General features: G+C 38.7%; 1 protein-coding gene across 1 annotated transcript; it reads right to left on the minus strand.

Moving 5' to 3' along the window:
• Positions 1-8908: 8908 nt before the first annotated feature.
• On the minus strand, positions 8909-27862 carry LOC122651321 (pumilio homolog 1-like). The gene is made up of 9 exons (XM_043844669.1): positions 26788-27862; positions 23107-24665; positions 22860-23001; positions 22603-22710; positions 15822-16034; positions 15604-15714; positions 14140-14334; positions 10041-10215; positions 8909-9449 (listed from the first exon to the last, which is right to left on the minus strand). Exons 1-9 carry the CDS (start codon positions 27433-27435, stop codon positions 9412-9414), a joined length of 3189 nt encoding a protein of 1062 aa, XP_043700604.1. The 5' UTR covers positions 27436-27862; the 3' UTR covers positions 8909-9411.
• Positions 27863-54661: the final 26799 nt, after the last annotated feature.

The following is a 54661-nucleotide window of genomic DNA, read 5'->3' on the forward strand; positions in this document are numbered from 1 at the left end:
TCAGGTTGGTTTCCTTGACGGTACTTTGCGACCTTGATTAATCACTTCAAATTATCATTGCAACTAGCATGTCTAAGTGAACTATGCCTAGAGTTAGATGTGTATGAAATAATATATTTTCTCCTAAATAATAAGGATATGAAAAATAAAATTAAAAGGTATAAAGGTGAAACCGGTATTACAAACCACATGTAAATCGAATAACAAAAAATCAAAAACTGAATATAAATCACTAAAACCGCACTGTATATGAAACGATTCTGATGTTAGATGATTCTTATCCGACGCAGTTTTGATTTCTACCTTGCAAAATGTGCACCAAACCAGAATCGCACCATTTGACCCCTTTTTTTTATCTTGTCGTTACTGGACTATAAACAGGTTGGGTCTAGTCCGGTTTTGGGTATATACGTAACGAAATTAATGAAAAAATTATGATTTTTTGGGTTTTCGATTTTATCGAATTACTACCAGCCCAGTCTCAACTTTTTTATTGGGTATGGTCCAGTTGTCTACTTCAGACGGTGCATTTCGATCGTTTTATTTGGTTGCAAGTTTCTCCCGGTTCCATAAAAACCCCCCAAACAAAATCAAACCGATAAGTATTGTTTTGATTTAGTCCAAAAATAATAGGTCGGTTTGGCAGGTCCAACTGATTTGGGTGGAACTTTGACACCCTTGGGAATGAAAATATTAAATTATTATAAATTTTTTTGGTAAATTATTATAAACAAAACACCAATAATAAAAGCGAAAGGGCTTTCCACGTGCCGGTGTGAGGACTGGGTGAGGAATTAGCACACCACACAGCTGGTGGTACAAATAATGGACTCATTTACATGGGTGCATATGGATAGAGTTAGAGAGCAAATACTAAAAATTCTTATAAAAGGGCATACCCAGTGCATAAGGCTCCTGCCTCTCTGGGGTTTGGAGAGGGTCATAATGTGCGCAGCCTTACCTCTGTTTTCATAGAGAGGCTGTTTCCAAACTTAAACTCATGACCACTTGGTCACAATGAAGCAACCTTTACTGTTGCACCAAGGCCCACCCTATAAAATACTAAAAATTCTTGTATGAGAGATAAATAGTACTCTTGTATCTACCATAAAAAAAGTACTGTTGTAGAAACTTTTTTCGCATAAATAAATGTCTGAGAGTAATAAGAAAATAGAAAAATAAAAATTTAGTTTCATAGAATGATAATTATGGTATGGTATAGGGTCCCGGAAAGACAGCATTACCCTATGCCATGACAGGGGCCAATTGGAGTGTTCGCAAAAGCATCAACAGGGATGGAATTTCAACCTTTCATTGGGTGGGGTGATCATTTTGCACCCCTCTCTATCTAGGCATAGGGGCCACATTGCCTTTCAGGGTTCTTTTTCCATTTACGTTATTTTACGGTTCTTAGAGAGAAAATAATGTACCCCATTATAAACGTGAATGTTCTTTATACGGTGAAAGATTTTACATTCAATTCTTAGCTTTTGTCCATCATAAGATTACACAAATGAACCTCTAGGGGAAAATTTTAATGTATTCTAGGAACTTTTTTTTTACCCCAAAGGTACCTTTTCTCTATATATAGAGGTGTTTACCTCTCTTTTTCAGCAATCAATGCGATTGATCGTATGAGTTGAAGATGCGTGGGCGTGCCAGAGTCCCAAGGACTCAAAGATGACCAAATGGTTTATCGGACTTCTAATCAAGAAAGAATGGGTTCTTTCCATTGCCTCGATTGCTCCAAAGACTTTTAATGATGAGAATCACAATGCCAAGGGAAAAAAGAAAAGATAGAAAGATAATGATATTGATTAAAAAAAAAAAGAAAAAGAAAGAAGGATAATGATATTGATTAAAAGAAAAAGAAAAAGAAAGAAAGATAATGATATTGATTAAAGACAAAAGAAAAAGAAAAATCAACATTCCATTCTTGGCGTACTGATGTTGATAACATGGTACCAATGACTTGCTGATATTGATAACATGATGCCTTCATTTCAATCCTGTTGATGTTGGTAGATCACATGGTTGCCAATGACCTACTGATGCTATAACATGATGCCTTTGTTTCTGGCATGCTGATGTTAACAATATGATGTCAAATAGCCTGCTGATACTAAGAACATGATGCCTTCTCTGAATGTTGATGTAGTCTCCCTCCCCCCCCTCAAAAAATAAGGGGGTCCTCTCCTCTGTGGCTAAAATTCTCTTTTATAAGCATTGTTGGGGTAGTTTTTGTAGTTTTTTTTTTTTTTTTTTTCCGGTAGAAAGAAGGCTGGCTATTCATTCATGAGCACCCAATGCCAAACAAAGTAATCAAAATAATTAAAACAAATAGAGAGCACGATAAAGACAAGGTATAGATATACGGTATCCAAAACCAAGGAGTGGAAATTGACCCGGTCTCACATGCCATTGACTGGATCATTCAGATTAGGGGATGGATCGCAACCACTTCCCTAGATAAAATGTTGTAGACCCAACTAAAATTAAGTGCATGCACATGCGGGCCAATAGAAGGGGCCCCATCGGTGCCGACGAGTCCAAAGCCAAACTACCCATGCGTGCCAGCACGCTGTCACAACCTACTTTCAAACAGACTTACTGGATGGACAAAGGTTTGCTGGATCGATGAGTGGAGCTTCAACCGACAACAAGAAGGCCACCAAAAGCGTTGCCACACCCTACTTTCGAACAGATCTGCAAGGATCTGCTGGATCGGTGAGTGGAGCTTCGTCTGGCGACAGGACAGGAATTGTAAAGATTTAACGGCGGCTGGAGCTTTGGAGCCGATGATAGTCTCGGCGCCACCAGCACCTACATACACACAAACAAAGAAAAACGAAAAACCTCTCTTGTTTGGGAGCCCCTCGGCACGATGGCTAAAAATCATAACCAATCACAGAGCTAAGGCTGGATAGCGCACAATGGGGAGCTTCATGGGAGGTATTTTGGTAGTGACAACCATGGTAGGAGCAGGGCGAAAGGGGGCGCGGTCGTAGAGGATGGAGAACCAAAACGGGCGTGGAGGGCGGTGGAGCAAGGCTGAATGGGTGCAGGCGCAGAGGGTCGTGGAACAAGGCGGAATGGAGGCAAGCATAGAGGGAGGTGGAGTAGGGCGAAAGGGGGCAAGTATAGAGGGCGGTGGAGCAGGGTGGAAGGCGTGGCGGTGATGATCCATGAAAGGGGGGTGCTTTTCGAAGCAGGTTCGTCGTTGGCGTCATCGGCATCGTCACCGATGGCGGTTCCAATGATCATGGTGGAAGGAGCAGAGAAGGAGAGAAGAAGTATTGATTACACGCACTAAGGTGGAGGTATTACACGCACAACGGCGAAGAAACCCTAAATCATCTTCATCTTGGGAGAAACCCTAACACAGCGGCAGAGAAAACCTTCGTGACCAAAGAAACCCTGTGACCAAAGAAACCCTGCAGACGAACCTGCTTCAAAAAGCACCCCCCCCCCTTTCATGCTCCTTATGGATCTTGGAAGTCTCCCATTACTACCGACGTCGTTTCTGGAGCAAAGAAGCACTTGGACGGTATCACAATTGATCTTGGTGGTTGCCTTGTTTCTATAGTTACTAGTTAGTTTCACAACTACCCAGTTCTTTGAGAATAGGTTATAACCACCTCTTTACTGACCATTCGTCGATCATTGACCATTTATCGGCATTGCCTACTTCACCGATCACTGACCATTTTTTTATCATGATCATTTTCGATCACTGACTGTTTCTGATAATTGCCCATTTTCTAATTGCTTTCGATTATTGATCTTTTCTATAACAAACCGTTTTCCAATCACTAACTAACAGGATAGTCTTGACTGAAATAGATTTCTCTCTCTTACTCAGCATTTGCCTCCTATTTCTCATTGTTTTGAGAAGTATTCTCTAAGTCTCATGTCATAAGGGTTTCAAGAATCGAAATCGGCTGAAACTTATCCTAATTCTGATCAATTCCTAACCATGTCTATGTTTTTAAACCATGCTTGTCATTGTTGATTGAGTACAACACGATGTGGCCTAACGTGACCCTATAAATAAGTCTAACAATTACCAACAGGGTTATAAGATTGTTTTATTTTTGAGGTTGATTCACATTAACTAGATTGCATCATAAGGAGCATCCACAGTTTGAAGAGTGACCGGTGGAACAATTCAACCCAAAATTCGAGATTATTTCATTACTACACTAGATCCAAGTTGGTAACCATTTGAGTCTAGTCTATTTCTTTCCACCTAAAAAAAAGATCTCTAACTTGGAACTCTCCACACGAAAAAAATGAACAATAAAAGTAATTCAGTCTACGTAGGGAAGGGGAAGGAAAGAGAAGAAAAACATTCCAAAATTAAGAGCAATCATCAGAAATCATGGAAAAATTCACTCATACATTCATCGGAACGGATTAAAATCCTCACCGATTCCTTGATCGCCCCGAGTGCGGTGCAATTCGGGGTTGAGAGGTCGACACCTAACAGGCACAACTTCCAACAACCCAAAATCGATTGAATCCATATTGTTTTTTTCTCAAGCTTGGAAGCATTGGATGTTGCACCTACCAAGTGTCGAGCTCTCAGCCCCGAACTGCACTTTTAGGGAATTGGGGAGGATTTTTTTCCATCAAGACAACGAAGCTAGGAAGGGTTGGAAGATGAAAGATGACTATTGCACTATCCCTTAGGCTCGTTTGTTTCAGCGTAAAAATTTACCTAGAAAAATTTTACTTCAAAAAATTTCAAATGTTGAACAGTATTCTAAATTTCCAAAGTTTGTTTTTAGATGGAAACAAACATTAAAAAATTTTTCAACAATGTGAATTTTACATTTACATTTACGAAATAAAATTTTACGCCAAAACAAACGGAGCCTATAGTTTTTTATTGGATTTTGTGAAATAAATCAGAAGACAGATTCTAATTCGAATTGATCTGGCTCTTCCGATTCTTGTACAGAAAACCCCTAAAAGGCCAGTCCAGACCTATCCAGGCCGATAGCGACACAATCATTCGCATGGACCAATCCTGATCCCGAAACCGTATTCTTTAAACCCCAGGTTAGGGTGGGGGAGACCATATAGTCCAATACGGAACTCCTACTCCTTGAATTTAAATCTCTATTCTCAATGCCAAGTCTGCTATTTTATCACATCAACCAACATTCACTTCTAAGGAGGAGTTCTGATAAGAATTATTTTTCCACTCCCTACAATTTAAGCCAATATGGGCATGATTTGACATTTGAACTTTCAGATGGACAGTAAATTGTTTGGATAGATTACTAGTCACATTCGATGGTTGATCTCAACTGTATGAACCACAATATGAAGATTTTTCATCTTGATTTTTGAACAAAATTGTTGTGTTATGCATTCTAAGGATAGATTCCCGAGTCTAAAAGCACTGTATGACCCACAATATGAAAATTTTCATCTTGATTTTTGCACACAGATTTAGTTATGCATTCTCAGGATAGTTTCCCGAGTCTAAAAGCATTCTGAAGCAAAAAAATAGAGTTTTATACACAATCTATTCTAGAGAATGTATACCAAACAGCTTCAAAATGTTCCATCACCAAAAATACAAAGGGGGAAAGGAACATTAGGTTAGATTGCATTTGTGCACAAATGTTACATCATCTATGGTTTGAGGACTCTACATTTAGCTGAAACATCTTATGAAACATTTGAATGACTATACTATAATGCATGTGGACAGAAACCTAGTTTATCATATCCTAGCTGGGAGGGCAAACATGGATAGATCATTGGCTGCCTAAACACCAATTTTGTATACACCCCAACAAAACAATGAATCTCTTTCAAGTACTCATCAACATGTGTCTTTTCTAGTAATGCCTTTCTTTTTCGGCCACCAATCTATTTATGTTCTATGGTGGCTCTTGCCAAAAAGGAATAAAAGAAGCTAACATGAACTTGTTCAAATGACTAGTCTCACTTTCTTCCCTCACGAGGGATTATGAATTACTTATGCACAAATTCTCTTACAAAATTTCATTCCACCCATGAGTTTTTATCCAGGACCATTTTACTCATTAGTTTATGCTAGAGGGCAACAAATCCACCACCATTTCAACCTAATGTAATACATCCGTTATTATACGATCCAGAAATATGAATCCAATACCAAGTGATGATTCAGCTAAATGTGTTGGAACAAAGCGAAAGATGAGAAGTACTACACTGCAACCAAAGCTGGATAAGTAGACATGAGGACTCAAAATGCATAACCGCTCGTCGAAGACCCTTGCCACCAGCTGACGTTTCACCTTACCACATGCATCATCCATTTACATAAAAAAAAAAACTGAAAACGTATTTCTTCTCACAAGCTAAATGCCACAAAAAAATAAACTCTAGGAAAGTACACCAAATAATCCGCACAATCCAACCATTTTCCAATAGTGTGTAGGACAGGATTTTGTTCCTTCTAAGTAAGGCAGTCTGAATCTCAAACCAGTGAGATCTACTAGGAGATCAGCTAGAGACATTATCACCGCTAACGAATGAAACCAGTCTCCAAAAGAGTTTTAATGACAGAGAATCAAGGAACAGATTCAGCCAAAATTCTGATCAAATGCTCTAATTGGATGGGAGGATACAACAACTCAGCCTTATCCCAATTAAATGGGGTCGGTTACAAGGATTCGTTCAAAACAAAGTAGGAAAAATCGAGGTCCTCACAAAGGGAAAGGAAAGTAAGAGGAATGAAGAATAAAAATGAACAAATGAGATAAGAAAAGTGAGAAATGGAAAATGAAAAGTGAAAGCAAGAGAAAAGACGACAGCCTAGGAAATCAGGTAAATCTCAGCTACATGGTGTCGACAACATGGATCCGTGCCCTCTACTAGGCTCTATCTGAGATCATACTTGGCACAAGACCCAAACTATACATGTCATTCTTCACAACTTCACCTATGGTCATTTTAGGCCTACCCATAGCTCTTTTAGCTCCTTCAATCGGAATCAGATCACTCCTCCTAACTTGGGGCGTCCCCAAGCCTTCGTTGCACATGGCCAAACCACCTCAAACGACATTCTCAGAGCTTGTCGCTGATTGGGGCAACTCCCACCTCAGCTCTAATATATTCGTTCCTCACTTTAACCTTCCTAGTTTTGCCGCACATCCATCTTAACATCCTCATCTCTACAACACATAGCTTCGCTACATGGCACTTCTTAACTGCTCAACACTCCGCCCCATACATCATAGCTAGTCGGACAACAGTCCAGTAGAACTTTCCTTTTAAGCTTTAAAGGAATGTGTCGGTCACACAATACTCCGGTCGCACCGCTCCACTTCATCCATCCCACTTTAATTCTTTGTGAAACATCATCATCTATATCACCTTTGTGCATAATAGACCCCCAAATATCTAAAATAGCTACTTGGCGGTATCTCTCTCTCCTCAATTTTCACCATGTCATCTTCCATCATAGTTTGACAAAAGTTACAAATCATATACTCCGTCTTTGATCTACTAATCTTAAAGCCTCTTGTCTCCAAAGTTGATCTCCATATCTCTAACTTAGAATATAAAAACAAAAATCAGGCTTGACCCACTGATCAGATTCTAAGGAGTTGGAGATTCCTACTTGAAGGAATTCCTAAATCCGATTGGGGGGGGGGGGGGGGGGTTCAGACAAACAAGAGTAGAGATTGATTTCAGAATCAAATAACAAGCCTAATGATAATCAGAATTCTGAGATCAGACTTAGAAAATAGAGCTAGAAAATCAATTAAACTGAAATCACACTGTAGTAGGGCGTACCCAGTGCACGAGGCTCAATTGCTAAGTATGGAAGTGTAATTGAATGGTTGGATTTGAGGTTTCAGAAAATTCCTAGTTGGATTAAGTATTCAAGAACCGAGAAAGATTGAATTTTATGCTAAGAACAGAATCAAAACTGTAAATTGATATGAAGAGAAAAGATAATTAGAAGAAATCACAGATGAAATTATAAAGAATCAGAATAATAGAGTAGAAAGGAAAGACAACACCTGATCTTAGAGATGAACACAACTAGGAGGGCGGAGATCAAATATGGAACTTCAATCTCTTTTGCATACCTAAACAACATCAAAACTCTTGAAAAACTCAAATTCCATTACTCAAATCATGTTTAATTGATGGGGGAGTATTAAATATAAAAAACGTTCTAAAATTCTTAAATCGACTCATAAAAGGACTCTAAATCAATCTCTTATACTGATTTAATATATATTGACTTGAATTAAGCATCCTAATCTAACTCAAACACTTACTAGTAATCCCGTGTCCTAACTTTACCCCCACTTTATGGGCATAAATCAGGCTCACTACAATGAAACCCAAGAAATTAAAGGCCCAACCTATAATATAACTACCTAAAGCTTAATTTAAGCCTATTGTCCTAACACCAACACATTATGGGCCACCCAAGTTTGTGTCTTGGCCTCCATAGTCCATACAGGATCAATGTCTACCGAAACTGCATCATTAGGCTTCTCGCAACACTAATGTAACTTCTCAGCACCACTCACCAGCTCACCCCCACCCCTGCACATATCCAAACTCCCTCTCCCTCCCCCCATCCCCAATTGAAAAAAAACACAAGGAAACAAAAAAGGCAGGAGGTACTCCAAATATCATACATGGGCAAGCTTTTCAACTTTCGACAAGCTTCAATGAAATAAATCAAAACCAAGCTTTAACAGCAGGTAGTTGTCACAACTGGAGACATAAATTAAAACCAGTTTGATAAGCATATAATAGAGCTTACAAGCACATAAAACTACCATAAATTGATAACCAATCATCACATTGCAGATTAAAATCATTCCAAACGCAGCACAAAAAGAGAACAAAAGTAAATCAAATAAATGCATAACAATCCAAATGCTTAAGAAAAAATTTAAAAAATTAACCATGCCAGCCAAGTCTTCAAATACAGGACTGAACAACTAAAGAAAATTGTGCTCCAATAAAGAGGGGGAAAAAATCTGTCCCATAAATTAAAAGAAAATTTCTGGCCTCACCTAACACTGAAGGCTCTCCACATGGTGACATTTGTACAGTCAAGTTAACATATTCACTACCTCCTTTTTCTTTTTCAACTCTTTACACCCTTAAAAAACTTGTACACTCATTTTATCTCCTCCGCATGGGCATCAGATGTATTCATCTGAGCCTCAGCTTGCCTGAATCTAGGTATATCCTCAAACTACACAATGTACAGTTTTAAGTACAAGCGACAATTTTATTTCCAATCAGCCTGTATCTTCTAAATAGACAGAGCAATAGCTGGACAACGGGAGAAGTTGGGGATTGAGGACAGAGAGAGAGAGAGAGAGAGAGCTCACACTAGCCTCAGTTAGCTGTACAACAACTTTCAGATGCCATCTAAGCGGGGTATGGAGATTGAATACCAATTCTCCTCTCTGCAAATAATAAATCCAAATTAGAGAGCTATTTCCATGCCGAATAAACATTAGATGCTGCAACATAATCATTTAAACTTCTTTAATAGTGTGATCCAACAAAGTCAATTGCACACAGATATCATCGCATATGTGATGAACATGTCAAGAAAAGAACAAGATAAAATAAAATACGGTCCTTACAATATTTTGTGTATGAGCTCATGAATCAAGACTACTCAACCAATGGCCACATCTTGGAACCATGCCCAACCAATGGAAGCATTCTCACGTTACCAAATGAGGGAAAGTAAGTCACAGGCTATATGATAGCAATTATTCAGTCCCAAAAATGCCTGGGGCTGGGGATCACCCATGAAGTGCCCATCCAGTAAGTAGTCAAGATTAATTGTGCAAAGCATCTCTTGTTGGTTGGTAGACTTGGTATACAAAACCAACATATGTTTCAAAGGATCATTGCCACAATAATTTCCCAGCATACAGAGCAGGACAGAGCAAACTCGAACAAACAAAAGTTTGCCAACTATGCTAGAATGAGAACTAAAAGGGGGGAAAAAGAAGATAATACAGTAGAAGGCAAAGCAATGGTACCCCCAGCGACAACAAGCTTCTCTACACGTGCAACTATATGCTTCCCGTAAGTGTACTTCTTCAGGGCATTCAAGTGAACCTTTATTCGTGATAGAATCAATTCACGTTGCTGGTCATCAGAAGTCTCCAGCACTTTCTGTACAACATAGTTTGCAAACTGATCTTTCATCATTGCCTGGAATCAAAACAAACAAGGGAAAAGATACTATGAACAGTAAGGCAGGGGAACAAAGCAGACAGTAAAAAGCATTATGAAGTCACTGAGCACCATTTGAACTAGTCTTTGTTTTAAACAGGAGGGGGGAAAAAAACTTAATTGCATCTCAAGTAACTTGTACCATTAGCTCAAGAAGCAGCCACAAGATTCTAAAACCGAATCCTCAACTATACACTGTCCTGACTTGGTGTGTCTTAATTTACACCAAGCTTTCAATGCAAATTTCAAGGTTCAGAATTGAAGAATTTTAATGATTTAGCCCATAATGCAATTATCTACCAATCAGGGAATAATGCACAAAATGGAAAAGACTGAAGACTGCTATTGAATGTAATGCAGGAGTATGATCATCAGCATTCGATGTGGTTTGATCTTTTATTTTGGGCCTTGTTTTGATGGTATATAGTTATGGGCTTTTGTTTTAATTGTTTTTATTTGTAATGGGCTTAATTATAAGGCCCAAATTTTAGGTCCAAAGGGGGGTAAAGGAAATTATTATTTTAATTAGGTAGTTAAAATTAGTAGTGGGGCCCATTAGCTATTAGTTAGGAAGCTAACTTATTACACAAAGTTTATCTTATTTGTGAGACTTTGTTTAGAGGAGATAAAGATTAGCTTTGAGTAAGTTTAGGACTCTTTCTAAAGAGTCTAGATATGGAAGGGTTCATTATCTATTTAAGCTGTTATTTCTTTTATTATTTAATTGTTTGGGTCAAGTAAGAAGCTTAGGTTAGTTAGACTTCTATTTTATGTCTTTTTTATGTTGTATAAATACATGTAAGAGGCTAGACCTCACCCACGATTTGGAATTATGGAATAGAGTTGTTTTGATTTTTAAAAGTGAGTTGCATTCTCTCTCCCCCATGATTTCTCTTACCCTCATCTCTCTCTTCTCTCCTTATTCTCTTTTACATATAAGATAGTTTTACAATGATTGTGGCAAGTTACAAATTCAAATTTTGCCGAAACAAATTGAAAGAAAAAAAATTAACAAAAGGATCCAGTTTCATCACATTTAATGATGTGTACTAACTACAAGATTGTCTATCTGCACTCTCAGCAATAGCCATTAACATGGACCATAGTTCCCTTGGGTGCAGCTTTTCTTGTTTTCCCATAATTCATATGATTCTTACCAAGTAGCCAATGAACTTGTCAAAGATGATTATCCAATTCCTAGCTCTGACCTTCTCATTTAAGCCGAAATTTTAAGTACTAACCATTCCGAAACCTAACTATAAATTTCAAACTAAATTGGCTCTTTCTAGTTGATGTATCTAGTTTAACTGGTCAGTGCAGGAGGACGCATTATACTGGAAATAAATGGTCTCATGCAAACTTAGCCAACTTCCCTGGACAGGGATTTGAGAAGGGAATTCTCCAAGCTCAACCTGATCCAGAGTCCAGACATATGACCTGGAATCAAAAAAACAAATGCCAAATCACTAAGCAAGAAGTCCAAGCCGCAGGTTATTTCAAGAAAGGTTGCACATAGTAGCCAATATCCTCATATCTGTGTAATGAGCAATGTGAACTGAGAATTCATTGATCACTTGATTCACTATTTTTCCTTTGTCTCAAAAGTCTCGAGCAACACCCCGACGATGTTCCAGATGGATATAGTCTTTCTTCAGGACATTTGGTACACAAGGTACATTGGAAAATTTTTTATCACAAGTACCCACCGGGGTAGAGTGTGATGCAGGACTGTTAGGAGATGAATATGTTATGCAAAAGGTTGGGTTTAGAGTGTCCTGATGGGGGAGCTACTGATAGTCTTCTGAAAAATGTTCCAAGCAGCTATTTGTGCCATGATGGCCCCAGGTCATTAAATCAAGCAAGATTATGTCAAGCTTAACTTTGATGGGTGCTAATTGAATCCAGGCCCATCAGGTATAAGAAGAGTGATTAGGGATGCTTTCGAGACTCTGTACTTAGACTCTTAGAGCTCTCTTTCCGGTTCCCCAATTGGGTAGGGCGAATAGGCAAGAACTGAGATTCTATTGCCAAGTACTACTCTGGATTTAACTCTAAAAGGGGTGGGTTTCTACAATATGATTGCTGAAGGGAAATAGGGGATCATGTGAATACCATAGTGTGGATCAGGACAGGATACCCACCTCCTCAGGTTTGTTCAACATGCGAAACACATTGTTCATTTGGCAACTTCAGATAATAAATTGGGAGCCTAAGGGAAAAAAAAACAAATATATGACTTGTTAACTATACCATTTCAACCCTGTCTCTCTTAGCAACAAATTTGTAATAAATGGAGAGGGATTAGACCAGGAATCCCCCAATCCATAGGGAGAACTGTATGCATTATTTACTTTAAAAGGCTACAGAACCAGAGAAGTCTAAAAGCTCAAAAGTATGCACGAGTTTCCTGGATGGTTGACACCTGAGGAAGAAGCCACCTCCCTCTTATTAGACAAAAATGTTTATTACAAGTAACCACCCCCCTAACACACACACACGAGCGGAGCCTTAAGAGCTTGCCAAACACAGCCAAGTCCATTGTGAATCTTTCCTCTTCCTTTCTTGGCCCCTTTTCATTTTCATCAGTCTATTATAGCCCATGCACCTATTTGAGCTTTAATCCACTTTGTAATAGCTCACTTGATTGAGCACTCTTGTGCCGAAGATGAACAGGGTTAAGCAATCTGCCAAAGATTTGGGATGTAAAAATGCATCGGTAGGGGAGCGTTCCCCCCTCACAGGGAAACACCCACGCAAGCAAGAAATTGTGCATCCTTGTTTGTGCTGTGGGACACTGTGCTGTTATGACACATGAAAGTAGCAATGTTCTTGGGTTAGGAGTGCTACTCCTATGTGTTGTACTCTAGCTGATGTCTTGTATCCTATTTCTCTTTTCTCTAAGAAAATTTGTTATACATTAAAAAATAAAAAGAGCTTAACCATGTGAAATGACTTGATCTTCAGCCTAATACAAATAATTGTCAACTACTTCTACCTAATACAATACAGCAAATCCAGCAAAATACGCTAACCCAACCCTACCAGAATTCATTAAGGTTAACCCGATGGATATTTCAAACTCATATTTATTCATGGGTCAATGGATCATATTGGGTTCTGCTTCTCAGCTTTGGGCTTCAGTCCATCTCCAACTCAACTTGTACCCAGCGCCTTATATTTGATTTAAACTGTGTTTAAGATCAACTACTTGAAGCTGGATTGTTTCATCATAACATTTCCTAGGATCTAAATGAGCTATCTAAATCCTAAGAAACAAATTATTTAGAAATGGCCACTGCTTATTTCCAAAACTAATAAGCTTCAATTTGCATGATGCAATGAATAAATAGAAATAAATTTAAATTGAGGTTCCATGATGTGTCTTCAAAAAAACAATATTCATGTATCTGAAACAATCAAAAACAGTGAAGGCACAGGAAAACCTTCAATATTACCTACTTCATTGTCCTAAATTAGATTCAACATATACAGTGTTTGTCATAAAACCCATCCTCTTAAAAAGAGAGTAACAAGTGCACAAGGCTCCCGCCACTGTGGGATCAGGGGAGGGTCATAATGTACGCAGTCTTACCCCCACTTTGCGGAGAGGCTGTTTCCCGACTTGGACCCCCAGAGCAACCTTACCGCTGTACCAAGGTCCGCCCTCTTAAAACCAATCCTTTTATCTTGGTTTATATTAACAAAAAGGAAAAGATATTGACCTTATCATAAGCAGTCTCTTGATATGAGAAATCATGAAAAAACTCCAAGCTAAAGCATCAAAGAATACTGCAAAAATAGTACTAGTATCCATGCAAAGAGAAGGGGGGATAATATATGATAACCACCCAGAAACTAAACATTCTCATATCCACCGGAAGTAACCACAGAAATTTCATAAACCTGCAGAGGCTCATTCTCATCAGTGGAGCCAAGCATCTCATTAACCAACAGCTGACGTTCCGCAGGACCACCAAAGGTTAAGCACTTTTCCACAACATTAGAGGCAAACTTCTGCTGACTCATTTGAACTATCTGGCCAGCTAACTTCGTTATTATAATAGAACGCTCATGTGGTTTTCCATGCTCCAGTACATGCTGCAACAGAGAATGCAATAGTTAAAGCGAAAGACTAAACAGCAGATACAAATAATAAATAAACAATATATATCGGAAATTATAATAAATGCAAGTATTTGTGATGTAAGGGCGTGGTAGACTGGTAGTAGCATCATAAAAATCATAGAGTACATTTGGTTGGTTAAAAAATTACGAATGTTCAACCACTAATTGATAAAAAGATTTCAGAAGGTAATAGAAATTGAAGATGTTCAAAAATAAGTAAAAGAATAAGAAAACCTGGCAGTTGAGACCTGTTGTCTGAAATCAAAAGTTGCCTATCAGAGATTAGTTAATGGGAAATCAAGTTCCAAAAAAATGGCGTGTTTCGTAAGCCTTTTAAGGAACTAACGAGAAGGAATGGGAGAGAAAGCTCCAAAATAAGTATCAAGACTCAACCGAGTTAGATTAATACTGTACGAAACACATGCATAGACAACAGGTGCCTCAAGGTGCTTGAGCTACTGAAGGCAAAGCCCATTTTCTTGCTTGGGAGTACAAAAGCTCCAGACCCTAGAACAGAGCAAATCAAGTGAACCGAAACAGTGAAACTAGGGTTTCGATCTTGTTTTGGCCTGACTGAAATTTACCGAAATGACCGAAATTTCGGCTTTTTGCCTTGAGTTTCAGTTGGCCATTTAGGGGGGAAAACAGCCAAAAATAACCAAAATTTTCATCCGAAACAGAGCATTTTTGTCTACAATATAGACATTACCAAAATGACTGCAATCTTGGGGAAATACCGATATTTCGACCGAAATTGTGCCAATTCCGTAATTCGCCTCCTGTTTAATCTAGGCCTTGTCGAAAAAGCGAAATTTCGTCAAGATTTCAGCGAGATTTGGAACCATATTTTGCTCTTGTGTAAAATGAAGGGTCTAAATTTAGTAAAAACTAGCCAATAGCTAGAAATTTAGGGAAATTTAGGTAGGCTGTTTTACACTACAAAACTCTTTTGCAATGGTAGAGAATTCTTTTTTATTTTTCCAGCAGAAGAAGAAGTTGAATTTGGTCTAGCAAACTAAACAAATGGTTAGACAATCAAAAGGAGATTATTATTCAATCCCGTAAGAACAGAAGCCTCATGAGAAAATGGGGAGAAGGGTGAGATAAATGACAAGGGTGATAAAGTCCATTATTCTCATAAACAGAACAGAGCGCATTGTTCACATCAACTCCATGCACTAGCTGCAACGTATTATGAAACCATGTCCAGAGGATTGGAAAGCTTCTAAAAAGACAACGAACCTGGACAACATAATTTCCATATTGGTCCTGAGCCAACATGCAAACAGATTGCAAAATCTCTTCCATCATGATTTGCTGTGTTTTTGGGTCATTGCAGTGCTCCAGTACTCTCTGCAATATTAAAGACATGTGATTTAGTCATTAAGTCGGTTATATTAGATTAAGCTCCTAAAGGTTAAAAATAAAGAACAATAATTTAAAAGAAATAGTTCCTCAACCTGTATTACACGACAGCCATAGGGATGGGTGGAAAGTGTAACTACTTGATCATAGAAAGAAGTAATGATAAACTGAATAGCATCTTGAGGTATGCATTCAATACACTTCTGGATGACATGATTCCCGTTTTGGTCACGTACACAACGCATGATATGACCATCAAGCTCTGCAACCATTTTAGTCTGTTGGTCCAAATCTACAACTTCTATTGCCTGAATTCAAAACAAAGCATGTAAATACAACTGAGATGTTCAGTGAAAAGCTCTAGATGTAAGTTAAATAATGATAAGAAATACAACCGAGATGTTCAGTGATAAGCTCTAGATGCAAGTTAAACAAGGATCAGAACACTGACAAAAACCTGACATGGACTGTAATATGTAAAAACTGGAAATAACAGCCTTAGGAACTTTATCTAAATCACTTTGGTTAGTACGGGGAATAATTGAAGCATGTACCTTTCAAACTCTCTGCACCTTTCATTTCCAAAAGTCTCTATGCAGTGCAAACATGAGAGAGAGATTAATGTACTATAAACATCTGCAGGATGCTGCCTAATTGCCTGTTGATGACTTGCTACAAGGCCCAATAGATAGTCTTCACTATGCCCAGCTTTTTCAAGCCAAAAGTGTGACTTTAACCTACTTTACTAAGAGAAGAGAGAGAAGGAAAAAACTACAACACTGACTTCGGCCAGGCTAGATAAGTCTAGAACAGGAAGAAGAAAAAAAAGGGCAACTAACGAAGATGCTTGCTAAGCTAAGGCAAAGGGGATTTACTTCATTAGTTTAGATAGAGTCCTGTCTTGAGTCGGTTTCTTTCATTATTTTAGTTTCCTAGTCAGTTAATGTTACCTTATTAGTTAACGATTGGGTTAGGCCTTTCCTTTTTAGTATTTGAGTCTGTTTTTCAGTCCTCTATATAAGTTTGTAAGGGGTTACAGCCTTCTACACGAATTTGATTGATGAGATTTTGGCTCGAGTCTGTCAAACTTAGATGGCTGTGAGATGCAGTGCTTTGTGGTAGGATACCATTAATGGCTAGTGGGATTCCAGTCGAGGCTAGGTGGGATGCTTAGTCATACCTTCTTCTTCGTTCTTCTTCTCCATCAATACTCAAGTAAACTTTTGTTTTCTGTCATTGTCGCTGCATGTGATTTGTCAGTCCTATCACTACTAGGATTGCTTAATTGGAAGGTTAATCTCTACTCTGATCTTTGTTCTGATTACTGATTTCTGGTTTGATTATTACCAAAAGTTATCTTTTCTCAGTTTTCTCTACTTCAGATATTTGGATTTTCAAAATTACTTTTATTCCAGCCTTTGGTTTGTGTTGGAACTTTAGGGCTTTTACTTAAACTATTGAAGTTGAAGTTTGATCCGAATTTCAGACCAATTGGGTGGAATGAATTTAATTTGAGTTTTACTGTTCATGTGATCTCCGCCCGTGAGACCATTGTTTCCTAAATTACTCCCAAACCGTTCATCAGATCATTCCCATCTTTTGAAGGGTTCTTAATTTCTTATCCTTCCCTTTAACTATTGTTTCCTAGAATTTGGTGTTATTCTGAGGAATTGAGTTCTCAGTCAGTTTTTGGGTTTCTATCTGAGTGACGTTTTGACTTGGGATCCTATCCGGGAGGGTTTTAGAGTTGTTCCAAGTTCCAACCAACCTCTCCATCAATTTTGGCATCAGAGATAAGTAGAGGCGGTAGTCAAAATTGACGGTTGTTGCATTCTACTTCCAATTGAAGATTCATCAAGTCTAATTTGGTAGTTCCACTAAACTCATGGACAAGTTTTGTATCAATATGAGGAGAGCTGATGTAGATCAAAGTTCCATGTGTAGCCATAGGAAAAAGCCCCCAAAACAGCCCAGTATTGTTTGGGATTCAACTACTGTGGGAGGCAGCCTGGTCTGATGATGTGGGCTGGTTCTTTGTAGGTTCGATGGAGCAAGAACCAGTCCAGGTTCATCCCCCTATCGTCCAGCAAAATTAAAATGGATTTACTTCCAAAATTAAAGTGGATTTATTTCCAGAATTAAAGTGAATTTACTTCCAGAATTAAAGAGGAGATCAATCGGTTATTTAAGGAGATATTTTCTATCATATTTCCTATTATATCGAGCACTTATTTCCAGCACATTATGAGATATCGTTCAGCCCTATTGGGAGGAGATTTGGTGATCAAGATTCTTCGTTGAAAGCTTTCCAACAAGTCCAATATTGCTTAAATCTGATTTATATTGAAAGAATTATGTACTAGTCAAACTTAATTTGATGTGCGCAAATGGTGTCAAAATCGCTTTGAATGAAAATATTTTTTGAACATCAAAACAAATGCATATTTTACCGCACTATTGGTTTTTAGCAATGTTTTACCGTATTAAGATTTATGGAATTTTTAGAATTGAGAAAACCCCAGCATTAGAAAGTTGAAAATTGCACCTACTGCCGAAAATCCAATTTTTGTGATTGAACTAGGGGGTTGACTTTTTTTCCTTTTGAAATTTTTTTTTTTAACTATTTTTCTTGGATTAAAATAGGGGGTATTTGCTTATTTATGAATAATATCTTAAGCAAATGAAATACAAACATTTACTTAAATGCTATTAGGCATAAATAAGTGTCTGTCCTGTGTCTGTATACCAAGGTTTGCATAGATAGGTGTTTGTATACCAAAATGGCAGTCTCAGTAGAACTCGACAGAAAACTCAACGAGATCTGTAGAGTTCTGGAAGTCTTTAAAGAAAAAAAGGGTCGAAATCTGGGTCAGGTCGAGATCTCGACCCGAGATTTCGATCGAGATATTGTAATTTTTTAACTCGGCTGCCATCTCGTCTCAACCTTTGAAAAAGCTGAGATCTTGCAAGTTTTAGTTCCATGATTTTAATTAGATCTTTGTTTTGAGACATAGGATGTAATAAGTTAGAATTATAAATAAAGGAATAGGCTGATAACCAGAAAAGTCGAGTTTGAGAAAACAGAATGAGCTTGATTAAAGCCATCAATGGCTGTGTGAGACAGCTCATGTGAAAGATAGGTATGATGAGAGGCCGTGGGTGAGAGACCTGGAAGAGAATGAGAGGCTCAAACCAAATTACCCTTTTTCTATCCTATCTTCACATGTGTGATCTGCTACAAGTTCATCAATTGTTGCCCAGTTTTGAAGACCAAACCAGCATTAAAATTTTCTTCAAGATCCTGCCTAGGGCTAGGTCCTTAATGATCCAGCTCTACATTACTTATGAGAGAGAAATTCAATTCCAAAGAAGGACGTGAATCGCAGACAAGAAGCTGGTGAAGCCCTTCTAACTTCATAAGAATGCCAGTGTGTTGCCCAGTGTGTTGCCCAGCTTATGTTTGATGTACAAAATGAAACTCTTAATCCCAAATTCCTCAAGAAAATCTCCGCTACGCGTGAAACATCTAAATAAAAGAATTTCACATCTTTATCTCAACTTCCTTGGCAGAAATTGATTTGTTGCAGCGGCTAGCCATCCCTTGTTTCGTAGTTGCAAGCAAAAAAAAATATTTACAGGGCTTGAAATAGCCTCGACCTATGAATACAAAGACCAAACAGCGAGCGACCATTCTCAGCAAGGTCAGTTATGGAAAAGTCTTACTCCCAATTCTTGTTATTGGGCAGGGCAAGAGTCAGTACTTAATGCATGAATTCTGGCGCGAGATACCAGTTCGGCTATTCGATAATGTATGACACATGGAAATGCTACTAATCCCAGCTCGGCTTTGTGCTTCGGCTGTATGTATTTTGAAGGGTGGCTTGCCTCTTCACTGGCCTTCTTTTCCTATATGGACTAGCTGGCCAAGGGTTACACTCTGGCTTGGCATTGGGATTTATAATACCAGCTGTTGCTCATAGGATTCGGCTCATCATCTTCTCATGAGCTTTGACGAGATGAGATAATTAAGTTTTTCGAGTCTTGCAAAGAGCATTGTATGCGAGCCATTGTTGCTCGGATTGAAGAGCTCATCCGAAAAGAGAGTTTCTTTCTTCTGCAGTCTGTGCAAACGGCTTTCAGTTGGTTTCAAGTGCCACACAAGCTTTAGAATTAGCAATTGTCATTTTTACTTGGCGGGTGGAGACCAAAGATATTGTTCAATATCCAACCAAAACTTTCTTCAGCACACAAAAGTTCAAATTTTAAGAACAAAGGACGTATTTGGAAGAAACATAAATAAAAGGAAACGAAAAGAAAACCGCACAGATTCTGTACGGTTTTCTATCGTTCTGCACTTTTCTCGGATTTTGGTTGTCTCCAGGGGTGACGAGAAAATCCCGAGTTTGAAATTTGAAATCAACTCAAGATTTCGGCATTTTGAAAGAAAAAAATCCCACCTTTGAGTCGAGAAATGACAAGAAAACTGACTCGTTCTTTTAATGGACAACCGTAATATGTGCGAGGAGAGAGAAGACTGGATGTGGGTGGTGTAACCGTTATGAGGCGAGAAATCGCAGCTTGATGCTTGATCAGAAAGAGAAACCGGCAAGCATCACTTATTTAATGATTAATACTTTGACTTTCTCAGCTGGTTTTCAGACGATGATAAGTGTTCCCGTCATAAAAAGGCGGACATTAGCCAATGGTGCAAGAATAGTGCAAAATAGCCACTGGTTCGCTCCCCACCAAGCCAAGCAGGCTTGGCTGCTTGTTGCACTTTTCCAACAAAGTTCTCAGCCGAATTCAGCCACGATTCTTACAACATTGGATAGTACTTGATACGCGCTTCGAAACGGTATAACACACTTCAAAAACGGACGAACAAATTGAAAGTTACGCCCCTCGGACAGAAAAAGCCAAGATCGACCAATTGGGGGTTGCCATGTGGGCTTCTCAGGCTTATTCTCGCGGAATGGTTTGCGGCCTCAACAAACACTCATCGCCAGCACTTTGTGGCACCAGAAGAAACACCAGAATCGGGTTTTTTGCCCTTTTCCCCCTTTTGGCAGCCTAAGCCCCCCTCCCCCACTAGGGCTCCCCCTAGGCCCTATACATAGGTCATCCTCTTTTCATTTCCAGACACAGAAAACAAGACAAAGATAGCCAGGCAAGCTAAGCAAGCCAAAGAGAAGAAGACCAACGCCTATGAGAAAGAATTGGCCTTTCTCTGAGCTGGGAGACCAAATTGTCCCGAGGAGTTCGTGTTTGTAGCGAAGGGGCCATCCCCTTTCAGTCCTCATTAAGGGTCGAGGTTAGGTATATTCAGTTCTAGTAGTGCAATGTAGCTTAGTACAAAGGAGCATTATATAACCTAACATTTGAAATGTGTGTTTAGAATTAAAATCGCTTAGGATCAGTTAATTAATAATAGACAAAGCATGACTAGTATAGCATTTTTTACATATATTAATTAGACATGTCTAAGTATGATTACTGTTAATGTAAGATTCAGTATAAGGTGCCCCTTGCTAGCTAAACATAGTCATACATGTGGGTTTGGGACTTATCCCCTTAGGAAAGCATTCAAACTTTAGAATCCGTAAAAAACCTGGTTGAACCGGATGGGGTGAGAGACTAACACCTTACCACTTCCACAACCTGACCTTTACCCGAATCTTTGACAAGCCTCCTTTTGAGGATCCTAAGCGCACATCCTAGGTGGCAACTTCCCCTTCATGATTTCCCAACCCCTATCATCATGCGCCAGTTGGAAACATAGTTTCATTTAGGCCCATTGCACCTACACCATCTGATCTCAATCTGAAGGAGGTGTAGGTTGAGTGGCTGTTCATCATGGCTCTGTAGACCTCGCGGTCCCTTCTCTCTACTCATTCAACCTTCAGCATTCCCTTCTATCTAATCCTAACCCCAGCTTCGTAGACCTCTCTATTCAATTCTCTCTGATTCTGACAGCCGCGAAAACAAAGGGGGAAAGAGAGAGTGATGACGAGAGTCTGAGAGAGAGAGAGGAGGGAGATATTCTGGTTGCCGTTGGAGATGCGCAAGATGCGAAGGCTTTCAATGAAGGTTAGTGTGCACCAGAACGATTGGAGATAAAAATGAAGAAGATTATGATTTGGGACTTGTGACAGTGAAATGAGAGAATATGATTTTTTTTTTAAAAATGGGTAGAGAGAAGAGATGGAAGCGATTTGCACAATGTTTGTTATTTTTATATAATTGTGTCATTCAAATATTGAAAAACATACTTTTCTTTTCTTTTGGTAGACAAACACTAAGAAAAAATTTTGTCTCTCATTTCTTTTCTTTTCAGGATTCTTTTTTCTTTTCTTTCCTTTGCTATCCATTTCTATCCAAACAAACACAGCCAAATACTACAAAGCTAAGAGGTCAATACTGAACACAAGCATGGAGGCACGATTGTCACAGCAACTAGGCAACACAAGGCGTTGGAGGGGGCACCTAGATGACAAGGCACCCACCTAGGCGCCCTAGCCATGCAATATATGACCTTATGAAATATAGCAATGATAATGTTATATAATTGTGCTCATGTAACATAGAAGCCATATCAATGCAATATGATATAATTACGCTTATAATTAACTAATATGAAAAAACCAACAGAATAAACAAAGCATATAATAAAAAATATGAGCATGTTCATCAAAAAATAAATAAAACAATGTAAACTCATGGAGTGTCGGGGTGCTGTCACCTTGGACCCAGGAAAGCACCTGGGCACCCAGGCAGTGATGCCTCGACAACTATGAATGGAGATATGTGAAACTTCTTAAAAAAATAAGAGGATGATGAGGAACATCTGGGTTACTTTAGTGAGAAGAGAAAAGGTACCTTTTGTATCACTCGACAACCATACATTTGAAGACTAAGGGTCAAAACATGCCCACTGAGCTGGTTTGCCAGCTCTCTTCTCTGAGATGCAGTTCCATGCTCAAAAAACTGAAGAGAAACTACAATTGTAAGGTATTCATAGAACTCCCAAAAGAACTGAAAATACATGCACGTTTCTCAAACAAATGCACATAAATATATGAGAAATTCTTGACAAAAGTGTAAATGAGGATTACGTAATAGAGAATTAAAGATACCTTTTGAATAACATAGTTGCCAAAAACATCAGTCATCAAAGAGAGCGCTTGGGGAATGATTTCCTGGAAAACCATGTTTTTCTCTTCCGTTGTCGCTGTTTCAAGTTTTTGTTGTATAAATCGGCTCCCATACTGATCAGCACTGCTCATAAAGGATGTAGGATAGAAGAATTCAATTCTGATATTCCTGAATATAGCTAGAAATTTTAATTAATAATGGAGATGGAAAAGATAAAGCAGCATATACCTGAATTCAACAACATAACCTGCAATTTCTGAAAGCTCAAAGCATTTGGTTTTGTTGCTCTTAAATTCCTCCAAAAGTGAGGATGCAAAGCTCTCATCCATGTTCCCAGCAGCTTCCGCGTGCCAGGATCCAATGACACCCCCACCTAAGTTTCTCAGCCCAGGAGGAAAACGCATGTTTCGGTCATGCCTAATAGGGCTACTAGGTCCAACAGGAGAGTTGGGAAGAACCAGATTTGCTAACGGGCTTCCAGGATATGACATGCCAAGACCAAAAGGAGGGTTTCCATAGTAGCCAGGATTCTGGTTGGCAGATTTACCAAGGAAGGGAGTTCCATACTGTGATTTCTGGGGTGAGAGCAATGCCCCAAGATAAGCTTTCTGGAGGCCAAGTAAATCTACATATGAATTCCCAAGGTAGTTTCTCTCAATAGAAGGGTCATTAAGAGCTCCAACCTGTGAGGCAGCATACTCAGCTGTCCTTAAGTACTGAAGATACAATGGATCCACAAGGGGCACTTGACTCCCCATCCTGTTGAGATTTTGCAATTCTGCTGCATTGGTCAAATTTGTTCCAGAAGGCAAACCTCCCCCAAATGCTCTAGAGTCCATGCCAGGGGCTGCCATAGCAGATGCAGCAGCAACATTTTCAAATAATGGAGGCAAATTACCACTGCCAAGCTGACCCGTGATCATGGATGACAATGCTGGATTGATGGGATAACCACCCAAACCATAATTTGCAAATGCAGAATTTGTGCCATCTACATTCTGATAGTGTGAAGGAGAACCTCCTGCACTATTAAGAATGGGGGTGGAGGGACCATTCATGTATGAGTAAGCAGAGGACACAGAAGGTTTATGCAGCTCAGCTTGTGCATCAGCTATCACCGAAGAGTTCTTCAAGTCCATCCCAGTCCCATTGCTTCTACCCAAATCAGGAAACGACCCTTTGGCTGCCTGAGGAATGGAAGGCAGATGTAAATGCCCAGACTCAGATCTTCTCAAGTATGGGTTCTGCTTAATACTGTTCGGACCACCTTGCAGATTGAATAGTAAACCATGATGATCATCAATACCATGTGGAACCTGTGTTCGCCCATGATTATCTTCATCTAACACACCATTTGTTGACAGGCTCATTCCTGACAAAGCAGCTACAAGATCGGCAGAATCACTCATACTAGATGGAACACCATTGAATGAGTTATGACCACTGCCATTTCTCTTATCTGTTGCACTGATCCACCCCCCTCCAACAGGTGGAAGGCAAGGACTAGGAGCCCTACCAACAAGCTGAGGATCAGGAGTTGTACTTCTTGATGAGGTACCTAAAGCAGACGCAAAACTATGAGAATTTGACGCACCAATATTTTGGGCCCCAGACATGCTCTGAACATTTGCACCAGACCGCAAAGCATCTACAGCAGCTAATTCGTGGTGCAAATGAGCCAACTGGGATTCAGCAGAACCTAGCCCCTCCACAGTGTCATCAAAGGCATTACGGCTGGCAGGGCGAGAAGGGTGGCCAAGGACAGGTGTTGCACGTCCCAGATCATCCTGCATTAAAAATAATCTCTTACTCCACCAGAAGAAGCAGAAGAACATAGTTCACAGGTTTTTTTTTTTTTTTTAAAAAACGGTATTTAATATTAAAGAATTGTGCTTTAATGTTCCATGGTTTCAACCACATTTCACAAGAGTAAGATAGGACCAAAACCTAAGAGGAAAAACATTGAATAGCTTCCAACCTTATCAGTGTAAGAAGGGAACTAGGTGAGTTGCTCACCATCTACCTTCTAAACACACACAAATGTTATAACTTACCATGAAAGATAAATCCTTAAGATGTGTACAACAGGCAAAATTTTCTAGCTTCCAAAGCCTAACACCAGGTTGTGGGTCCATGAAAAAATAAATATTTCACTACAAAATTTTCTCTCTTTCGCCAGAATAAGCTATAACCTTTGAAAGTGGACAAGCCTTGGCGCAACGGTTAAGTTGCACTATTGCAACCTGTGGGTTGCAGGTTCAAAACTTGGAAACAGCCTCTCCTGCGAAGTATGGGGTAAGGCTGCATACATTTGCCCCTCTCAGATCCTAAAATAGAGGGAGCCTCATGCACTGTGAAGCTCTTTCAATAACTTCCACAAGAAGAAACAAAGCAAACTAAATTGCCCTAGGAGCAGCATCTCTTTCTGGATTAATGTCAGCTGGAACTTTTTATGTTAGTTGACACAGCTCAAAGTTGACAAGATCACCTTGTGAGTATCAATCCATTTGCAGAATCTTGGGAGCATGTGTTTGATGTTCTTGATTTGTTTTATTCATCAAAACAATATTACTTGCTTGTTTTTGGCTTCTTTGAGATTATCACAAGTTACTTTACTCAAACTATTAATAGAAATTTTATTTGGAAACCAAAACCATAGTTGTCATGGTGTCTAGGTGACCCAAGACGTTGCAGGGGGCCTGCATGCAAGGCGACACCAACAATGCACCTAGGAGACCAAGGTGCTTGAACGCCTAGGTGACGCCTTGACAACTATGACTGGAACATCCTTGAGAAGGAAAATTGGAGCATATCCTTTCCTTTTTGCAATCTGAATAGTAAAAATATGACAGCATCACAGAGTACAAGAATTCAAGCAGAAAAGAAAATACTCTACTCTAGGTACAATACATCATATTTGACAGCTTAATTTGGCCGTTATTTCCATCATAGTTCCTTTTTAATACATCCAATTTCCTTATCTGCCTGCGGGTTCAAGGGGAAGAGCCACATTGATACCTTACCATCAACAAGCATATTTAGCTTAATTATCCATCCTTATTGCTAGATGCCTGTCCTTGCATGATGTCAAAAAAATCTTTAAGAACTCGTAAAGATTTTTACTAGATGAGTCAACTATGCCATCTATCAGTAGAATCCTAATCCCCCGAATTAGATCGATGCAAATGCTTTTTCTTCTTACAGCTCCTTTTCAGATAAAGAATGATGAGAACAGGCAAAACACTTGGAGGAATAAAGGTCTATTTCGGAGGTAAAGGAACCAAAAAACAAACAATAACCAGGTTTCAGAGAAAATTTACTGAGCTGCGATACTGAGGAAAACTACCAAAGATGACAATATAACTATAGAAGGAACGTAAGCGGAAATAGGATTTTACGGGCAGCTAGATCAGCCAATAGGTAAAGACAGAGGATTGTTGATTGTTGATGGTTGATGAAAGACAGCGCCCTCATAGTGACCAAAAATAATAATAATAAAAGCAGTTGAGAACAGGAATTAAAAGCCAAAAAAAGGTAACTTCTTGTCGTCTGCCTTAATTCCACTGACTATAGTTCTATATAAGTAATGGTAGCAAAAACAATCATCCCCAACACCAGAGATATGAATGTAGAAGACAAAATGAAGCTTATATTAGCATAATACACTATTACTGGGAAAGAAAATAGTAGAAACCAAATCTAATGACTTTTTTTTTTTTTTTCTATTGACTTAATTTGCCAATAATGCATAAAGAAAAACATAGCATAACAAAGCACTAAACATCCATGGTGATCCTACAAAGAGAGAAAAGAAAGAAGGGAAGGAAACAAAAAACATGTTTTCTTGCTTTGCAAAAACAGGAACAAAACTTTTGAGCGCAGTACAAAAAAAGTATCAACGAGCGTCACCTGAAAAATATCCACAAGGCTCTTCTGTCTGCTCCCTAGTTCTAATCCCGACAATCCAATCAGCCCATCACCACCCCACTCCGTAGATGCCTGTGGATTCCTCTGGTCAACCTCGTTTTCTTCTGTCTGCGAATTAAACCCAGGCTGTAATGAGAAGAGCGATCTATTTCCCCCTTCATCAGCTCGATTCACCTTCCTTCTATCTCCAGTTCCTCCTATCACTGAACTTCCGCCTTGAAGCCTCTGTGCAAATCGCCAATCTTCCTTAGATAGCAAAGGTGGCGGTAGCCGGGGGTTCAGGTTCAAGTTAGAGTAGTAATAAGAAAGGTAAGCTGGATCAGAACGGAATTGTTCCTCGGAGAATCCGTTGGCGCTCTTGCTTCCAGCAAAATCTGAAAGCGACGCGCCCCCGACATGTCCGAGCAGACCTCCAACAGCGGTCAAGGAGCCCTGAACGGTCGGAGGAGCAGAACCACTCCTGTAGAGATTGAGCTCCCTCTCCATATCGTTTGCCTCCTGCCGTCGTTGCTCCCGAAGCAAGAGGCCTAACTCCATCGCAAAATCCTCTCCAAACGATCCATCGTTGCTCCCGATCATCGGTCGCATCCCCATGTCAGACAACATTTTAAGAGGGCTCTCAGTGACCATTCCACAATCAAAATAGAACGACGAAAAGGTTTGGGGAAAAAACCCTAAAGCAGTTCGAAAAACTGCAACTTGAACAGCTCGACAGCCAACAATACAATACTTATCAGCAGCTAATAGCTCATTTTAAGCTTATAAGAAGAAAAAATCGGATCATTGACTCGCAAATTAGCTAACGAGTTCATTTCCGACTCATAACCTACAATCTAAAGCTAAAGCTGAACGAATCGAAAATCGAACAAAAGAAAAACAATGACTGGTAACTAAGAATTCAATCAAAAATCGGGAGATCGGATAGAAAAGACACAGCTTCGCCATTATTACATCGATAAAATCGACGATCAGCGATCATTTCCGCCCTTCTACTGTTAAAAATCGCTGCTTTAGCAGTGACCAGAGAAAGCAAAGACGACGATGACACCGACGCAAAAACAAAATTTAGCAACAACTACTGCAGCAACTTAGTAATTACTGACAACAACAAACGCACACTAACGCCACAAAGAAACAAAACCGAAAGACGAGAAGAGGAAAACTGTGGTCTGAGGATGGGATGATAAAGCACACGAACTGATGAGATCGAGACCGTTAAATTCAACGGCTGACAGCAGAGATCGAACCCCGGGGAAGATTTGTTCTTGCCAGAACCCTTTTAGGGTTTTATTACTGAACCAACTTCATATCTTCTCATAATTTTCCATTTTTTCTTTTTCCGTTACTCTGTTGCGTTGCGTTTTAATATTTTTGGTAGGAATTGCGTTTTAATTAATTTCCATGTTGGTCTACGCTTAAAGGAGAGAGAGAGGGAAAAAAAAGGAAAGATTTTCTCGTGCCCTAAATATCGCTGCTATAATATCTGCCACGTCATTCTCTCGTGTAATGGTTTAGGGCTTACTTTAAGTAAGAAGGAGATAGATGATCTAACATATAACTACACCTTAATATATAAAATTACTGAAATGGCCACGCCGTTTTGAGATTATTTATTGTTTTTCAAGGTTCCTCTTCTTAATAGACGTTTTGAGTTTTGGTTTTGCCACGATTGGTTCAACAATATTTGGCATCTCGTTCCCTCTCACATCACCAAAGAGGGAAAGCCATAAAAAGTTACGTTCTCCTGGAATGTTCCATGTACACGGCACCAATGAGCACGGCCTGCAGCTTTCGGGCTCGGCTACTTATCCCAATGGATTTAGGTGTTGCGGGTACACTGGCTTGTATTCCGTTTTTCTTTATAATATGTCTTGAATTCTGTCACTCAGTTTGTGGGTTGATTCTGAAAAATCAATTATATAAGGGTATTTCAATAAAATTGTTATATAGGATTTCACTATGAATATGAAGTATACAGTGAGGATGTTTTTTTTGTAACGAAATCTGAGAAAGGTGTGAGGACCAGCAATTGCAATCCTATTCTCCATTCATAATGAAACAAATCTCATCTCACCATGGACGTAGGTAATCTTGTCGAACCACGTAAATTTTTGTCTTCATTGTGTAATGGTTTGTAATTTTCATTATTTTTTACATCATAGTATGATTCGTTTCTTAACATTAGGTCCATAGAAAAAGGATGTACCCAATGCACGTCTACACAAGGCTGTCATTCCAAGGTTTGAAGAAGGTCATAATCTACATAGTCTTATCCCACTTCATGGAGAAGCTATTTTCCGATTATAATTAGGTTTCCCATAAAGATTGGTTATAATTTTGTAATTTTCCTCTATTAAATAAAATATAATAAAGAGGAAATTAAAATATAAAAAAAAAGGAAGTAGTTTTCTGCACGAGAGTGTGGCCTACACCAACACTCCCTTGTGTCTATCCTCCTTAAAACAAGGGGGCAGAGATGTCTTTTTACATGGGGAGGAGAGAGATAGACTCATGGGAGTGTTGTCATAGGCCACACTCCCGGACAGAGAACTTTTTCCCAAAAAAAAAATATTCTAATTGTTACGTAATATGATTGTGTAATTACCTCTAGATGATCTTAAATGTGGTTGTCAAATTTTACTTTACATTTTAATAAAATTCCTTTGACTGAAAAGGTTTAAGTAGGTTACAAATCTTTCTTTTTAATTCAACTTCACATTCACTCCCTTTCCTTTTTTTCTTTTTTTTTGGGTGAAAACTCCCTTTTTACTTTTTTTTTTGTAGGAAATAATTTTACTGATGATAACCATGTGTACATGCAGTGGCATCAGCCAGACATAATCTGTTGAGCCAAGGAATGGAGTATGGCCAAACTGTCAAACACATGATAGACAGGGCTTTCCGAGCAAGGATATCAACAACTGAGTTTGCCATCCTTGGGATTCAAGAAAAGACAATTGACACAAAAGAGTTACAGAGGGAGTGAATGTCCTGGATAACTGGAGCAACCTCTAGAGGCGGCATACGAGTCCTGTGTTGAATTAACTCTATAATCTCTTTGTTGTCGGACTCCACCTGCAGCCGAAAACGTCCTAAGGCAAGTGCTTGAGTCAAAGCGCTCCGCACATCAAGGGCTTAACCCTGGGCCGAGGTAGAGAAGTGACTTGGAACTGATATGGCTTGAAAGACACTACCGTCATACTCCCTGAAGACATAGCCCAGCCCTCCCTTCTCACCTCTTCAGCATAGCTGCATCACAATTCACCTTAGTAAATTCCTGAGGGGGGACTTTCCAAGCAACATAGCCACCACTCCTAGCATGGATAGGAGAAGAGACATTCTTTGCTCCTGAAATCTTGGTTGAGGCATACTCCATATAGGCCTTCTCAGCCACTTGAATAACCTCCTGCGGTGTCCATGTCTTGGCATTAAAGAGAAGATCATTCCTTGCGTGCCAAATGTGCCAACAGAGAAAAGACGCCCTAGATAAAGACTCCCTCGCCAGCTTCTTATCAGTCTGAAATAAGGTGTCCCAACTAGCCACCCACTCAGTGATGGAAGGAGCTCTATTGGCTGGGTAAGAGATGGTTAGGCTGCTACCAAACCACACCAGTTTTGCAAAATCACAGCCAAAGAATACATGATCCGCTAATTCCATGTCCACACCACACCTGCAGCAAGAGGGGTCCAAAGGGATATGTTGAGAGGCCAGTCCTTCACCTGTAGCAAGACATTGCGCACAAGATCTCCACATAAATGCCTTGATCTTTGGCAGGGTGTCAATGGACCAGATGTGGTTCCAAACAGAATCTGGAACAGTTTTCCCATCGATGTGCCCTAGTTGTAGAAGGGTCAGCCGAGGCTGCAGCATGGGCTTCATTTGAGAGCAAATGGTATGCTGAATTGTAAAAAAACCATTTTTTAAGGGCCCCCAAACCAGATTATCATCCCTTGTGTAGAGACTCAAAGAAATTTTCAGAATTGCATCCACCACGTAAGGTTGAAACCACTGCCTCAATAGATCAATCTTCCAAAACCTAGATACAGGATCGATAAGCTCCAAATCCTTGACAACTGGACACCCAACTGGTATGACATGTGGGATCTTATATTTATGGAGAGTCGGCACCCAATTATCCACCACGTAAGGTTGAAACCACTGCCTCAATAGATCAATCTTCCAAAACCTAGATACAGGATCGATAAGCTCCAAATCCTTGACAATTGGACACCCAACTGGTATGACATGTGGGATCTTATATTTATGGAGAGTCGGCACCCAATTATCCTCCCTTTCTTTTACTTACAATCAAATAAAACCGCACCATTGCATCCATATGCAACATTATGTTATTTGCTAACACATCCTTTATTTGGGGGGAGGGTGAATACATCCTTGTGTTATTAGAAGGGAAGTTTTGACATGAAAGCTAAGTAGTCATTTTAGTGACAACAATGCAATCAAAAAAATATACTCCAATGGTTAACTCAATTAAGGCCTGATTTGGTATGATTTCTATTTCAATTTTAAGGGGTGATTTCTATTTCAAAAATTGTTTGGTATGATTTTTGCACCTTATTTCTGTGAAATAGAAATCAGGTGGAATAGAAATTTTGAAATAGTTGAGGAGCTGTTTCAGAATTTCTATTTCATTTGATTTCACTTTTGCTCTTTAATGAGCACATGGTTAATTTGATGGGCAAAGTAGTAATTTCATGTTAAAAATAAAACATCACCCTTCTTGTTCTCGTAATGCTCTCACCACCACTATTGCCACCGCTACCACCACTACCATTGCCACCACCACCGCCACTACCAACCCACCACAACCATCACCTCTCGCCGCCACCACCACTATCCTACCACCACCGCCACCATCACCATCGCTGCCACCACAACGCCGTTGTTGTGTCAAGAAATCGTCGGTGGGTCCTTCGGGTGCCGCAACCTACAAAAGGACCTCAGTGACAAGGGAGAACCGGTGTGGTTCCGGCCTAGGACTCTCCGATGCCTAAATTAGATATCTCTGAGCAACAGATGAATAGTTAGAATTCAAGATGAGTTAATGGGTTAGAGTACCTAGGAATTTATAGTGAAGTATGGTGGTGTGGAAAGTCCCAGTTGGTGATGAGTAGTCCTCATAGTAGATAGGTGTTCCTCATTAGTAGGATTTATCACTTAGTCGGTTGCTCCCTCATGAGAGGTAGAGTCCCAGCAGGGAAGATGTTCTCAGTAGATAGACATGCATGCATCCTTGTATGTTGAATAAGATCCTCGGTGCATGAGTCCAACTGAGATTGTACCTCTTGTAGATGGTACCTGCTCAAGTGGTGAGGTGAAGTATATCTCGGCGATGATGCCAGTGGCTTGCGTTTAGTACTTAGTCTTGAATTTTGAGTGAGCTTGTTGGTTCTTTTCCTTCTGGGCCAACAAGTGAGTCTTGAAATGGTCGGGCCTGGGTGGTCTTCCCTCTTGTGCCAGAACACGTGGCGGCTCACGAATGGCATGTATGATCTTGGGTTTATCAGCCGCCACCATCACCATCGCTGCCACCACAACGCCACCGCCATCACCACCACCACCACCCCCCCCCCATTCCCCAAGAAATATAGAGAATCTATTCTCAACAATTGAACTACCAAATGGATTTTTTTTATACTTGAAATATTTCATATTGATACAACCATAACAATTTCAATTTTTTGACTAACAATCTATTTGTTGACTATTTCATAAAATTAATCCAAAATTGAAATGGAAATCATACCAAATCTGGCCTAAATGTTAATTGAGAAAGGATAAATTTACGACCTTCTAATTTTGTTACTTCAACTCATAATTGGGCAACAACTACAACAGAAGTCACACACCTATAAATACAATCACTTTTAAGGCTTCTAATTGTAGTGTCAAAATTTGGAGAGGAATTCAACTTAAGGGAATAAAATTAGTTCAAAGGTTATAAATTGAGCTATTCCTCCATCTTTTGTTCTTTCAATTGTAATAACTTCAAATTGATCTCAAATTAATAACAATAACAATATGCATGAATGCTTTTGCACGGCCCATGCGGGAAGGGTTTCCTTGATGGCTCAATTTTATTGTGGCCATATAGAATGATATATGGCAATTTTGATAGATGATAAAGAGTACATGGTATGAATCAACCACATGTCAAGTTTCAAATCATAATTCTCAGTCATTACCATACAACATTGGCATACATCCATATTTATGTTCACGCATGTGCACAATACTCAGACCACTATCATGAAATTTCACATAGTTCTAATTTGGTCAAAGTTATGCTTTGTTACTTAACAAACTTTGTTTGGAATAAATTTTCACATGAAAGTAGGAAACCTTGGGGTCTGCCTATCATAAAAATTGGGCCCCAACATAACTGTTGTGTGGCAAATATTTTGGCCACCCAAGAAGGCCTTTCTACGTAGGTCGTGTCGGATCCACATGCACATAATAATAATAGTAAGCGGAATGACTCATAATTTTAATCACTTCGCCTAAGTTGATGATACTTCGATGTTTGAGTCATAAAAGTTATAGTTGGATGAAGATTAATTAGTATAACTAATTGAAGAAAATACGTCTTCTGTTTGCAGAATCAATAACTATTGTGATAAGTGCATATATTTGATAGCTCAAAATTGTTGTCAACTGAGCTTAGGCATTGGATGGGTGAGATACTTTTTTTTTTTTGGGTAGAGGCTATTCATTCACGAGCGCCCAATGCTAACAGAAAAACAGGATACACATAAAGATACTGAAAAAAAGATAGGCAGCATGACCAACAGAAGGTTTGGGTATACAGAATCCAGATCGACGGAGAAGAGAGCGACCCAATCTTGCATGCCATAGACTGAGTCATTCGGAGAAGGGGATGGGTGAAAGCCATTGCCCCAGATAAAGTGCTGTCAACACAGCAACTGATACGCGCATGCACTTTCGTGCCAATAGAAAGGACCCCATAAGTGCCGAAAAGATCAGCGTCGTCATGCCCACGCGAGCTGGCACGCTATCGCGCCGAGAGGAGCTTGAACGGTGAGAGGGGTAATGAAGCCGACCATTTCCATGGCGACACTAACACCAGAACTGGCGTAACCTGCAAAATAGAAAGTAAAGATCGAAACCTGTATTTGGAACACAACAAAAGAGGTTGAATGTCGGTAATGGCAAAGAAACCCAACAATCCACACAGAAACAGGGGGCTTCAAAGGGGAAAGGGTATAGCTGCCGGCAGCGACAGAGGGCATGAGCCGCTGCTATTCAATTGCCTTCTCCTTCTGCTTGCGGGTTTGAGACTTTGAAATCTCACAGATCAGCATCGCCCACAGAGTAGGCCCACCTTTCATCAGCACCCCATAAGAGACCAGATCGAGCAGTCCATTTCCTTCTTTAAACTTAACCTCGCAGGACTGAGCCATCCCCATTGCAAAAAGGAAGGTTGTTTGCCAACAACAGCAAGAAACCCCAATATACCTCAAAACAGAGATGAAGAGCTTCAAGTGTAGATGGAGGGAGATGGCAGCCAAAGTGGGAAGAGGGTGGCAATGGTGTGGATGCAGGGGAAGATGGAGGGAGATGAAGTGAAATTGAAGGAAGATGAAATGAAGGTGGGTCATCTGTCGATTCTCCATAAATAGGCCTCTGGTTTGTGCCTTAAGCACCATGTGCTCAGGCGGCAGTAGAGGTAACCCCACGACCTCAACCGAATCCAGCAAACGTGGGAAGCGAAACAAAGGAGACTACAAGAGGGACGAGGGGCTAGGTGATGGGGCGGAAGCGAGGTGGCCAAAGAGGGCGATGATTGCCATCTCCAGGCTGGTGTGTCATCGTCGGAATCTTCTTCGATGGCAAGTCCGGTGAGCATGGTGGAGAAACTGATGAGGAGTTGGTGAGGAGAACACGCACTAGGTGGAGACAGGTACACGCACAGAGGCGGAGATTTTGCACGTACAGAGGCCGAGATTGGCAAGCACGGCGGCGGAATTAGTTTAACAGCGGCGATGGGTGAGATACTTAAGCTTAACAAGTTAATTCTTAAATACCTTTATGGTTTCTAATATACATGTATCAACTTACAGATATTTTATTGCAATACTTCCCAATTTGGTATAGAAAATAGTAACTATACTGAACAAGAGCATATAATGAAGGGGAAAAGGAAGTAAAATAACATTGGACTTGATAAAACTACCATAAATGAAATATATAAATAAATAAGATTGGGTAGCTCATAATAATTCGTACTTTCAAGATAACACGCAACAACCGAAGTTAAATAAACATGCCTAATGTTAGATAACTTAAAAGGTTATTTGCTTCCATTTAATATGTTTTTATCCATTTACGCTTCACTACAAATAGTAGAAATATAAAAAGTAATTGGACAAAATAAATAAATTAACCATTATGTAGAGATTAATGCTCGTGGTGAGATTCTAAATTTGTAAAGGGTTCAGGCTGCAAGCCTAGCTACATTTGGATGCCAAGAAAAAAAAATTAGTAGACTATGTTTGGATGCCAAGAAAAGAAAATAAAAAACATAATGAGAGAAAAGCTCCAAGATCTCGACTCTACGATGACAATTGATTTATTTGTTAACGTGAGGAAGAGAACAGCAGAGGTCTAGGATAGTCGGGTAGTTGCAGGGTTTCTCATTTTCTCTCCATTGAGAGAACTGAAGAGCTTTCTCTTAGTATGATGTGTACGAAATTGAAGGTTTTTTAAAACTCCCTCTATTAAAGATTATTATTATTTTGGGCTACGTTTGGACGCTAAGAAAAGAAAAGAAAAGAAAATTACATGATGAAAGAAAAGCACCAGGTTCTCGGCTCTACAATGACGGTGGTTTCTTTGTTAACCTAAAGAAGAGAAAATAAGAGGACTAGGATAGCTGGGCAGTTGCAGGGTTTCCCATCTTATCTCCTGTGATAGAACTGAAGAGCCCTCTCTTTGTAAGATGTGTATGGCATTGAAGGTTTTTAAAGATTCCCTCTGCCAAAGATTATTATTACTGTTTGGTCTAATGGTAAGCAATAACGAGAGCAGAAGGCATTCCAAATTCGTGGAAGGAGGAAAATCATAGATAGAAACACAATAGGATTGTAGATGTTAGGAATTCATGGATAAGGCAATACACTTCCCTCTCTCATCGCCAAATTACACATGTAATTTTATTAGTTATTAAATGATGGAGATTCACCAAGCAAAATGCACTATCTTGATCCCTTATATTTTATGGTTTTTATTAGGCTCCGTTTGTTTCGACGTAAAATTGTATTTGGAAAATTTTCACGGTAAATTGTACTCCGTAAATGTAAAATTTTACATGGTGATTTTTTTTAATGTTTGTATCCATTAAAAAAAAATAAAAAATATTTGAACACTTTTCAACATTTAAAATTTAACTTCTGAAATTTTCAAGCAAAATTTTCCACACCGAAACAAACGGAGCCTATAAATGACAAATCTCTTATTGCATTGTCCTTTGGGCTTATGATGGAACTTCCCTCTCAAGTCACTTGCATAGAATAATGAATTTTGGCTGAGAGAGTAAATGAAAATAAACTCAAAGCAGAATGCAAGAGGATGGCCTGTTGTTACTATACCCCATCTCTGATAAAACAAGATGGCAAGAGCTTAACGATTCAAATTTTATGTTATTAAATCGAAGGTTAAGAATGAAAAACATCTTGCAAATATGTGTTTTGACGAATTTGGCTTGTTTGCGACCTGGGATTGAGCGGCCATCGTGTTGTGCACAACCCTAGGTTTGCCACGTGGGTATCTTCACATCTAACAGTTGTTAAGGAATATATTTCAAAATTGGTAGAGAACCAGGGGAAAACCAAAACCGGCCAAAAAATCATCTTGATTTTGGTTCACTAACCAAACCCCTAAATCCCCAAATTCCAGGTGAACCAAAACAAAATCCCAAATCCTTCTTCTTCTCCGTCGTTCTGCCCCTCTTCTTCCTCTCAACCTACATGACAATTTTATTTTACCACTACCCATTTTAACTAACAATGGGGAGAGGATTTGCATTTTACAATGTCAAAGTGTAAACCTAGAATGCATTTCAAGAATGCATACCAAACACTGTCCCAGTTTTCCACCAATGAGAGGGTGAAAAAAAACGAATCATCGAGTAGGAAGGCTTTAATGAAGAGTGAAAAAATGTAAGCTCTACTAGTGAGATGTAAGAGGTTGGCGTTAGTGACAATCATTTTTCCCTAACAATGGATAAAACCCATGGAACTTGGAACTTGTTAAAATGAGTATCTTTGTGGGACCCAGCCTACATTAAAGAAAGATTCAATGGACGACGAGGATTTCCTCTATTTGTGATTTAGCATGGGCGTGGTCCATGGAGCAACGGCCATTCATAAATCGTGATTAAACCCAAAAGCATAAAATAAAGGAAAAATTACATGATTAGCTACTTTTGGGTTTTCATTTACAAAACTGTCCACCTTATGTTTGAGTTAATAAAAATAGACAAAAACAAGTTGAGGTTTACAAAACTGGACAAAATAGTATCTCTCCCTCCCACACTTACTTTTTTAGATATTTTTACCCCTATCATTGCCTTCTCGCTCAGGCATCCTCCGTTTCCTGCAATCCTACCCTTGTCCCAATCACCGCCATTCTTTGCTACCCCTAGCAATAGAGGAAAAAAAAAGAGATTTTTTCAAAGGGGAACTGCCAAGGAAGGAAGGAGAGTTACTGTTTTATTTAGTTTTGTAAAACTAAACTCGTTTTTGTCTATTTTTGTTTACTCAAACATAGGATGGATAGTTTTGTAAATGAAAACCCAAAAATAGCTAACCATGTAATTTTCCCTAAAATAAATGAAGAAAAAGACACTGCTTGTTCGCGTTGGCCCTTCGCCCGGATGAGGAGCTCCACCCTATGAATTTAAAAAATCTCATTCATCTTGATACCTCCACGGCTTCCATTGGTCCAAAAAACAAACACACATAGTGGGGCACTAAAAAAAGAAGCATTTAATACGCACGCTGAGCCATGTATCTGTTGATATTTTCCGTACAATAGGCCTCACTCTCTAAGCAGTGGTGGATCCACATTAAATTGGGATTTTCTTTCAAAAAGCACTGAAATTAATACAAAGAATCTGAAACCATTTGATCACTGGATTAGGGTGCAACTCCGGATGGGCCCGGGTTTTGTTGGGCTTAGGCTGGGTACTTGATGAATTTTTAACAGCGTTTGATTGGGCTGGAACCTTGGCTGCATCAGTCCCGAATCTTGAATGATCTAGCCTATAATTAGGCCTCAAAGATTTGTAATCCAGCCGGGCCCAAGGATGAACACAGGTTGGGTAAGCTGAAATAAGCCGGGCCACATATATATATATATATAGAGAGAGAGAGAGAGAGCAGATTAAAATCCTCTCTAGTGTGGGCATCTGGCGGTGCACTGCAATGCGGCCCAAAGAGCTCAACACGTGGAAGAAGCTTCATCCAACATTGTGAGCTCGATGCAAGGCAAAATTTTTTTTTCTTCCTTTTCTTTCTTCTCGAGCTCGGCACCGTTAGATGTCGCATCTTCCACGTGTCTAACTCTCAAACCCGCACTGTAATGCACTGCCAGATCCACGCACTGCAGAGAAATTTTTTCCGAGATGGAATAAGATGTCTCATCATTAAGTCTGGTCCTCTACTAATGAAGGTGGAATAGTTCGTCTCATCATTAACTATCGCTACCAATGAAAGAACGCTATGATTGGATACCTAAAATAGTAAATATCATAGTTAACTCCCGTTTCCTAGTAATGAAGGTCCGAAATACTCTTCTTGAATTCAATCTAAAGCTCAAAGAAGTGAACACAAACTTGGCATTAAAATTAAAAAGTTACTCAAAAATGCAAAAAATGAATTCTCAAAAGGTTCACAGTCTGAAGCTGAATCATCCAGGCTGGGCTAAGCTCAACTATCCCAGCCAAGGCTTTGTTGTCCGTGTTTGTGTTCATGATGTGCATTGAACACTTGTATCCATGGTTTTAGGTATCGATATCGATTGTGACTAATACTGATACCTGACCAATATGAATCACCGAATACAATACAAATATGTTCATTTTTTAAAATGAAAAAATAGTGTTTTGATATGAAATGGAGCCAATACGTATCAATATCGGTATTGCTTCTGTCGATATTTGTCGGGCACGTACCTGTACACACAAGAGCTAGGTGACAGAGCGGATGTCTAAGTCAGATCCCAAAGAAACAGCAGTTGCAGGATTAGGGACGAAGGATGAGTAGCAACTCTCAAAAGCAATTGAGTCTAAGTGAATTAGATGGAATGAATCGGACCCCTTACCTTGATCACCATAGTCCAATTTATATGGTCTTGAAGGAATTTCCCTTGTTCATGTAAGCCCCTCTTGTCCTTTGGGTTATGTATTCTTAGGGTTTCTCTGATGAGAGGTTTGAGCGGGAACAGTTAACGAAATTTGTCCGTATTAGCAGCTGGCATCATGGGGAATCTCCTACCGACTGGCCACATGAAAGTTTCTTACTCATGAGTTTGGCATGAGGAGTCGAGGGTTAACGGTACTTTTGACCTCAGGTATGTTGCTCGTGCGTTACCATTGGTCAGAGTTTATTACACGTGTTGCTCCGTCATTGGAGGTTCAATATTGCATGTATCAGGTATTGATAGCGATAACAACATTATACCATGAACTAAATCCATGCTTATAATGCTGATAATTTTAAGGTCTTGATCGATTAGCTCATAATAGGAAAATCAAATGGACCCACAGCCACATAATATTAGCTAACTCTGGGTAGCTGCAGCTGCTGGTTCTTCTTGATCTTTTTCTTTTTCTTTTGCTTTTGCTTTATGGGTTGTAGGATCTAACTTTGCCTAAAAGAGACAGGAGAAGGAACATGGTTGATGATATGGCGAGGCCACCTGAACCTTTGTAGCAGAAAATTAAGAAATTCATCAAAGAAGTTGAGCAACCATGACCCTAGCCAGCTAGAATAACTTTTTGAGAGGGAATGAAACCAAATTTCTGATGACAAAGTTTGAATTAATTCTCAGGCTTGCTTGTAATATTATAATAACTAATTACCAAATTAGAAAGAGAAATGTGTAAACCACTTGAATATTAAAAAATAAAAAATTAATCAACAGCCATCAAGTAAAGCCAATTTTCTTTTAAAAAATAAAGATCCACACCTATTATCTCAAAATTTTCCTACCTACCCCACCCTAGACTCTCCTTTCTAATCTCTCTTCCAATTTTAAATTTTTTTGGGGTATCTTCCCCCGAAAAATTATCTTCCCAAATTCTTTAAGAGTGTGGCAGTGCGGCAATGCTAGGTGGAGATGTCTGACACCTGGTAGCTGCCGCATCCAGCCATCCATATCAATGAACTCGAACCTTGGATGCGACAGCTACCAAGTGTCAACATCTCCACCTAGCACTACCAACACTGCCACACTTTAGCAATTGGAGAGGATAATAATTCATCTTCCCCCTTCGCTGAATCTTTCTTGGCAATGTTAAGAAAGTTGAAACCCAAATTAACCAAGTCTAATTAAAATGGATGCATGGAATTAAATATCGGCATCAGATTGATCGTATTGTTATCGATGAAACTGTTTTACTAATGATAAATTTATCCAAAAAATATTTTTTTATTAAAATTAAGAGCAAAACCGTTTGAGACAACAGAAACATATTAGTATTAGTATTGATTGATACTGATACAAATCTTGATACTGATGTTAATAAAAGGGGTAAATTACACGTCACCCCCTGGTTTTAAATTTTCCTGCTATGTGAGTGATTTGATAACACAATGGCCCATATCTAAGGTAGTCCAGTGTAAGCCCAACCCCATCAATGCTAGTAAGTGGGCTAGCAATTAGCTTCAGTCAGTTTCTTTTAACAAAGATCTTGATTATAAGCATTGCCTGTTGGAAGCAAACCAGGGCTCTAAAAAATGGATCGGATCAACCAGAATCAACCAAGGCCGATCCTGGTTTCCTCTCGATCCGGCTCAGTGATTGATTCCTTACGAAAAATCCTAGGTACCTGGAATATACCAATCGAGTATGGTTCTATAAATTAGTATTTATATAAAACTAATGTAAAATTAAGAATGCTTAAGTGCACCTATTGTATATTATTTCTTGTATGTACAAGACACACTTAACCATCAATCCCCAAACACAATATAATACCCACAAGATGATAAGTATAGCATATATTAAGTATAGCATCTATTAAGTTGATTAAGGATAGCTGATTATAAAATAGTGATTGTCTCAGTTTCTTTTTTTCGCAATAAATAAATTTCTGATATTTTACTAACTTTTTGTAATTTTTGTATGAAATCTTCTTCCAATTTTATATTTATCCAATACTCTCATAGCCCTAATGTCTTTCTTTCTTCTTAATTTTTTTAAAGCACTAAGTGTGTATGATTATGTAGATAAGTGGTTTGTGCTGCAGCCCTTTGGGCTTTCTATTCTTTTCAATTCTTCCTTATTTCTTCTTTGCAATGTATGGAGAATTGATAGATGATTGAATCAGATGAAGTTTCTAAATTTACTATTTAGTATCCGACCCGATATTTATGTTGAATGAATGATCCGACCCGATTTAATATATGGTCGGTCGCCAGCATTTGTAACTTTTTAAATTCTTATGTTGCATATTTAATTAGGACAAAATTTTCTTGCACATTGGGCAGCAGAAATTTTCCTGCTGCCTGGAAGTGTAGGTGTCAAAATGGAAGCCTGCTCCGTTTAAAAAGGGTATTTTAAAAAATACTAAATCGTAAGGAGGTATTTGCAAACCCCGGGGAAAGGGTTTATTTCATTTTAGTGCTTTTAGGAAGCATGAGGTGTTCTTATAAAAGGTTCAATTCTTTGTTAGAATTTTAAAAGTTCGTTTTACCATATTATCAATTCCATGTCTACCGAAACATGACATGTGACAAACATGTGACAGGGATCTTAGGGTCTATCTGCTCATAAGAGTATTTTTGCCTGCTCTATTTTCTGTCAGTTTCATTTTCCCAAGTTCCTCTAATAGAGGGGTGTGGACCTCATTTGGAGAGTGTGTACGGACAGTGGTAGGGTGGTCATTTCCACCCCTTCTATTAGATGAGCTTGGGGAAATGGACCTGCCCAGGAAATGGAGCAGATAAAGGTCCGTTCATAAGATTTCATTTTCATCTCTTTCCACTTTGCCGTGTAGGCGTGTAGCAGATATTGTGCCCGTCTAGGTATACTCTTTAATCTTGGTAGACTAGAAAAACTTTCTTAATCTTCATCCATTCATACCACTATTGTATAATTAACTCAAATCTTTCTAAATCTAGATAATTAATTTTTAGGGAAAAGAACGCTGCCCGGCAACGTCTCTAACACCAAGACACAGAACGCTATGAAATGACCACCTCAACCCTTGTTAAAAATCTGTGCACGCTCCTATTGACCCTCAAGCGATCCCCCTCCCTTAATTTTTCTTCTTTTTCAACCAAATTGCTTAGATTTGAATAGAAAAATAAAGAATCTACTTCGATTCTTTAGTTCCCATATTTGTTAAAATATTAACTTAGATTTACAATCATGATCACATAAAGCTTCTATCCTCCTTTTTTTTCCCCTAATGGATTACAATATTACAATATTACAATTCCCTTTATTTTCTTTACAATAAAAACAAACACTGAAAAACTTTTCAATAAGTCAGAAAGGCCTTAGTCTGATTGGGTAGCTAAGTCGAGATCGTCTACGGTGCGCTGTCCTGTCCTGCTTGTGTTGCGCAGACACAGGGCCACACGCAATGATTGCCTTACCCCCTCTCGGGCAGGGGTAAGGAGGTCAATGCATGCCGCCTTGTGCCTACGCAGCACGGCAAGACGGGCAGCCCGTGCTGTAGACGATCTGGATCCAGTTTCAACACAGATATACGGATATACTCAACAACCCATTCCATCACAAACTTAATAATTGCCTCATATTAGTTCATTGTTTACTAGTGGTTCAATTTTAAGATAAATTTAAGTGAGCTCAACATGAACGGTTAATAAATCAAGTGGAAAACCCCATACATGATGGGTCATCTATAAGATAAGATAAATAATTTAGCACGTGACCAATCAAATTAGTCCGAAGTATGTCTAATGTTCAGATTGTCAAATCATCAATCCATATGGTAGGTGTGATAGAAAAAAAGATTTCAAATGCAAGCATGGTAGAATCTTTTTTCCCTAATTTTACTCGAAATATCTGAATCAAAACCAAACTTAAGCTAAAGTGTCAACCTCAATTACACAACGGCTTTGATCTCTTATCTTCAAAAGGAGGGTTCAGTTGAAAAAACCCAAAGCCCAGACTAAGAAGGCCTTCAAAAATCTGCTAAAATTTTTACTTTCAAGGACAATGCTCTTCTTCCTTCTTCTCTTCCCCGCTCTCAAGGGCGGTGCCCGTATCGGTTATTGCCAATATCGATACGTTACAGATAAGGCTATACATTCCCATATCGAATGCAAATATTTATTTTTTATAAAAACCCACTTTTGGCTGATAATCCCAATCAATATTGGTATCGTATCAGTATCAGGTACTGACGACATCGATAATCCCAATCAATATTGGTATCATATCAGTATCAGGTGCTGACGACATTGATACGTAACAGCCGATACGATAGCAATACCAATGCCATCATCCATAGTCCTACCTTATTATGGCCCAGAAATACATGGGATAGCCAGCACGGCTGTGTGGGTGACTTGAAAACACAATGGTATATGCTCAATCTGTACATAGGCCCATATATAAGGTATGCCAGTGTAAGCCCAAGCCCATCAATGACAGTAAGTGGGCCGACAATTAGCTTCATCTAGTTTTTTTTTTTTTAAAACAAAGATCTTGAGCATAAGCATTGCCTGTTGGAAGCAAACCAGGGTTTTAAAAAATGGATCGGATCAACCAGAATCAACGAAGGTTGATCTCGGTTCCCCTCTCGATCCGGCTCATACTGATTCCCTACGAAAAAATCCTAGATACTTGGAATATACCGATTCTGGTCCAATCGGGACCAATCGAGTATGATTCCATAAATTAGTATTTATGTAAAACTAATGTAAAATTAAGGACGCTTAAGTGTACCCATTCTATATTATTTCTTTTTTGTACAATACACCCTTAACAACCAATCACCAAACGAAATATAATACACACAAGTTGATAAGTATAGCACATATTATGAAATCACAATCATCTATTTGGCTGCGTTTGATATGCCAAGTTGATTGCGTAGATGATAAAAATAGATGTTTTATTGTCTGAGAATGCGAAATCGACATAGAATACATTCTAAGAATGCATATCAAACATAGCTAAAATATTATTGTAAAGGTAAGGAGCTTGATCTTCATAAATTGTTAAATTTAGTGGTAGTAAGATAGCCAGTTGACTATTATAGGTTTTCTATCTAGAACGATGATGAACATGAAAGAAGATACTTAAGAACACTTGCAGTTTATCATAAAAGGTGGTTTTGGGTAGGTAAAGGGATATATATAGATATGTGTTGGATATAATATGCTCTTTACGTGTGGAAGTCATCCCGAATGTTCCTTAGGTTTTGACTTAATAAAATTGACTTCCACGTACATGAATTTTTCCTTTCTACACTTCAAACCTAAAAAAAGCTAATAATACATGAGCGGTTGAGAAAGAAAGTTGTGTGTGAACGCGTTTGGTGAAGTTGATTTTTTGTAATTTAGGTCATGGGGATGGTCAACAAATATAGGTGTGAATGGTGACGGGTCATAAGTACAGATAGCCTACCTTATGTATGTCTTCTAACATATTAATGCATTCCAACTGTACCAAACCCTTTCTGTTACACATGGTTTTAAGTATTGGTATTGTATCAATATTGTTGGAAGTTTAGTCTTACATTGGTTACTAACAAGCTTACAACCCTTCTTATACGTCTGGGAGTCACTCCACCTAACAATTCAAACTTTTGAAGTGAAAACTTTATATGGTATCAGAGTGAGTTTTCATCATATCCATGTGTTCACAATATAGACTATCACATAAGAGGGAGAGTGTTGGGAGATTAGTCTTACATTGACTACTAACAAGCCTACAACCTCCCTTATACACCTATGAATCTCTCCACCTAATTATTTGAACTTGAGATTGGAACTTTACACATATCAGTATTACTAAAGATTGATATGGATACAGATTAGTTGTACTAGAATGATAATACTTGATGCATATCAGTATCAACAATGCTTTCTATAGCTCCAGAGACTCCTTTCCCCAGTATTTAAAATTGTCTAGGAATAGAATCGAAAACTTTCCAATTCAATTTTTTAAAGGGAAAAGTTTTCATACATAACTATGTAAGCCGTGTATGTGAGAGGGTGAGAGTTTCAAGGTATTAATTAATGGGTGGGGGTTTATGACTTTTCCAACTCTTTGTGAGAGAGGACACGACCGTGCATGCTTATACGGCCGTATATGAAAACTTTTCCTTTTTTTAAAATAAAAAAAAAAAACTTTATTGATCTCAAGGAGAATATTGGTCAAAATCTGAATAAACAGGAAAAACCATGAATATCAAATGTAGCCATGCAAATCCTCTTCCTCCCCCCCCCCCCCTTTCTAAACTCCCCAGAAATTGAAAATAATAATATCAAAGAGGATTACATACCAAACACCCCAAAAAAGAACTTATATAAAAGGTGCACTGCAATCAAGTCTTAGTTTGGTGTAGGAGTAAGAGTCACCGTATTAGGTTTGTCCCTTATTTTCTTCGTTCAGTTGATTAGAAAATTTGATGCATCTTGACGATCGTAGTGTGAATTCGTTATTGCTCCATCTTGGGTTGATGTTTTGTTCATAATGTTTTCCCCTTTGTTAGTCTGAGGCCTAGTGCCTCTTGGTGATTCTTTGTCTTGTAATTTATATCCTAGAGAAAGAACGTTAATTGGTGTTGTGTTTTGGCATGTACCTGCCCCCAGACACAGCTCAACACGAAAAGATCGATACACCCTTGGTCCTTCTTGCCTTTCCAGGGGTGCATCGGTCTTTTCATGCTAGGTTGTGTCTGGGCACAGGTATAAGTCGCGCCTAACGACCGATTAGCGTTCCTTTTCCCTTTTTATCACCACTTCTTTTGAAATTTAATATATTTATTTATGGACAAAGTTTTCCTCCACCCATAGAAGACAGTTCACCCACCATCCTAGGATTCAAAAACCTCTCCTAGGGTTTTATTATGTTTCAAAATACCCTTCCAATACTCATTCCCATTCTCTCCCATCCCTTGGTGAATGAGATCCCATTCACCTTGGGTGGATGGAAACTCGATCCTTTATTAATTTACCAAAAATGAACTGAGGGTGAGAAAGAAATTTTTATTTCATCACAAATAAAGAAACACCAGTATAAAGTAAAAAGACCATACCTAGTGTACAAGAATCCCGCATTTGATAATGTCTGGGAAATGTCAAATGTAAGCAGCTATACCCCTGTTTCCAAAGAAACTATTTTTAGGATAAAGTCTAGACTATAAACTCAAAATTTACATTGAGTAGATATTGGTAATGCGCCAATACGATGCCGACATTTAAAATCGTGCTCCCGAGTGGATTCTATTTCCAAACCAATTAAAGCATGGGTCGGGTATGAGGAAACAAGTGGACCCGGCAGAGTTGAAAAAGGCCGTCAAATATGAATCATGAATGAGAGTTTTTCGTTTGGTTTCAAATGGAGTTTCATGTATCGTGTTTGGTTGGTTAGCAGTCGTAATATTTAATGGGTCATGGCTTTCCTCACGTTTGACATGGACCTTCCAGCTTTCCTACTTTCCAAAATTTTCAAGCTTGTACCCATTTCCATGACCATGTAAGTATGCAAATGACAAGAATTGGTTGATTTGGATTGGAATCGATCGTAACTGATGTGTGGAAATTGAAACCTAATCTAAAATACGTAATAAATAAAATAAAAGGGAGAAGGTTGGATACGTAATAGGGTGCTCAACATGTGTCATCATTTCTTATTCTTTTTTAGAAAAGATCATCTTGCTTTTTTTGTCCAGCCATATGATTGGTGTATATATGCTCTTAGTTTATTGAAAGGCGGCGTGTCCAACCGTCTTCCTAAACAAAAAAAAGAAACAATCACTCACAATCGCAACACAAGAGTTTATGTGGTTTGGCAAAGTGAATATATCCACAGGAGGGGTGAGAGCTGTTTTAACTTTTAACTAACAATGGAGAAAATGTTACAAGCTCTTTTTCTCACACCTCTTTGTGTTTACAAAAAATTCTTCGTAAATCCTAATAATCATTCATCGCAACAATTTATAGGGAAACAAAGAGATACAAATTTAAAGGTCATTCAGAGGCAACTCACAAACCTAGTCCACAGAATGCACGACATCGATCCTCAACAAATCCATATATGGAACATTGGGTTAGGGTAGATTATGGTCAATTTCTATTCGATTCAGATAAGAATTGGTTGGACCTGATTTGGATTCCGATTCCAAATAAATAAGTAAATAACCTTGCATTTTATTGAAGAAATCCCATTTTTATCCAACGGTTTGATTGGCAAATCATCACATCACGCGGCTGAAACATAAAAATTTTTGCGTAAACAATGTTATTTACTACATTTTTTTTTATTTTTTTATTTTTTGAGTTTTCTGCTTTTTCTATTTAGACAAGATAATTTGGCGTTCCAATTGTTACATAGATGAAAAATTCCTAAGATCATTATACAAAAATTGATTTCTCATCTCAATTGTATAACTTACAAAATATAACGTATCTTTTGTTCATTTCTTTTAACAACTTCTGTTGTTTTAAAAGTTGCCAACATAATTGATTGGTTGAAGGCTTCATACTAGGCTGTATATGAACACGGTCAACATTTTAGCTGTTGGGTAGAAATACTCTAGTTTTGTACACCTATTCAACAACTGAAGTGTTGACCATGTACGAAAACCGTCCCAAAGTAATTTTCTCAAATAATTCCAAAACATCATAATAACTTGCGAAAAGTTAGATTAGTTTTGAATTCAAAATATATATCGAAATAAAAAGACATTTTTAATATATTTTTTCTTTAGGGGGGGAACTGCTGAGGGGGTAAGGTAACAGCAAGGAGACTCGAACTCGAGACCTCCTCGATTGAGCTAGGAAGCTGTTGTTATTTTCTTATGGTATCTTGTTAATCTTTATATATCATATAAATTTTCCATCAATATATCAACCTCTAGTTTAGATATTCAGATACTCTGATAAAATATCTATTGGAAATCGAATTGGATTCATATGGTAGACTTGCGATTCAAAATATAAATTTGAACAAATGTATTTGCTCCAAATTCTCTCTATTTACATCCTTCCTAACTCTGATAAAATATCAATTGGATATCGAATTGGATTTATATAATAGATTTGCTAATCAAATATAAATTTGAAAACAAATGTCTTTGCTCCAAATTCACTCTACTTACAACTTACCTAGCACTACCTAGTTGCCGATATGTAGGAAAGGCTTTGCATTGGTTAAGAGTGGGAAAAAAATATTTAAAAACTCGGGACTAGATCAGAATCAGCCGAGACCGATCTCAAGTCTCGTGGTCAATTCATATTAGATTTCTAGGGCTAGGGTAGAATAAGGGTGTCAAAAGTTGATCTGTAATAGTTGGCCATATCTAAACTAAATAATTGAAGTCTATGATCAGCCTGATCGATTAGTAAACATGTTTACTCAAGCACCAACCGATTAATAAATTGGGTGTATTCCCAGTGCAAGGAAGTGGCCTAATGGTAGCTCAACTGGGGCCAACCGTTATAGTTCAAGTAACTCATTTAAGCATATTTAGCCTGATTATGGCTCGATAACTAACCGACCAAATAGAAACATGTCCATGCTTTGACCCATGAGCCTTGATTACCTAAATAGATTGAAATCGTGCATGGGCCTTAAATTGGTGGGGACTGATTAGGCCTGAGAAACACCGATCATGCCTAATTGGTTGACACCCTAGGGTGTGTGAGTGTGGTGTGTGTTGTATATATCCATTATTCCATGATCTTAAAAGTTGATTAATCTTTTGGGATTGGTGTGTGGTTTGTGTCCTTACACTTTCGTCAAAAAAAAATAAAAAAATTGAATTGGAATTGATCCGATTCCACTCTTTAAAACCCTAGTGGGAAACGTCTCTGTGCATGTTGAACCATCAAGAACAGGTGTACCGATCTTGATTCTTGGAAATGAAGAAATTACAAAACGTAATAGAGAAAATCAGAGAAGAAGAACAGTTTGACCTTCTAGAAGCGGATGTAGTCTTTCTGCAAGTTGTGTATATTCGTGCGCACGTTAGTATAAACAACGGAACTACTAATTCAACGACGTTTGATCGATCTGAATATCTGATGCTGCTTAATATAATAAGTTAAATATATGAAAAAATATATCTTTCATCACCACCTAGGACGGATGAACATATATATATATATAAATTTAGGGAAAGAACATCACCCGGTCGTGTGCTGGGTGTGTAACTATGCTCAGACACAGTCAGACGCAAAATGATCATTTCATTTCTATGAAAATGCAAGGGTGTGTCAGTCATTTCACATCCATCTATGTCTAGCTCAAGTATACGGGACAGCGTAAAACCGGGTGACGATCCTTTTCCCTAAAATCAAAAGACGTAGTCAATGTTTAAGTGAGAACCCTGGTTTCAAACTCATGCCCAGTCATCATCCGTGATGACAAAAGAGTGGAGAATTTTTAATTTAACTATTATAAAGGCTGGGTGCACTAGCATTGTGCTAGCACTGTGTTTGCCTCGCTCTCATGGAAAAATCCTCCTTTCCCTCCATCTCAACCCCTTTTATTGGTTGAGCCAATAGCTCCAAGAAAGCTAGCGGCCCGCCCAGCTTCCGCCTTTAACTATTTAAACTTGAGTTTTAACCAAATCTTTGGCATTAGCAGCCGTTTCACCAATACCATAATGGTTTAATGTTGAAATTAGTAATAGTTGATAGCAATACGTGTCAAACAATACCACCAATACGCTATCAATACCTAAAACTATGTGATAGAGAGGGAGGATTAGATCAAAGTATTGGTATCGTATCAGCCATATCGGTGATATGTAACAATATTACTTGTAAGTGATAATGATACATGTTGGAAAATTTCAAAATATTGATGTGGACTTTTAGTCCCACATCGGCTATAAAAGGAAAGCTCATTGGGTTTATATGTGTTAGTAGTTAGTAGTTATTATTATCACATGTAATCTTAGAAGAGATTATACGGTGCACTTGCAAGTGAGGACGGTAACTGTTCGAGCACGTACGCGTATGCGTGTGCGTGCGTGAGGTGCAATGTGACGCTTTGATGGTGCACTTTGCACTTACGCATCGTCGCAGGATAGCTTTACAGTGTACTGTCTCTACAACCAGTAACAGTCCGCCTGATTTATCTTGGGAGGCAGGTTCGCTGCAACCCTTTGCAGGATTAGGAGGGTGCAAATACTGTCTTAAGGACAGAACGATTTCTTTCGACTCAGGCCATCTTTCTGTCCTCTCCTTTTTTGTTACAGATTTTTAACAATACATGATATTGATTCTAATTAGCTATTGTATTGGAATAGAAAAATGGTCCATAAAACCAAGAGTATCAATATTTCGAATGGCAAAACAACCTAATCCAGCTTCATATAACTTATCCAATTGGTATCGTAATCGATATGATATGTATCATTGTTATTGGAACAAATTTTTGTTGATTTTTTTTTGAGGAAAGTTTTCATACACGACCGTGTTCCTTCTCACAAAGAATTGAAAAAATCATAAACCCCCACCCATTAATTAATGCCTTGAAACTCTCACTCTCTCACATACATGGTTTACACAGCAATGAACACTTTACCCTTTTTTTTTGATGAAAGTGAAAATTTTTTTGTTAACCTTTATATTTTGTATTCTTTCAACAATTTTCCAAACACAAGCCATTTGAGATTTCCCCTATAATCCATGTTATTTGCCACCATGTTTCTCTATTTGAGCTTTGATCTGTTGACCATGTTTTTAGGGAGATTAACTACACCCTTGCCTCCCTAACTTGGAACTTTGGAAGATTATATCTTGTGCATACAAGACAATTTGGCTAAATTTCATTCCTTGGCTTCAGAACCTTTGTAACATGAACGCCTCGACTGTAACATGCAATCTTTCTCAATAAATTTTTCTTCAACAAAAAATAAAATGAAGCAGGGCAAGAAAAGCTTGAATAATCGAAATGGTATATGAACTTTCAAGATGAAGTGGAAGTCTCCATGTGCCATGTTGGGCAGCTCATGTGGAGAGGCCACTTAATATTATAGACCGTCCTATGGGGAAAAGAAGGAACTAAAAGGCACCAGACCAATTATCACCGACCACAATATCTTTTAGGGGTGTCAATAGGTTGGTTAGATACTTATGATTCGGATTCGATTGTTACAAAAGAGGGGAAAAACAAGCTTCAGATTCGATTGGATTGAACCAGTTTTATGCGGACAATAGGCCAGATCAAAACCAAACTGTTAAATCAAAAATCGGTTTTAGTCCTATTTGGATCGTTTTTTATTGGGTTGACTTAACAGTCTATTTTCAGGCCTTTATTGGTTCAGTTTAAGTTTTTTTTTTTTTTTTTTCCGCACTTATATGTGTGTCAAAAAATACTGAAAATAACGATCAAATCGGTTTATTTAGTCGGTTCAGTTTTCAATTTCTATCGATTTGTAAACCGATTAAGAATTCGATTTGAGCTAAGCCGGTCACTTTGGTAAGTCTGACCGATTCATTTTAGAAATCGGCACCCTATACTCTTTTTCCATTCCCTCTCTGATTTTTTTTTTCTTTTTTACCCTGATGAAAAATGAGAGATAGTGGATATTGATGAATTAGAGAATCAATGTCTACATGCGTCGTACGGATTTAAATCATGGTATCAGTAACAGCATTAGTCGTAGTTATGTGTGAGACCATAACTCTATAACTCCCAATATGTCAGCACTCCCTTTCATGTGTAATTTCGACGTACCTACTTTTACACATAGGAAAACGAAGAGGATAACAAAACGACCTATGCTATGATATCATGTTGAAGGGTTTAACCCAAAACTTGAAGGCATTAAGAAGAGATAACTCAAATAAATGAAGACACGAAGGCTAATCACAATTTGCCATGATATTAGTATAGCAACCTTTAACAATGGATTTGCATCTTGAGTGACCGTTGTGAGGCTTTAATGGGTTTAAGAATTAAGGTTCCATGAGGCTTAATTAAGATAACGGCCAGAGATTGCTGTCTAGGAGTGTAGTGCCTGCACAAGCATAGGGACCAATGAGAACGCATGCAGAAGCATGAACATATATGCCATTTTTTTTTTTACTTTCATGAGGGTATTGCAGTATTTTCATCTGCTTCTGTGTCTAGGCATACGAGCCACACGACCAGGGAGCGTTCTTTTTCCCCTAAGGTTATAAGTTTTAAGGTTTCATGTTGTTTTCCCCCACTATTTGCCAAACAAAGTAGACAAAAGGAGTAAAAAAATCTACGCATAAAGAGCTACACTCTAGACCTGCAATTTAAAAGAATATTTAAAAAAAAAAAAAAAAAAAGTGAAAAAGAACTTTGAATGGAAGTATGGCCTACTCAGCACTCCTATGAGTCTATCTATCTCCTCTCCATGTGAAAAGACACATCTGCCCACTTGTTTTGAGGAGAGAGATAGACACACGGGAGTGTTTGCGTAGGTTGCACTCCTGGATAGAAAACTGCTTTCCAAAAAATAATACCTATAAATGCTCATTATCAGGTTCCATTGTTTTTTTTTGGGGGGGGGGGGGGGAGGGTTGTGATGCATGAATGTAATTTTGATTGAGCGGATGCATGGATTAAGGCATTGGGATCAGATTGGCCAACCCATATTAGTATTGACGCTGATCGATATCAATATAATATGTATCATTCATTGCTATTGGTTAAAAGGTGGTGTTTTCGAATTTTTGGTTGATTTAGACCGGAATTGTTTGATACATTTACCGCTTATCGTGAACTAAATCCTTGAATGAATGAATGGGAGTGCAATTAGTATCAGATAAATATGTGACATTTTTTTAATCGGTCGATTCAGACCAATATGATCTTGTTATGTGTCTCGAATTCTTGGATCCGTTTCAAAGAATGACCCGCTTCGACATTTTTTGGTGGCTACCCGAATGGAACTGTTTTTGAGATCTGTGATGGTAGCGGAGGGCTTGGGGGTGCTGGGGTGAAGTCCCCGCGGTACGGTTCGCCCTAACCCGATGGATCAACCCAGATCCGATGAAGGAGTATTTATGTTCTTTACCCGCTTTGTTGTAAAGTGTAAGATTTGGGGATTTTCATTTTAGGGTTTCAGGGAGAGAGCAACAATGCCGTTTTGGGTGTTCTTGAGAGTGTCCATTATAACTTTCTCTGATTTACATAGCGAAACAGCTTCGCCTTTGCCTGTGGTTGTAGCACACCATACTGGTGTGTGGACCATGTTAAATCTTTGTGTCATCTTGCTCATTTTCTGTTTCTTTTCGTGTTTTGGTTGGTGTTTGTTCTAACAGATCTGATATATATTAGTATCGCATTGATATTGATGATGAACGATACCAACATCAATACTGTAAACTAAATCAAATGAATAAGAGTGCAACTTTCCATAATTAATTTTTCCGTGCCAAATATGAACTCTTGAAAGTTCATATTGGTTAGTTGTCAAACTTGAGGCCCAATACAAATTTTATTATCCACCCTTGTGATGCATGCTGCCCTTTGAATTTTGTTCAAAGTTATTTAAATATTTTAATTTTTATTTGTTCCGCATGAGCGCTTAAAACTTAAACTTGACACATAAACACAAAAGAAAGAGTGAATGGAAGTTGGAACTTGGAACACAAGGATGTCTATGGATGATGTTTGGTAGGTAAAATACTCCAATGGCTTTCCCCTCCCCTATTCCAATTAAAATTATTTTTTTATAGACAATGATAGAGTACAATACAATAAAAAAATTTCAATAATTAAAATTTTTTTGGTAAACGGGGATATTACTGATGAAGGGGTGTGTACAGCCAGTAGCTTCAGTCACACAAAGCTCCTGAAGCCACCGAATGGAATTTGGCCAATTTGTCACACACGCGAGAGACAGTCCCTTCCTTGCCAGGGCATCTGAGACGACATTCATAGCCCTTGGAACAAACGAAAAAGTCACAAAAGAGAAAGAAGTTGAGAGCCTGATCACATCAGCTATCAGGTCTTCCACCTCCCAGACCGAGGATTTCCTTCCATCGATAAACAAGACTGCATCCATGCTGTCGGTCTCCACCTAGATGTTCTCAAAGCCCAACTCCAGTGCAGTAGTTAAGGCACTGCGAATTGCAAGAACCTCCCCTTGAATAATAGTTCCAAAGTGGTGTGGGATGGATCACGCCTTGTAATGGATACCAGTGTGATCTTTGAAAATTAAGCCTAGACCACCTTTTGCTGAACCCTTTGGTAATGCTGCATCACAATTTACCTTGATTACACCCACCGGTGGGGGGTCCCATTGGTGGCAAATGTGGGGGTTGCCTTCAGTCATAACATAGGTTTGATCACCCGGCCTTTGAGTTGCTGTAGCAAATTCCAGGTAAGCCTTTTCTGCTAACAGAATCTCCTCTAAAGGAGTCCACTCCTTACCATTGAAAGCCAATTCATTTCGAG

Source organism: Telopea speciosissima, chromosome 2, assembly GCF_018873765.1.
Source record: "Telopea speciosissima isolate NSW1024214 ecotype Mountain lineage chromosome 2, Tspe_v1, whole genome shotgun sequence".
NCBI lineage: Eukaryota > Viridiplantae > Streptophyta > Magnoliopsida > Proteales > Proteaceae > Telopea > Telopea speciosissima.

Coding starts and splice junctions, on each gene's coding strand:
- LOC122651321 (XM_043844669.1), bottom strand. CDS start 27,435: ATGGTCACTGAGAGCCCTCTTAAAATGTTGTCTGACATGGGGATGCGA. Junction 24,666..26,787: donor GCCTTGTGGATATTTTTCAG/GTGACGCTCGTT, acceptor TTTTTAATGCAG/GATGATCTGGGACGTGCAAC. Junction 14,335..15,603: donor ATGGAAATTATGTTGTCCAG/GTTCGTTGTCTT, acceptor TCTCTGTTGCAG/CATGTACTGGAGCATGGAAA.